This window comes from Populus alba, chromosome 8 (genome assembly GCF_005239225.2).
Source record: "Populus alba chromosome 8, ASM523922v2, whole genome shotgun sequence".
NCBI classification, from domain to species: Eukaryota; Viridiplantae; Streptophyta; class Magnoliopsida; order Malpighiales; family Salicaceae; genus Populus; species Populus alba.
Window position 1 is genome coordinate 770,720 of NC_133291.1, and position 68,986 is coordinate 839,705.

Genomic DNA, 68,986 nt, shown 5'->3' on the forward strand with positions numbered 1-68,986 from the left:
ACTTTGTAATTCTTGATATTAAAATATTTTTATATTTTTTTAATATAAAAAATTTATCTTAAAATTCTTAGTAATATCCATGTTACATAAGCATCCTGATTAAGAAGAAGTGAATTGCAATCGTGGGTTCCACTTCATGGGTTATATGCAAATAAAAAATGATGAAAAGTTAAATGTGCAGAAACAAAATCATTCAATAATACTGACCTGTGAAAATAAAAAAGAGAACGGATGAAGTAAAATCGCGAAAAAGAAGAAGTAATGGGCCTATTATCTTCACATATATCAGTCCGGCCCATGAAGCTATAAGATGAATATAAAACTGTGACAGGAGAAAAACCCTATCCCTTATATACGCACTCTCCCTTCTCCTCACCCCCGCATCAAGCAGCCGCTCCTCGTTCTCACCTGTGCTCTCCTCTTGAAGGTAACACTCACCCTCTTCTCTCCTGCTTCATGTCTCCATCTTGTGAGACAGAAAACTTGTGTATTATTTAGTTCGATGAAAAATTATTGTTTTTGTTGTTTTCGTGTGTATTTGATCTGTCTGGTGGCTAAGATGACGTGGGAAAGGGGGAGGGGTTATTTGGCTTTGTTTTTCTGTTTTGAATATTTAGTTTCTTAGCAATGGGAATGCAAAACTACTGTGATATTGCTCTTGTTTACGGATTTTGTGTAGTGATTGATTTGTTTGTTTCCTGAGAAAGTATGAGATTGGAATCGGTTTATTGATTGGATTACTGTTTTGATTGATTAAAAAAGTGATTTTAGATTTGTTTGAAAATGAGTATAGTTTTGCTGCTGGAAACTTTTGAAGTTGTGTTGTCTGTAATTTTGATGTTTTGTGTACATTGAATGTCGATTTTACTCTCTTTTTCTGTTTTTTTCTCTTGTTAGAAAAGCTCTATCGAACTAATATGACGTTCTTAGAGCATTTTCGGGGAATAGCTCATAGTTTTTTGGAATGGAGACGTGACAGATGCCTTTTTGCCGTCTCCCGGAGTTAGACATGTCTTTCTTGCTTCTTGTCTACTCCCATGCCTGCTTTCGGTAGGAAGACAAATAGGGGATCGATATCAATCAAGATTGTTCGTTTCATTAGGGGTTTACAGCTCATTTAAAACTGAAAACAGGATTGTTTTTGTTCTGTTTCTATATATCTGCCATGAATTGGCTATCTATCGTATATGAGGAACTTTTGTAGGAGTTTATGTCCTCGGCGAAATATTTGGCTTTAAGATAATAGAATTGACTCTCCAAGCTGCCTTCTTGTAGCTCTATTGCATTTTGGTTCTCATGTTATCATGTATGAACTTGAGTTGTTTTGTCTTGGGTCATTACCAACACAGTTTATCATGTTTTGCTTGCATGGTTCCTGAAAGGAAATGATGATCAGCATTACAGTCTCAGTTAATCGTAAGTTTTATTTGCAGCAGCAGCAGCAGTAGCAGCAGCAGCAGAAGCTTATCTTTGAAGATGGGTCGTGTCCGTACTAAGACAGTGAAGAAGTCCTCACGCCAGGTTATTGAGAGGTACTACTCTAAAATGACATTGGATTTCCACACCAACAAGAAGATTTTGGAAGAGGTTGCTATCATCCCCTCAAAGAGGCTCCGCAACAAGATTGCTGGGTTCTCTACCCATCTAATGAAGCGTATTCAGAAGGGACCAGTCCGTGGCATCTCACTGAAACTTCAAGAGGAAGAGCGCGAGCGTCGTATGGACTTTGTGCCTGAAGAGTCTGCCATTAAGATCCAAGAGATTAAAGTTGACAAAGAGACCATTGACATGCTTGCTGCCCTTGGTATGTCAGACTTTCCTGGGATTGTTGAAGTTGAACCTCAGCCTATGGTTCCAACCCAGGGCTTTGGCAGAGGAGGTGGTGCTAGGAGGTACTAGAGTTAAATAACCTCATCGCGATGTTCAAGTGCGAGCGCCAGAACTTTAAATTTTGTGCCTGAATGTCTTTTTTTTAGTGCTCACTTTCAGAGTTTTTATTTATATTATCCTAAATGGTATTTGTGCTTGATGCTTTAAACTGGAGAATTAGTTGATTTTGCTGTTAAAAGACTGATATTTTAGTTGATTCAATCCTGTCATCTAATACTTTTTTTGTCATGTGTTCAATTACATGAACAACTTGAATTTTTAAATCATGTGTGATATCTTAAGTCGGAAAAAAATTGGATTGTTTTTTCTCCCATGGATTTGGCGAAGGACTGTAGCAAGCGCAGGCTGTATGACCCCTAGAACTCGTATGCCATTTTTCACTGCAAGCTTTGTGTTTGCTGACTTGCTGCTAGCTGCTGCAGGTGGAATGATTGTTTTGATATCTAAAATAATTTTTAAAATATAAAATAAAAAGTATTTTTAAAAAATAACTACACTATATTCACATCTTATGATGTTTCATAAGGTAGCATCCTGCCTGACCTAAATGTCCTCAAGAAACTCTTCTTGTTAGATTTATCTCAACGTATTCAGTTCATCGTGAATGAGAATTGGTCCACGGTTTCTGCTTTAGGTGAAAGGTTCCAAGGCAAATCCAACACATCTATTTCTAGCCCATGTACAGGCCTGGTTCTAGCCCATACAAAGAGAATAAGAACCCAAGGTTTCAAAAACTACCTTGTGTACCCACCATTTTCTGAGCTTAACTCTCCACAGATAATGGATATTTTGCCTCTCTGCACCATCCCGCACTTTCCTCATTGCCCCTCTCCTTTCTCCACCACCACCACCACCACCACCACCACCACCACCACCACCACAACCACCGCTTCCATTTCTTTCTCCCTCAAACCACCACCTCCACCGCCACCAGAACCCACCAATTCTTCCTCTATCCGCCGTCCCAAATCACTCGATCCCCCACCGTCCCCCACCCCCGCCCCCACAACTCCTAAAATCCCCCAAAACCCACTCAAAACCCTCCTTAACCCCTCCAAACCCCAAATAACAAGCTCCAGTACCACTAGCACCACCAACCCTCTTTCTCTCTCCACCAAACTCCGCCTCTCCACCAAACTCTCTCCCCCACCGCCGCCGCCACTTGAAACCACTCAAACCCCAGAAGCTGAAACCCAAGAAAAGACTCGAAAAGTAGAAAATGAAGCCCCCAAACCTGATTTCTGCCAAAAAGGGAAGATCTTTATTGGAAATTTACCAAACTGGATAAAAAAACACGAACTTTCTGAATTATTTCGCCAATTCGGTCCTATAAAGAATGTAGTTTTGATAAATGGTCATAATGAGACTGAAAGGAATGCTGGTTTCGGGTTTATTATCTATGATGGTCCATCTGCAGAGAAGTCTGCAATGAAAGCTGAGGAATTTGATGGAATGGAGTTTCGTGGGAGGGTTTTGACTGTGAAATTGGATGATGGGAGAAGATTGAAGGCGAAAGCAGAGGAAAGGAAGAATTGGGTTGATGGAGAGGATGGGAGTGACTATAGGTCTAAATGGCACGAAGAAAGAGAAGGGTCTACGAAGGCTTTTCGGAAGGTTTTAGACACGCAACCGGAGAATTGGCAGGCAGTTGTTAGTGCTTTCGAAAGGATTAAGAAGGTAAAAGATCTCAGACACTCTTATTGTTAGACTTGTAGTTTTAAGTTGATTAAGCAGAAAAAATGTGGACGACTTGTCAGATTCAGGTCGTCAACAGTAGGAAATAATGAATTCCATATTAATCTGTGTCTGGCCACATATATATAGCCACGACTTGTGCAGATTATGGTAACCGTGGTCTAAGTGGATAATCGTTAACTTTTAATGGGATGATTTGTGCGTAATGGCTTGATTCGTTATGCATATTGCTTCTAAATGATGGGAAAAGGTTGCATGGTCATATCATGGGTGACCTTTTTATATTTAAAAAGTTATGATAGCTCTTACTTAGTCATTAGCATTTTCCTCTTTTTTCCCATCATTTTATTAGCCTGCTAGAAGGGAGTTTGGATTAATGGTGGGTTACTATGCGAGGCGAGGGGATATGCATCGTGCACGACAAACTTTTGAGAGCATGCGAGCAAGGGGAATTTATCCGAGTTCACACGTCTATACAAGGTAAAGTCTTTGATAAAACATCACTAGTCTTGCTTATTTGTGATTTAAGTTGAATAACTTCTTTATGAGCTTCTTCATCTGTTGAAATACCGGTCATCCATCCATATTGTCTTCAGTACATACATATTACGCAAATGTGTCTGGTGGCAAATTCTGTTTAGGATGCAGTCCTGAAAAATATTTTACTCCAAGTATAGCCTATCCACATGAGATTGTAGGGCTTTCAGCTTTGAATTTCATACCTTAGTTATGTGTTTTTTCTTCATTCACGTGTTATTCATTTTTTGGGTAATTTGGCAATGTCTGTTGAAGGTTGCTTCCCAAATGTAATTTTTGTTCAATTTACAGGAACTTGGTCCCTCGTAGTTTTAGAGGTTAATTGTTATGTAATTTAATTCTCTTCTATTGTCATTAAAGTTATTTATTTCATGCAGCCTTATTCACGCTTATGCAGTTGGTAGAGACATGGAAGAAGCACTGTCTTGTGTTAGGAAAATGAAGGAAGAGGGTGTTGAAATGAGTCTGGTGACATATAGTATAGTTGTTGGAGGATTTGCTAAAATTGGCAATGCTGAGTAAGTAAATATTACGTTTAGTACCTTTTCTTGAAGAACATATCTGTTTCATTAACTTTGCTTTTGGAGTTATCCTTTTGAAGCCTCTTTTTTTTTCTCACCTTGTTGTCAAGCCTTTGGTTTTATGTGTTTATATTTCTTATTTGTGCAGTGGCTTATTCTTTAAACTAAAGTAACTGCAGGTTTTTATGACTTGATCAACATACAAAAGCTTTGATGATTTATGCTTTAAACTTTAGCAATTGCAACTTGTTCAGTTGTGTTCAAGTCTTGATTTTCTATATAGCAAAACATTGCAACTTTGGTTTTTGTTTCAGGAGTTCCTCTCCATGCTAATAATAACTTAAACGTTGATTTTGAAGAGCTGCAGAGCACTGGTTTAAGGAGGCCAGAGAGAGGCATACAAATTTGAATGCAATAATTTATGGGAGCATTATATATGCTTATTGGTCAGTATTATGTTTCAAATTCAAGTCTATATTGATTTCTTTTCATTATACACACACACACACACACACACTGATCACTTCAATATGCTGAACACTATATCATGTTGATGCTGAATAGTTCCTTGGCAATAAATGTGAGGTCAAATACATATGCTTTAGTGTACAAGTTTGTATGAATGTACTCATATAATAGTGATCATTTTAGGGGCTATTGTTTCGTGCATCATCAATTCGCCTACTGCCAAGTGCAATTATTGGGCTCCAAGTCTTTGGGGTGCGAACTATATTAAATTGTTGAAGGCTAGGACCATATCTAAGGATCCTGTGTAGGTCCCATCATTTGTGGAAAAAACCTTTGGTACGTGTTAAATGGATCCTTGGATGCTTATTGAATTAGGTTGCATGATAAAATTTGTATCTGTTGATTCTGTTCATGTTGTCTACACATTACACTCTATAGTCTCTGTTAAATTTTTTTCCAAGTTTATGAGGTGCTTTCATAAGCTCACAATATCTTCACTCATCCATCAATTACAGTCAGTCATGCAATATGGATCGAGCTGAATCTTTTGTGAGGGAGATGGAAGAAGAAGGTATAGATGCTCGTATTGACATATATCATACCATGATGGATGGTTACACTATGATTGGAAATGAAGAAAAATGTCTGATTGTATTCAAAAGGCTTAAGGTAACAAAACGATATTACATGCAAGGTGCTTATGGGGGTGCTTTAGTTTTGTAAGTTTTGTTTGCATTGGAGGTGTGTTTTGTGTCTTTTAGCTCCATCGATCCCCCCTCTTGCTCTCGAATGCCAAAATCATTTGAGGTTAGAGCAATATGCATTTTTTGATAACATGTAATTGCAAAGCTTCACCTTTGCCTTTTATACTCTTTCATGAAGAATTTACATGAATTATATGATTATTCATATCTCATATCATCCCTTCATGCTCAATCACTATATGCATGTTGTAGGAATGTGGATTTGCTCCTTCAGTGATTAGCTATGGATGTCTCATCAATATGTACACCAAGGTAAGCCTTTTGTCATTTCACCTTTCACTCTAAATTTTTTGTATTTTATTCTATTTTAAAGCTCCCTTACTCACGAGCCTAGTGAAGCAACTTGACACCAGGAATGCTTGTGATTTAAGGAACGGACAGCCCTAGCTCAAGATGTTACTATATAAACATTTTGGACAAAACTGTGTGGAGCTAAGCATGTCATTGCTTAAATCAAATTGATTCATAATTCGCTGCACAAGGATAATGTAAAACATAAATTGGAAGAATGAACTCAGATCCTGGAGTCCATGAAAAGTATAAAACTGTGATAAGTTAAAAAGAGATCTTTTAGATGCCTCCAATCATTTGTTTTGACCTTCTCTTGGAGTCGTGCCCTTGAAAGAGTGGGATAATTAGACCGTGTTCTTTTCTGAGTGGACTACATCATGTTGGAGGATGGCAGGCGGATTTGTTTGTTTTGAGGGCTTATGGCTTTAGTGCTTAGAAAACAGGGATCCAGTCCATTTGAATGTCTAAATTACTTCGGAGAATTGGGCATCAGGTTGTCTTCCAGAAACATAATATTTCTTTGTTTGAGTATCCTAGAAGAATGACCATTAAGGAGGATGCAGTGGAATTTGTTTGTTGTTAAGGTTGTGACTTCAGTGCTAAGAACGCTGGGATCCAGTTCATTTTAACTGGAATCTTCTGAAAGTTTGGCATCAAAATGTCATTCCTGCAAGCCAATTTGAGTTTCAGAAAGCTTGAGAGAAGGTTGAGAATTTTACAAGAGGGAGCAGAATTTTCCTGCTTCATGAGGATTTTGACCATTCATGTTATGTTGTGCTCTTCTGTTCAAACTTTTTTAATCTTTATGCTTTATGGAAGTACGCATTGTGCCCATCTTCATTTTTATTCAATGAATATTTCTGTTTTGAGTTCTGTATTTTGTTGGATGTATAGTTGTTCCTTACTCATGTTTTGTATTCAAGTTGGTATCTCTAGTCTTCTTTTTATTACATTCAAACCTCCTTTTCAGATAGGTAAAGTTTCTAAAGCCCTGGAGGTTAGCAAAATGATGGAATCAGCTGGCATAAAGCATAACATGAAGACGTATTCCATGTTGATCAATGGGTTCTTGAAGTTAAAGGATTGGACCAATGCATTTACAGTTTTTGAAGATGTTACCAAAGCTGGTTTGAAACCTGATGCGATTCTCTATAATAACATTATCAAAGCATTCTGTGGAATGGGAAATATGGATCGTGCCATCCATATGGTGAAGGAAATGCAGAAGGAAAGACATCGGCCTACTTCACGTACATTTATGCCCATTATACATGGATTTGCAAGAGCTGGGGAAATGAGGAGGGCCCTAGAAATTTTTGATATGATGAGGCGGAGTGGGTGCATTCCAACTGTGCACACCTTCAATGCTTTGGTTCTCGGCCTTGTTGAGAAGCGTCAGGTAAACTATGCACATGATATAACTTAGTTTTGGAACCTGACATACCAGATTCAAATTTTAATAAATAGACTAGTTTGTGAAAAAAGCTTTTAGTAGATGTCATGATGATGTGTACTGTATAAGTATTTTAGCATGGCCTTTTTTTCAATGTTGCTGATTTGTTAGGAAAGCAGTCATTGTCTGTAATATTGATGGAAGTTTCTCAAAGACTTCCTAAATATGTGTAACTTTTCCTTCACCTTTGGGTACATATAAAATTTCAAAGGTCTGCTTGCATGAACAACACTGTAAATAGTAATTTACTATATCTATCTGTGCAAGTGACTCTTACACCCCCATGTACTTGGTTGAAAAATTTAACCTCTTTTCCAGTTTAGTGAACCATTGTTCCCTTCATATCCCTCAGTTGTGTGATCAACTAAAGTCACTTCTTGAGATGCTTAATGAAGTTCCATTTTGGTACATGTGTATCAGCAGTCATGAAAATTTAATTATGTTTATCCTTTTATGAATGCTGTCTTCTAATATTAATGATTCACTTTGCCTTTTCACTAATTCGTTTCTATCTGCACTGGAAGCTTATATTCAGTAATGCATTATCTTCTTGTTTGACACAAACATGTTCATCTTGAGTATCTTGCAGATGGAGAAGGCTGTTGAAATATTGGATGAGATGGCATTGGCAGGTGTAAGTCCAGATGAACACACATACACGACAATCATGAATGGTTATGCAGCATTAGGTGATACTGGAAAGGCCTTTGAGTATTTTACCAAATTAAGAAATGAAGGACTAGAACTTGATGTGTTTACATATGAGGCATTGCTCAAGGCATGTTGCAAGTCAGGCAGGATGCAAAGTGCTTTAGCAGTTACAAGAGAGATGAGTGCTCAAAATATTCCAAGAAACACCTTTGTCTATAACATATTAATCGATGGGTATGAATTACTGTCTCTTAAATATCATTGCAATTAATGTGTTCTCAAAATCTCCTCTGTTTCCTTGGTTAGATATGTTATCATCATTTATTTCCAATATCTTGATTCAATTGTTTTTCTGATGTAGATGGGCTCGAAGAGGTGATGTTTGGGAGGCTGCTGACCTTATGCAGCAAATGAAGCAAGAAGGGGTTCAACCTGATATTCATACATTTACGTCCTTTATAAATGCTTGTTGCAAGGCTGGAGACATGCTGGTATGCTTTGCTGATCAGTAACTAGTCCTTTTTTTTCAATGTTGTTAGTAAAGGGCACACTCAATGCATTCTGAACTTGAATGGTGATAACAAGCATTGCATTCTAAATTGCTGTAGCCCTTGTATAGACAATCTGATCAACACGATTTCATAGGATCTAGTTTATGAAGGTGAAAATTAGAATGCAATGCTTGTTATCACCTGAAGGTGAAAATTAATTTGACCTTTTTTTCTTGTAATTGAAAGCATTGCTTAGACTTAAACAGAAGAAAATTTCAGTAAGGTGTTAATTCAGCAATTTGGTCCCTCATGTTTTACTTAGGTTTGTAATATAGGATGAATTTTTGCTTTCTAGTCTTGGATGGCGATATGTGTTTAAGACCCTGGCACTGGAAGTTTTTGTTTCAGTTTCTCATTTTCCAACTGGGCATAATAATATCAGGTGCAACCTTTTTCTTTTAAACAAAACCAGGAAACAAAATGCTTAAATCAAGTCATTTCTGTCTAAAATTTTAAATGCTTCAGCTTTATTTATTTATTTTTTCTGTGCTGTTCCTAATTTGATTTGAGCAAACCATATTTTTCAGAGAGCAACAAAAACAATACAAGAAATGGAGGCTTTAGGAGTGAAGCCAAATGTGAAAACCTACACCACATTGATTCATGGGTGGGCATGTGCTTCTCTTCCAGAAAAAGCATTGCGCTGCTTTGAAGAGATGAAGTTGGCTGGATTAAAGCCTGATAAAGCTGTGTACCATTGCTTAATGACATCATTGTTGTCAAGGGCTACTGTTGCTGAAGCATACATTTACTCTGGGATTCTGTCCATTTGCAGAGAAATGATAGAATCTGAGTTGACTGTAGATATGGGGACTGCAGTTTACTGGTCCAAATGTTTACGCAAGATTGAAGGAACAGGAGGAGAGCTCACGGAAGCTTTACAGAAGACCTTCCCTCCTGATTGGAATGCGCATCACTCTCCCGAGGCAAACTACGAATCAGATATTGATGATGAACCCAGCAATGGTGGTGATGATAACATGTTTTTGGCTGGTGTGAATGATGGAGATAGCGACGATGACGTTGATGATCATGACGAGAACAAGGATTTCAAACAGAGATTATGGGTTTAAACCAGTTTCAGAGTCAAAAGCTGTATGACACTCAAATGAGTGAACCAAGCTATTGAAAATGCACCATTCACATATGGTCATCCTTCAGTAAACTTCAAAACTCGTGATCATTTTGATCATCCTGTATGTGATACATCGCAAAATATTTTCACGTTCTCTTAGTCACAGAGCTAAAATTATGCTTCATGCATTTATGGCGTTGAGAATTCTCAACTAGGCAGAAGGTTCATCAAACTTCGAACTGACTTCATTTTGACTCCTTTCAGTGAGACTAGACCAAAGTTACAAACAATTAGAGCAATGAAGGCATACGATAGTAGAACTTTTGACGTGATTGCTATCCGCTGAGTTAGGGATGCTTTCCAATAATAGCACAAGAAGAAAAGAATACAAGTCTTGATTTTTGCCCAAGACTCTCACTGCCAGGATTGCACCCGCAAGATGAACCATCAAATCAAGTTGAAATTTCTTCATCATCATCAAGCCAACGTTCCTGCATGTCGATAGATATCAACTCAACTGACAGTTGTGACATGATTGAGGCACCTTCATTGGTTTTGACGTTGCCTCATCCCATCTATGGTGTCTGAAGGACATCCCAAATGTCCAAAATGCAGAGAACCATTTTTTGTTGATAAGTTCTGTCAAAAGGCCAGCTAAGAAACCAAGGAAGTGTCAGTTTGCCTTTGAATTTTGTTTTCACAAGACAAGTTGTGCATAGCAATATTTCGCTATTCTTCCCTCGACATTTCTCTTCTAAATTTTTCCATTCTCATGTCAAATGCAATCTGAATGATTTCAAGGGCACTTGGTTCATATAAAAACCATAAAACGGGATTAGACGATACGAGGGAATCCTCAAATTAGCGCCCCCTCCCCCCCCTCTTTGTTCTTTGTTCTTTTGATATAGTTGACAGAAATATTTTCTCAATTACATCCCTTATTTGTTTAGAACTCTATACTTGGGTCACTCATCTAAAATCGTCACCAATTTCAAATAAAAGAAAATCAAAATTTCTTCAAGAATACATCGTTTTATTGCATAACTATACACTTTAGACAAAACTTACACTAATAGATATGGATGCTAGAACTCGGTTGAGTAATGTATAAAACCCTGGATACTAAATTGAAAAAAGTTTTAGTTTTAAGACTCCAACTGAAAATCTTTGAACAGTTCAGCGTCTCAGTAATTTAGACACAACTTAAGAATCAAAATCATACTTCGCAGGGAACAGAGCACTACAATGTAAGATGATAACTGTGATAATGAGTTCAGTCCACATTGAATGCCGTTTTGAAACATGAATGGTCACCTCAGGTTCTGTAGCTATAGACAGGGTGGAAATGGATTTGATGATTCTGTACCTCCCTTCTTAACATCTGTTGATGATGACCTAATTCTTGGTACAATCATTTTGCTGGGCTGTACGCACTGCCTTATTGATGTCATGGTGTCTTTAGTAGATCCCAATTGCCCAGAATTCAAGATAACCATTTTGGTTGATATGTTCCTTCAAAGGCCACCTAAGAAATCAACCAAGTGTTAATTTACTACAAGAAGGCTACAAATCTGTCCATGCTTCCGAGCTGGTTTTTGTAGTGGGATATATAGGAAGCAAATTCCATCTAAATCTTCATGAAAATAAGTTACTCTACACATTTCAACATGTTTGGAAAACATATTTGTAAAACCTAGATGGCCTGAGGGGTTGATCCATACCTTGCCAGCCCAAAATGTAGACCAACAGAGGTTGAAATAAATAAAAAGATAAAAGAATTCGATTGACTCGGTAAAAAAACCGAGTTGACCTTAACCAGTTAACTTTTTTATTTTGGACTCATTGTTGTCTCCTGGGGAGATTTCCAGCTTGCTTACATATTTAAATTAAATCCCACCTAGTTTTCAAGTGCTAAACTAGTGGATGGATGAAGAAGGGGAAAGAGATTAAGAACATTCTTGTCAACATATGCTCCCACTCATGTTCTTGGCACACAAACAGAAGACAACTGAATCTGGCCAAGAGAACAACGTATAATGATTACTATATTATTGGGTTCGCTATATATATATATATATATATATATATATATATATATATATATATATATTCCACATGGCATGCCCCATTTTAAAACATGCATCTCTTGAAGGTTTTGTTGCTTTATAATTCCAGTTAATTATCTAATTAATCATTCTGCATCTCACATTAATTAATGAAGGTTCCAAGGAGTTCCATGCATGGACATGCGTCGTTATTAATCCTTGCCATATCTTATCTTGTCCCCTCTAAGACAACTCAAACTCCATGGCTGATTCTTGCACTTCCACCAGAATGCCCTGTTGACTCTTCCATGTTCTTTCCATAACGGCAACTTCATTGGTTCGCATCAAACACTATTCAAACTCGATCCCAGTGTTGATAAATAGGACGGGATCACTATGTCAACCCGGTGAATCATGAACTTTGTTTTTAGCTGAGCTGAATTTAAAAATAAACCAAGAAAGAACTGACCCGGTTAAAAATTTAATAAAAAGATGTGGTTTTAATTTTTTTTTAAATAAAAAAACTTGAAATGATTTTGTTTTGACTTAAATTAAATCATTTAATCCGACCTGTGATCCTGTCATTGTATTGAGTAGGAAACCGGGTTGTATTTTATAATCTTGCCTTATATATATTATCATATATTAACGTGCATAGATAATATCGTGCAAACATGTAGTACTTCAATATTGACTTAAGAATACAAAATTGCATGTACGTACTTTTCATTGAGCTGCCTGGTTGTCAAATGCCACTAGGCTCTAGGGCAAACCCTAGATTATAATTGCCTCATTTTTTTCGTGCATTCATCTTGAGATGTTCGAGGTTGAAGGTACAAAACTAATCACAATTAGGAATTGATGGCAACTAATTATTATTTATTTAGGTATAACTTGGGATCCTGCAAGCCCCCCTTCCATCGACAATGGTATCTGCTCTGTTTCTTTCTTTCTTTCTCCCATCAAATCAGAGTGATTTAACACTTGAAAGCATGGTTTGAAATGAAAGTTCCAAGATCCTTCCATGTTCCCTTAATATCGATTTTCTGCTTTTATTAATGTTGTGAAAATATATCCAGATTTTCCCTAAGCCTCACCACCTAATCTTGAGAACAATATTATAATAAGACCCATTCATCTCATAGCAAGCCTTTTTGTGATACAAGTTTCACGAACTAATCTTGAGAATTCAATAATATATAAGGTTCATACTTGCCATAAATAAGATTTTTCATAAAATGAAAACAATAATATTCTTATATATAGATAATATTGTTAAACTTGGTTTCGCAGAATTTATTCAATCTAATCTATTAACTCGATGAATCAACTCATAATTTAATTAAAAATTATTATTTTTTATTTTTTAAATTAAAATAATATCATTTTGATTCACTCGAATAAACTCTAATTACCACACCAAACTTATCACATGGCCATGTTTAGAATTCTATAATATGTAAGGTTCATTCATGCCATAAATAAGATTTTTTTGTAAAATAAAAACAACAATATTATATATATATATATATATATATATATATAATGTTATTAAACTTGATTCGGCAAAGTTTACCCAATCTAATCTATTAACCTGATGAGTAAATTTATAATTTGATTAAAAATTATTTTTTTATTTTTTAAATTAAAATAATATTATTTTTAATTCGCTAGAGTAAACTCTACTCAATACCTAACTTATCACATTGCCTGATTTAGTAATTACTTTGTAAAGAAGGAGCACTCTTATTCTTCTTCTTTGTTTGGGTAACTAGACATTCATCTTTTCATGCATTTATTATTTAGTAATTATAATGTATGACGTGCAGTAATGGCATCTCAAAAATAGCTAGGACCGGCCGGTGATGGGTGGTTATGTTTCATAATCCTCTCAATTATCAAACTAAACACATTTTAAGGACTTAAAAAAAGACGATGGAACAGAGGGTCAACAACGTAGGTAGCATGTGCAATTCAGCCAATAATGAATTGGTAGATAGGAGACCAACCACTTCATTTACAACTCTTCTTCTTCATTAACTCACAATAATTAGGAACACAATTATCCACTGATGATTCCAACACAAGATAATCACTCAAATCGCACGAGCAAAAGATTAGAGCAATTAATCCTTAAGAAACCGGGCCAGCATGATGGTGGACCCGAAACCCAGTTGATTTGGGGTTCTACCCGAATCAAGTTTCGTAGAAAACTAATATGGGTTAATCCTATAAAAATCTAAGTTGAATCTAGGTTATTGATTTATTCTTTCTTCTATGTGTAATTATCTTTTTATTTAAAAGTAAACCTAAATAATAACTAATTAGTTATTTTTCTAATAACAAGTTATTGTTTAATTAATAATATTTAATCAACACATCTTAGAAAACTACTAATATATATCATATAACTTAATTTCACGATGCTTTCAACAAGAGTGTTTCGAAACATTACCTTAATTATTAACACAAAATGCTAATATATTTTAGGATTTTTATCGATTAAGGAATGTGTGTGTGGATTTTATCTTCCCGTGATAAAAAATCATACTGCTTTTATGATGGTTACAATTCACACATGCATGGAGCCCACACTCCCCTTCAAACGATGGGATGCCATATATTCGAAACTTTACACTTTGAAATCACTAGCAAACTATTAAAAAGAAGAAGAAAAAGAGTGAAACGTCACGGTGGTTATTTGTTAAATTATGGAAATCAAAGGGAAACTTCCTAGCTAGTGAACTTAATAACCTGCCAAACTTAGGTTTTAAACCCTACTCCAAACTAGGTTTACAAAAATAAGATGAAAGAATTTATCTAATTAAACTCATCAAATTCAATTTAAATTTTAAATGTTAAAATTAACCTGTTTAATTAGATTTTAATCCGACCTTAAACTAGACCGGATTATATACCATATTAGATTTAACAACTTTGTTTACAGGCAGCGAATTCCTTGTGATTGAAAATTCCCAAGGTGGTCTTTTAGCTTGCAGTACCGAGGAAGACAACATGGGTTCGATGTCCATAACTCGGAAACATATCCTTCGAGCCAACAAGCTCTCAGAACGTAAAAATGGTTAATGATCTTACCTATTAGTCATATGTATTAATTATTGGGCATGATCATACGGAGCTCCCTCCACTAATCTTTTTGGCCTTCTCGGCGATTTTTCCTCGCAAGATCTTGATTGGCTAACAATCAAGGGACCCCATTGGTGAGGGCCATGAGGTTTTTGTAGCACAGGAGCCAGGAATTAGGGCCCCATTCACATGGGACTGTGTAAGAATGTTGGTACCAGCACAGAACAACAAACATCTCTTATGCTGCTGTGCTATACGATGTATTATTATTCATGCATGGGACGTACAAAGGTTAGCTCTAAGATATGACGGTCGGAGTCAGCTCGGTGGATCGGAACGATCTTCGCCGATGGATAAACTGATAGTGGCAGCATGACAGCGTTGAAAGGCCCACACCATCATGAAAATAATGTGAAATTTTTTAACGGTACATGATATATATAGACGGTAGTATTTGTAAATATGATAGTGATTATGTTTTATTTAAAAATATATTAAAATATATATTTTTATATTTTTATTAGTTATTTTTAATTTAAAATATTAAAACAATCTAAAAATATATAATAAATTAATTTTAAATAAAAAAAATTATTTTTTTTTGAAAATATTGCTTTAGCTTCCAAACATCCCAATAAACATTTAGGCTACTGCCATCATAAACATAAAAAATATATATATATATATATATTAAAAGCCTTGCCCATCATATAAAAGAAACGTGAAAAAAATTTAAGGAAATAATTTTTTTTTGTTTTTGTTTTTTTGAAAGATAATAATTTTTAAAGTGTTTTTTTATTTAGAAATATATTAAATTAATATATTTTTTAAAAATATTTAACAATAACATATTAAAACGATCTAAAAATATAAAAAAATTATTTTTTATTTAAAAATATTAATCAAATGCAATCTATACAACATTATCTGACAACAAAGTACTGTAGGGTTTAATATATATATATAATAACATAGAAGTATGGTGCCTCCAAAACGGCCCCAAATAGCAAAGCCAATTTAGTTCTGGTCGACTGTACTCTATTCATTTTTCAGGTTATTGAAAGGACAGCCCAAATTTCACTTCCTGGTTTGTGAGGTCATTCTCATTTATTTTATTTATTTGACATCTCTATTCAATTTTATAGAAGTGGAACAATGAATATAGTGGTCCATTTGTCAAAAAGAAAAGGTTTTTTTTTTTTTAATGTGTTTTCATAGCCATTAATTAATAGACAGATAGTTGAAATTGATTACAATTTAATTATATATAAAACTCAATTATAAAAGTTAATTTTTTTTTTTTTTTTATGGTTTCATATCAAAAACTCAACATCTACTTTTAAAACAAACACACAAAGTCCAGAGAAAAAAAATATAGTACTATTATTCCAATAAACAAGATATGAACCGATGTTCCGGGTTAATTCAAGACCCCTATTGAATTAAAACCTATAAATTTTATAAAAAATAAGAGAAATTGACTTGTTGATTTCCAACCCGTAACATGATATTTTCTTGGAAGGAATATAATACCGATGATATGGATTCTATCTTTTTAATCTCAGAGGTCTCGCCTCATAAATCCATCGGCAAGGTCAAGTGTGCGACATCCAACCGTTCTTCATCGAAAAGAGTCACATGAATTTTGCCTCCTATCCTATGATTTATTTTTTCAATTTCCTCATGAAGTTCTTAAATTTCCTAATGTACGTGTCTCTTTCAATTACTTTAATAATCAAAACAGCGTTTTCTAGACGTTTTTTTGTATAATATATGATATCATCATGTGGTCCAAAACGAGAGAACAGCAGAGCTCACTTCCACGATTACGAAACACAGCATGCTCAATTAGGTTTCTCATTTAAGTATTTTTTATTCAATCCAGCTTGACTGTTTAAGGGAATCCAAGAACACTCACTTGAATCTAAGCAGGCGCCATGTTCACACATCTTTGCATGCAGTAGTTTTGACAGAGAAATTGCAGTAACTTGGAAGAGATGTGTTGTGAAAGGGATAGGAAAACTTCAGGGCACAGGAAAATCAACTGATCAAGGCCAAGGGAGCTCCATGAACTAGCAGCTTGTGAGCATAAAATATTAGATCAACATTATAAAATTCATACTGACAAAAGCTGTTCTATGTTCAGTTGCTTTGAGGAGGCATTTAATATCATATTCAATTATAGAACCTAAAATTTAATACAGTCATGACAGGCCCTACCAGCCCCATTTCCTTCCAACCCCCCCTACTCCTCCTCGCCTCTTCTTTAAATATTACCCTCACAACTTCCTCTGATCACATTAATAGCAAACCAAAAAGCAACAGACATTCACAAGCCCTGATAAAACCATTCAAGCTTTCTCTTGCTAGTGTTTGAGATCAAGAAAAATGAAGATCCCTACACTGTTCAAGATCAAAGAAACAAAGCAACCATGGCAAAAATGGCCTTCATGCAAGCACCCCAAGACTCTTTCTTTCAGGGGCGGAGAAGATGTGATCAAGACTGTAAACTCAGTTTTCTTTGATCCTTCTGAAAGGGTTGAGACACCAGAGTCATGGTTCACAAACTCATCAGAAACTACAAGTTTCTCAACTGAGTCGGAGGGCTTTGATGGGGAGTCGTTGGAGGTTGTTGTACGTGGAGTGAGATCAGAAAGGTTGTTTTTTGAGCCTGGGGAAACAAACTCGATACTAGAAGAGGCAAAAACAGGAGGGTTTCCATTCAAAGAAAGTGTGGTTCTAGCAATGGAGTCAGAGGATCCATATGTTGATTTTAGAAGGTCAATGGAGGAGATGGTGGAGTCTTATGGACTTGAAGATTGGGATTGTTTAGAGGAGTTGTTGGGGTGGTACTTGAAGGTCAATGGGAAAAAGAATCATGGCTATATAGTTGGGGCATTCGTGGATCTACTTGTTGGGATTGCAGCTGCTTCTTGTTCTGATTCCACTTCCTTTTCTTCTGCTGTTTCTTCATTTTCTCCTTCATCCCCTTTATGTTCATTGGAAGGGCATAATGAGATTGATGAGGAATAACAGATGGTATAGTCTTAGCTTCCTTATATCAGTTTTGTGTATATTAGTAGGATTAACGAAAAGCAAAAATGAGATACAGAGTTTCTTTTTGTTTATATTACTACGATGACTATGAAATCTCTCCCCTTCTTGGAAATGCCAAGAAATATTAGAATATGAAGGTTCTGCGATCTTGTTCTGTGTCTGTGAGTCTCCAGGTAGGTCCAAAGAGAGTCGTTGGAAGAATGTGAGATTATTGTTGCAAATGAACCAATGATAACATAATCTAGATGACTAATCTAACGTTTAATACTGACATTATGCACTAGAATGATCTTTCTTCAGAGATGTTCTGCTGCAGAAGCAGCTCATCCTCTGGACTGTCCTCTTAAAAGAAGCCACCTAAATCGGCGTGTCCAACCGACCATAAATCACGACATCAGTCTATGAAAATGGCACTGACATCCAGTGTTCCTATCCTATACTTTCTAGCATTAATTAACTCAGCTCCACATGCCATTACACAGTTTCAGCAAGCTTGGAAAATGGCATGCCATGTTGTGGAACAGTGCTGTATGGAAATATAAAGCAGATGGGAGTTCTTAGTATCTTTCTTTTACTTGAAAAGGAAGCCATCTTCCCCACAATAGTGCACCTGCCATTGATGGATTATTTAACATCCCATTTTATGCCCAAGTGAAACAAAACTCAGCTCCATGCACCGCAAAACTGCATTACAAATGTCACCTCTTCATCTTCCCAAGAACTCAGTAGCTAAACCTATATGCAATGCTTTGAGATCATCAACCAGATTTAACCCATGGTATGGACAGTGTGAAAAAAAGAGCAGAATATTGGTTTTAAAGAAAATATCGAATCATATCCATTATGCATCTTCTTGACTCTAGAGATAGAGAAGGAGGTGAATGGCACGCGTTACAGTCGCTCCATTTTTTTTATTCATCAGAAAAGAAAATAAAAAAGACACAAGGACTTGTCATGGAAATAGATACAAATAGAAATAACTTCAGATAAAAAGGTTGGGCCCTTGTAAGAGAATAGTCAGATACATCCCGTGGTTTCCCCTTCCACTATTGCAAGGGAAACTGTGAGATTTACCTGCATCATCTCATGGCAAATGTATTCTGCAAATCTTGGGTTACCATCAGGGCAGAACCAGAAATGGTTACATTTTCAAAAAGAAGAAATTTTTCCACTTCGTTGTTTCAATAAAACAGAATCCATTGTAAGAAAAAAGAAACCCCGAAATCCTAGGTTAATATTAGACTGGAGACACCGAGTCAGAGAGCCAGAACTGGGTTACATTCTCCACAAGAAGAAAATTTTCCCGCTGTTGTTTCAACAAACCAGAATCCCTTACAATAAAAACAAGAACCCCCCAGAGTAAAAGATATGTATAGCAAGCCTCGATGGGAAAGGTCAAGATGCAAATAAGGAAAAAGAAGTGTTAAGCAAAGAGTTCAAGAAATCTGTGGAAAGTTTTCAAATGGGATAAACAAAAATCTCTGAAAAGATTTGGAGACCATTCCTTGTATATTATTGAATCAAGAACTTTCAAGACAATTATGAATTCTACTACTCTGCTCGAGTTCAGAATTATAGCATGACCCCAGAAATCTCACTTGAAAACACCGAAAGTTGTGGCACAGAAAAAGTAGAGATTTAATTTATACAAAGTAGAAGAAGCCACTAATTAATTGCTGCACTTTGGTAAGAGCTGCTGAATTGCTAGAGTCTGCTTCAAGCAAGTTCCATGACAGCATCTAATAAAAAATGAACATCACAAGAAGGAAATATTAGACTCGGGTTCACTCCAAAAATGGAAGAGCTTGCAAAGCTAAAGCCCATGAAAGCATCCCCAGATCTGCTGATTCTACTGATATTTGATTAAATCAAATATCATTTTGCATTTTTTGCATGGCAAACCACTCCAAATTCCTCCCTCCCTTCAGTGTTCACAGTCATTAATGATCACCAACTATATGATTGACCTCTAGTGGGTAGAAACCTCAACATATCAATATGGCAATAACTATATCCTCCGTCCCTGAAAACTTGACTCCTGGCTGATCTGCAATTTACCTTCATTCCTGTGATTGTCAGAACTACAGATTTCAGCTTTCCCTTTACAAATTCCTTGTGATGTAAGGCTTCATATAAATTTTCATGTCTTCAATACAATGAACCACCAAATTCCTAAATAAGTAAAAGCAACTTCAGAGTTCAGACCATCTTAAAAACAAGCCAAGAATAAGTTTTATCTCATCTATGGTATTCTGAATCTACGAAACATGCAAAGTTCTGTGCCTACTTTATTATAACTAGAAAAAATAAGAGGTAGAGGTCCTGAAAAGAATGGAATAAAAATAGTTAGAGAGATAAAGGAAGGCACATTCAAAGTTAATCAATCCCAGCATTTTCAGATATGATATATACGAAAAATAAGGACAGAAACTATGTAATGTAGAAGTAATAACAAGACTAGTTCAAAAATATGTCAAGAGGGCAACAATCTGGAATCTATCTACCAGGAAGATAAAAAATCCCAAGAAAAAGTAATGAAGTTAAATCCAGCCATACACACATAGAGTTCAAAACCTAGTACAGATTATAAAACAAACAAGTATTCTGAGAAAAAGAATCTAAGTTGACACCCTAACTGAAAAAATTATGCAACATAAATACACTCTCCTTAACACCAATCACTAATCAGTTTGGGAAATCACTTTAAGGAAGAACCTCATTCAATCATCAAGTTCCACATCCAACAACAAGTGCAGAGATCACTGTCCTTTAATGCAAAGTTCCTTGGCACTTGCTCAGAGTCTTCTTAAATTTTGATAAAGATATTGTTGCGTTAAGGGAATCCTTAGCTAACATCTAACTGGGACTGATGGATTCCCCCAATGCAACCATATCTCCTCAGAATTAAAATCCCTTTGGTGTTTATCCACCACATTCTCAAGTGAGCAGCCAAACTGCTCATACTAATTCACCTTTCTGCTGATACCCAGTATTTCGCATCCCACATCTCCATCACTTCTGAAATTTGATCCCTTGGACATCAGAGGCAGAATCATGCTGGTGCCACTGCCTCTAGCAGCACCCAGTTAATTCATTTTCCACTCTTCAATATTCCTGTCAGTTCCATAAGACAAAAACTTGCACAAGCAATCAAAAGAGCACTACATTATAAGCAAACCCCATCTTTCCGAACAGTAACACAAGAACTACACAAATAAAAACCGTACAAGCCAAGATAATAACAAATTAGCATTCAAAAACATCACTCTTGAGCAAATATATTTAACAGCATGCATTTTAGGCAGATGCACGTCACTAATTCATACATGTTCATGAACTAATAATATATAGCTTAATATCTCATACTGTTTAAGCCCACATTAGCAATAATTTGTAAGCATTTAACGCAGAAAGCGGGTATAATAACACAGCCACAATCGCAAAATTGAGTGTAGAAACAAATTCATTAGACAAATAATAAAAAGAAACAAACTTTGACACTAATTCAACCCAAGAGTTCAAACCCATTTTAGTAACTGTGAGTCCAAACAAAATTCAGTAAAAGACTGTTTTAAGCGAGAGGAAGGCATAGACGTTGAAGAGATTAATAAGTACCTGAAGCTCAGTAGCTATGGTTTTGAAATCTGTGAAACGGAGAGAGACAAGATACCGAGATGGGTTTGTGACTTTGTGTCATATACCAGTTGTTAGCTGTAAATTATAGTTTTTTATCCCTCTTAGATTAATTTTTTCTTAGATTAGTCCCTAAACTTAAAGTTGTGTTTAAAATTCTCTCAAAGATTTCATTTTTATTTCAGTATATGTAGAATGGAATACACATACACATATTTTATACAATATTGGAAAATAAAACACGACATGGATTCATCAGAATTATTGAATTATGAGGTCTATCGATTTATTATGCTAATAAATTAATTTCGTCTTCCATCGCTCTAAACTCTTTACTATTTTAGGATGATTTATTATAATGTTTCTTGAAATACGCAGGAATTCTTCCAAATTCCCTTGACTGTGAAAATACCTGTCGGTTACCTTCCTAAATCATTTTCCCTAATTGTTTAGATTGCGATAAATAGGAGCATCAGGGAGGTCCCTGAGAATGATTTTAAGTTTAGGGGTAAACTGAACTTTCCTTTCTTTTTAACGCTCCCCCCAACTGTCACCCGGTTGTCGTTTAAATTTATCTTGGCAGATTATTTGACTCATTGACCGTTTGTCGTTTAATTTCACACGGACACGAACAAGTGGAGTCCTGGTTCAGACGACAAGTCATTGATAATTTTGCACGACGGTTGTTGGGGTTGTTATCCGACTTGTCGCTTGGTTTCATCCTGACATAGTTTCACATGTAGACGGACGTGTCGTTTAGTTTGCATCTTGACCATTCTTCCGTTTTTGCTCATTACAACTTACTGTTACCCTGTCCAGTTCTCTCCAGTAAAGGTTTCTGAAACGTTGTTATTCATACAAAATGAAATCGATGAATTACAGGTTAACCTGATCAGGCGAAGCTTTATAACGATGATCAAAAGAAGTGCAAGGTGACACCGCGATATGATGAATATTATTGCGGCAAAAGGGTGGGATTTTTTGATGACTGATAACCCGTCCAATGTTGTGAGAGAGAGAGAGGTAGGTTCCAAACAAGTATCCATGACTGTTCTGTAATATAAGCATGAGACTGTAACAACAGTACTTTACAGTCCATCCAAAGAAGAAGATGTAAGAGATTAGCTAATTATTGAGTTGAAAATGGCTACTATAGGGTCATTGGCTAAGCGAATAGGAATCTATCTACCCAATAATTAGTTAGGCACAACAATGATCAAGATGGATTCCAAGACGAAAGAAAAAACACTCAATGCACGGCATATATTATGAATTTGATGGCAAGAAAATATGAAGAAAACTTGATTTGAAATAAAGGTCCTCAAAGCCAACTTTATGGGCAAGGAGGAGAGGAGGGGATCGAGGGAAAGAATGTCTTTGACATAGATTTCATGCAACCTGCTGTTGTTTTGCTTTGTTTTTTTCTAAAGTTTGTGGCATCCATAACTCAAATCATCAAAGGCATTATTATTCCTCTTCTTTTAGAATAGAGCAGAGTAAAGCACTGCTAACCCAGTTCCCAGTTCCCAGTTCCCAATTCCCTTCTTCAAACAGACAGGCAGTCCTCTCTTCTTTTCCTCACCTCCTTGGTATCGGTGGATTTGCCCTTCCTTTTCTTTGCCCTTTCTCTTTTTCTCTTTTCTTTTTTTCATAATCTACTTTTGAGCTTATTGTGAAGCTGCTAGTACATAACTCATCAGTCATTTTATATGTCATCAACAGAGTGATTATTCCATTCATAGCCCTTAAAGCTTAGTGCTTTGCAAGATGTTAGCGTAATTTATAACTCCTCCCACAATATAGAGAGACACCAACTTTATTTATTTTTTATTTATCCACTGACCTTTATATGATGAGAGAAAGAGAAAGTCGGATATCACATGCAAACCACTTTCACATACAAAGACTAGAATTTGCCTCACTAGCAAGTAAAGCACAATCCCATATCACATAAATATCTACACATACCACCTCTTCAATATAAACCAGCAAGATCGCTATCTGCTTTCTCATATTAATTAGTAGTTTGTCTTATAGTTTACCGAAACAACTCCTTGCTTCTACTTCTCTAGCTATCCAGTATCCACACATGCAGCCAAAACCTCTCTAAGTGATCATCTAGTTTTCCTTCACCTAGCTAGATACCCTTGAGATTTTGTATCATTACACAAGTGAGTGAACATTTAAAACTGCAGAAAGATGAGAGCAGGAATTTGCAGTGTACAGCAGACTCTTACACCTGAGGCTGTAAGTTTAGTCAAACAAGCAGTTAGTCTTGCTAGGCGGCGAGGCCATGCTCAAGTCACTCCTCTTCATGTAGCAAGTACTATGCTTGCTTCCTCTACTGGTCTTCTCAGAAGGGCTTGCCTTCAAGCCCACTCTCATCCTCTTCAATGCAAGGCTCTGGAGCTTTGCTTCAATGTGGCACTTAATCGCCTTCCTGCATCTACTTCTAGTGCCTTTTTAGGGCCTCACTCTTCCTACCCTTCCCTGTCCAATGCCTTGGTTGCAGCCTTTAAGCGTGCCCAGGCTCACCAACGGCGAGGCTCCATCGAAAACCAGCAACAGCCCATTTTAGCCTTGAAAATTGAGATAGAACAACTCATAATCTCTATCCTAGATGATCCTAGTGTCAGTAGAGTCATGAGGGAGGCTGGTTTTTCTAGTACTCAAGTGAAAAACAAAGTAGAACAAGCTGTTTCTTTGGAGATCTGTCCTCAAAGTTCTGTTACTGTTAGTAGCCAGTCTAAAGAAATCACCAAACCTCAAGTTCTTAGTGCTAGCGTGCCTCAGCCTTTACCTCTTAGTCAGTTTGGAATCATACATGGAAAGCCATTAGATCAAGTAAGGAATGATGATGTAATGAGTGTCTTGGACGCATTGGTGAGAAAAAAGAGAAACACTGTCATAACAGGAGAGTGTCTGGCTACTGCTGAGAGTGTAGTTAGGGGAGTGATGGACAAGGTCGAGAGAGGAGAGGCTTCTGGGGATTTGAGGTCTGTGAGGTTCATGAGCCTTCCTCTCTTCTCTTTAAGAAGTCTTTCCAAAGAGAAGCTTGAACAGAAGCTTGTGGAGCTTAGGTGCATTGTGAAAAGTCATATGAGTAATGGGGTGGTTTTATATTTGGGTGATCTAAAATGGATTTCTGATTTTTGGTCAAGTTATGGTGAGCAAAGGAGAACCTACTACTGCACTGTAGATCACATAATCCTGGAGATCAGAAGATTAGTTCATGAATTCAGTGAAACGGGAAGGTTGTGGCTTATGGGGATTGCAACTTTCCAAACTTACATGAAGTGTAAAGCAGGCCACCCTTCTCTAGAGACTATGTGGGAGCTTTATCCTGTAACAATTCCAATTGGGAGCCTCAGCTTAAGTCTCAAACTTGATAGGCAAGTCCTTAATTACATTTTAATACAAGTGCTATTTCAAGTTCACTTTCCTATCCTTTTTCCTCGACATGCCTGTCACCAGTATTAACTTTTTTGTTCTTTACTTTCTTTCAGTGATTCACAATCTCATCAGTCCAGAAGCAAGGTATCTATGAATGGGTCCAGTTGGCCACTGCTTGAATGTGGAGTAGATAACCACTCAACATGCTGGACAGATAACTCTGTCAAATTCAATAGAGAATCTCAAAGCCTTGCAGGTAGGACCCAAAACAAGGAATCCACTACTGGCATTACTATTTCCACCAGCTCAAGCTTGCCCTTATGGCTCCAGCAATGCAAGGAAGAGACTGAAAGAAACACCACCAATGATAAGGTGCTTATTTTACCTGAACTTCAAAGTTTGTTATAGATCTTGGGTTCGATGCTTGATAGAAACATTAACACTCCTTGCAATTGTAACTTCTTCAGCAGGAATATCTAAGCAATAAAGGGAGCTTGCTTTTTGGTTCAGTCCACAAACAGCCCTACTATCCTGAGAAAACCATCAAATTTGCTTCGTCACCTCCTTCGCCGAATTCAGTCTCCTCGCATGAACGCAACACCGACTCACAGCAGACACATCTAAGTTGGCCAGTGATTTTTGAACATAAACAGCTCGAGAAAGAGAACCAGATTTGGATTTCAGAATGCAGCAATGAAGGTTATGAAAGCAGTCTGAGAAATGGTCCTAAACCTGACCTTTTGTCAAATCCTAACTCTAGCCCAAATTCAGCTTCTTCAAGTGAGGCAATGGATGATATGGAAGGTATTCAAAGCTTTAAAGAGTTCAATGACTACAACCTGAAGAATCTACGTAGTGGCTTGGAGAAAAAGGTTCCATGGCAAAAGGATATCATTCCTGAAATTGCAACCACCATCCTTGAGTGCAGATCTGGAATGAGGAAAAGGAAGGGGAAGTTGAATCACATAGAAAACAAAGCAGAAACATGGCTGTTTTTCTTAGGTGTTGATTTTGAAGGCAAAGAGAAGATTGCAAGGGAGCTAGCTAGACTAGTTTTTGGCTCTCAAAGCAACTTTGTCTCAATCGGTTTAAGCAATTTCTCATCATCAAGAGCTGATTCTACCGAAGAATCCAAAAACAAGAGAGCAAGAGATGAATTGGGTTGCAGCTATCTTGAGAGACTTGGCCTAGCATTGAATGAAAACCCTCATCGTGTGTTCTTCATGGAAGATGTGGATGGAGTTGATACCTGTTCTCAAAAGGGTATCAAACAAGCAATTGAAAATGGAAGTGTAACACTTCCTGATGGTGAAAAAGTTCCTCTTAAAGATGCCATTATTGTTTTCAGTTGTGAAAGCTTCAGTTCAGTGTCCAGAGCATGTTCACCTCCAAGAAGGCAAAAAACCAGTGACCATAGAGACAAGGAAGATGAGGGTGGCATGGAGGATAAAAGTCCTGTTCTTTCACTTGACCTAAATATTTCCTTTGAAGGTGATAATGGAGATGAATATTCACTTGCAGAAAATGGGATCTTAGAATCTGTGGATAGACAGGTTATTTTCAAAATTCAAGAGTTGATGAGATAGGAGGGGGTAGTCTGTTGGATTTCTATATTGAAGGACTTTCTTCCTTTCTTTCCTTCTTTTTTTTTTTTTTTTTTTTTTGTGAATTTATGTGGGGAGAGAAATTAAACTAACAAGGGGGCAAAAAGAAAATTTCTTTTCTGATCTTATATGGAGGGGGGAGCTGACAGGATTTAGGCACTTCGCTAAGTAAGGCTTTGCTGTATATTTATCTGTTTTTTCTTTCTTAACTTGCTGTAACATGTAATAGATTACTGCATTTTTAATCATAGTTTTTCTCAAAGATTTTTTTTTGTTTCCAAGTTCGACAATCTTACATGCAAAAGGTCATTCCAAGTTGCCATACTACACTTTAAATTGCAACAATGATATATAAACATGGTGATTAAGATCCATCTTGCTGTAAGCGACTTGGCCAGTATTGAAATTGTTGAAAACCAAAAGTTGAGAGAATCATAACTTCAATGGTCATGCAAAAGATTGGCCACTCTGGAAGGGAAACCATTGAGAGAAAATCCTCCATAACGAATTATAAAAGGTGAACACTGAGCTTTTTCATTAGTGGGCAAGTGTTCACCTCATTACTATTTGTTTGGTTGGTTTATATGTATTAAGACCTAACATTATAGCCTTTGAAAAGTATATATGAGGAGGGGATTAATTGATCAGCAACCAAAAAGAGGATCAGCATAAAAACAAGAAGAAACAAGAAGCATCTAAATCGTTAGACCAAAAAGAAGTTTCCACTTTAGAATCACAAAAAGGAAGATCATCTTTATATGACTTTTAAAATAGGAGCCATAAACATAAGGGGGAACATGTTTGAAGAATTTGCAGGTACATTGGCTATATATATATATATATATATATGCTAGTGATTAATTAATATGTTATACCTGAAGTACAGATATGGGACCTCGCCAGCTCCCCGCCATTCAAAATATTCATCCATGAGTTTATTCTGCTAAATATCTCTCGTGCTATATGTAGCAACTAGTAACTAGCTTGAAATGAGTGGTCCAAGCCACCCTATCTGCCATCAGGAGGTATGAGCACTAAAAGAGGAGGGATAGGTTTAGATTAATTTTGCTGCTTGTTGTTCATATAAATTAAAGATTTGTATCATTTTGTAAACAAAAAGAGGAATAAGTTTCATCTTTCAGAAAGTTTTATACCTTCCTCTACTCATAAGAAACCGAAGGACTAACAAATGATAAGGCTCTTTGTACCTTCACTGAGGATCTTAGCATGAGTACTGCTCTTTACAACGAAACCACAAAAAGTAGTAAACCAAGGCTTTATATCCGGTTCTTTTGTATGCTCTAAAACACAAGATCAAATGAAGAAAGCAATGGCTTATCTGCTAAATGTGATACCTGCTTTACTCATCCCCAACTGTCATGTTCTAACTTGAGCAGCACAAAAGAAGAAAGGAAAAGAAAGAATACCTAACAAAATGATGATAAAAAATTTATATTATCTCTTGCACTAAGTGTTTATTCTAAAAGTTTAATAAACTTCACAGCATTATGATAATAACCCAGTTGACACCAATCCTAATCCACCAGCGGCCCCATAAATTTATAAGGACTACGTACTCCACTAAGTTGATGGTATTAATGGGTAGCATTTGTCACTTGAAGAAATGGCCTCGAGCTCTGTTCCCATTAAGGATAAATGATTAAAAGACTTGAGAAAGAAGTCATAGGAAAAGTCATAGGAATGGATGATAGCAAATTCCATGAATTATTGAAGTTTTTAACCAAGGAGTCTTAGTTCTGGGATGGTATCGAATTCCATGAAAAACTTGTGTGGCTTGCCGGGACTTTGTCCTGTACATCTATGACCAACACCTATAGGCTTCATACACATCATAACTCCTCATCCTTTTTCTTTTGAATCTTTGTAATTCTTTGAAGAAACATATTTAGACATGTTTTTGTTGCACCTGTCATTTATGAGCACTTACAATATTTAACAATATATCATGCCCTAGAAGACTTTTGAGAACTATAACAGACATCTTTCAGAAAATGTTGATTTTTTGGTCTGTTCTCTTCCTGGGGAGATGACTCTTTTTCTTGCATGTTCTACCCGACTTTTTCGTCTTCTTGGATATGCACCCGTAATCTACTGTTATTCATGTTTATCCGACACGCAGAAAACATTCTCTTAGACAAAATATATAGTCAGATGATGATCAGCTCAAACTTAGTCAAACGTGTTCCAAATGTTTTCCGTGCTCGCCTCTAGTCCACTTCAGTGGCTGCCGCAATTCAAACCAGCAGCTGTTGCTTGGTTTAGTAGCAGAATCCTTTGGCATTTGCAGCATCTAGCTAGATACCCATTTAAGCACAAATCTAATTAAATATTGATGATTTTTTAACAAGAGTGCGTAATATTCTTCAGGATCGCAAGCTATGTATCGGTAAATATCAACAGCAGTAAAAACTATAAAGTTCAACAGCATTTAGGTCTTGATCATTGTATCACTAATCACAAGGTTGTTACTAGCTTGTCTTATATATGTTTCATGATATGATGAGGTGGGGCCGGGATGCATGGTCTTAATTGATTTCATGCTTTATTACTTCAAGTTTGAACATCTAATTAGGTTGTTGTAGTGTGAAAACCTATATCATTGACACAAAATAATGGCCAGAAGGTTTTATTTTGTGAGATGAATAATTATACTAGCCGTTATCCTGATTTAATCTTAGAGCAAGAACTGAAAATCATTAATTACAGCTGATAAAAAGGAATGGGAAAAGGAACTACCAAAAGCAGGAACCCACTAGCTAGTTGTATTCTTTTTAGGGGTCGTTAGGGCATAAAGTATTCAAAATGCACTCTTTTCAAAGGCATTACTACGATCACGTCTTTTATCTCTTTTATCTTTCATTGCGATAGTAGTGTCTCAGTTTCCACACCTCAAACTTTTGATTTTGAGGGAGAGAGTGGAGGCCTTTGCCGAAAAAGAATGGCATGGAGACAAAGTTTCCACACTGCACTTTTGCAGTCTTTGGAAAAAGAAAGCCAGCCAGCCAGCCAGCCAGCTAACTAGAAGAATGGCTGTTCTTATATGAGGTCGCCATCTACACAAAGCTCCTTCTTTTAAATACAAGAGAATTTTTACATGAAAGTAAGGGAATTCTCGGATCTGAAACTCCAATAATAAGTGTATAATTGAACTCCGACAAAGAAAAAGCTTTATCGTAGAATCATCTACCTTTCACTCTCTCCTAACTGCAGCTATACCTGATCAAGAACACTAGTCTTGGATCCTTCAATCATCATTCTCGTATGATAATGGGCACACAGAGAGAGGCTAGGCTTATTGTGGGGCACTATAGGTATAAATACATCTCAAAGGCAAAGTAGCATGCAAGACCAGTCAAAAAGAGGCTCCGGCGTGAAATTTAACAAGAAAATGCATGTTGATATTGTATATTTATTCGATATGTTTTTGCTTTCAATCATTGTTAGATCTTGTCTTTGAGCATCTTTGGAAGACATATAGAGATCCTCATATCATATATATCATAGCTTTTTATTAATATTATAAATAATCATATGTTAATTAATTCTTCTCAAAACAAATTAACTGCTATCAAGTAAATATTCACCTTTCCATCCTTCAATGAGGAAACAAACAAACAGATCCCATATGGCTCATCTCATTTCACTATTCTAGTTTTAAGACAACTCCTCTTTGTTTAGTTTCTGTGCATGAATTTATTAGTCTTTTGGATTATCTAAGATCTGAAGCTTTAATTACATCTTTTCGTGTTAGTCTTGATACAACTTAACCTTTAGTTAAGGATATTGCCTCATGAATTGTAGATTTAGTCCTGGTCCGTGTGCTTGATAACTCTCAACACGAGATTCAACCATATCAGGAGCAATCCAAAGGACAGCCACGAATAGCCAGGCATGTACATGTTATGCAAAGGGAAAAATTAAACATTTAAAGAGCAGAAATCAATGGTCAGGAAAAAACACATCTACCGTCTAGCACTAGCACATCGAGATTCGACAAAAAGAAAAACAATTGGAAATTATGACAATCAAGGTCAAAGTTCCTCTCTTCTGCACACAATTAGACATATTGATGAGAGAATTAGACAGGAAGATTGTTGATGGTTTTGGTTAAAAGCACACATCCAATGACTTTAACCACCTTACCAACAAGCTTGTCGCTCAATGGTGCTACGGCAAAGTTCCAGGATTAGGTCTCGAGCTCGAGTCTCACATTTTCTGTCGATCTTTTGCTGGTTTTGTCACCTGCAAAGATAATCTTGTCACCTATATATTTCTAGTAAGCTGCAATCAATGTGGTAAGCAAGCATCGTAACTTCCTCCCGCACTCTTATTTTTTTTCCTTCCCTGTTATTATGGCTTCCTATATAGTCCTGTTATGAGTCGAAGACCAGTAAGCTACCGTTTGGCTAATTTGTTTCAATGTAAAACCTAGGGAAAAAGCTAGTGTTTTTGCTTAAAAAGTCCATATCCCAAATCATCAAGAAAATTATAATGTCCAAAATTTTTTGTCCAAATTCAAGCACAAATTAGCCCAAACTCAACTTAAATTAACCTAAATATATAAAAAAAAAGTTGAAAGAAAAATATTTTTCTTTAGCTGTCGTGATTCTCCCATACTAGACTAAAAAATTCAGTTTTTGATCTTGATTTTTAGGTTTAAAAAGTGGAAGTAATAAATAAGTGGTTTTCCTCTCATGTTAGTTTCGATTATGGTTTATTTATGGAAGAATTAATAAAGAGATTAGGGTTTATAAAGAGTTGAAGTTTATGTTGTTAAGATTGATTTATGATTATTATGGGTTCAAGATTAAGTGATTGATTTTGAGTGTGTTATTAGAAATAAAGATTTGTGAATTGATTTATTATGGGTTAAGAAATTTGTTTCAACTTTGCTGAAAAATCTGGACAAAGTAGTCTAGAGGTTGAAGAAGACGACAAAATTTTATTTTGATCATTGATTTATGAAAATTACAATTTAATCCCTAAACTTTGAAAAATTATAGTTTGAACCTTGAAATGTATTTTAAAATTCTGGGTAGTATTCCTATGAGTTTAAGGATGATGAATCTCAGTTTGATAATTGATTTGTATAATTTTTAGTTTAGTCTCTTTATTTTGGAGATTTACAATTTAGTCCCTAAACTTTGAAAAAAATACAATTTGGTTCCTGGAAATTAAATTGAGATTCTTAACACAATTGAGAATGGATTATGGGTGAAATTTCTATATATTTATGTATTTCTGACATTTACAGTTTGGTCATCCAATTCTGGTAAAATTATGTTTTGGTCCCTAATTTCTAAAAAAATATCATTTTAGACCCTAAACTTAAGAGACTAAACCCATTTTTTTAGAAATTATCAGGGACTAAAATGTAAATTCCCAAAATTAAGGGACCAGACTGCAAATATTCCAAATCAATTATCAAACTGAGATTCATCATCCTTATCCTCATAATAATACTTTCCAGAATCTCAAAAGACACATCAGGGATCAAATAATAATTTTTCAAAGTTTAGGGACTAAACTATAATTTTCATAAATTAAGGACCAAAATAAAATTTTGCCATCTTCAACCTCAAGACTATTCTGTCCAGATTTTCCAGCAAGGTTGAAATGGATTTCTTAGCCCATAAAAAATTCAATTTAAACAAATCAACTCATAAATCCTTATTTTTAACTAGATGCTCAAAATCAATCACTTAACATTAAACCCTTAATAATCATGAATTAATTTTAACAAAACAAACTTCAAATCCTTATAAACCCTAATCTCTTCTTTAATTTTTCTATAAACAAACCATAATAAAAAATAATATGAGAGAAAACCACTTACTTGCTACTTCCTCTTTTCTTGAACCCAAAATTCAAGATCAAAAATTAAAATTTTTTATTTGATTAGGAAAGAGCCACGGCGGCCACAAGATTTAAAAGAGAGAAAAGTAATTATTTTACAATTTTTCCTTAAATACCTAGGTTAACTTATGTTGGGTTTGGGTTGACTTGGGCTGGTGGGTCAAAAGTTTGGGTCTTACAATATTAAAGTGTTCATATATATAACACCGTTCTTGTGTTGTCGACCATTGACTCGGGATATATTCAGGTCGTTAAAAAATGGTAACTTCATTTACAGTCATAACATGCAATGCATTATAAAATGAAATATAGAGCTGTATGTAAAACTGCTGGAGATTATACAATACTCGAATACAAACTTGTTTTTGCTGATCATTGCTTGTAATGCTAATTTAAAGCAGAACCAATAACACAGTTATAATACAAGCTCAATAGTGACTTAGCTGAAGACTCATATAGCTAGAGACAATAATATGGCTTGCTGACATGATTAAGCAAGAAATACATGAAAACATGAACACAAGTTTAGCTGAAGAAAAACATGATGTATCTGTTTGATTCTAAGAGCAACTTTACGTGGAGGGGTCCTTTCCGAATCCCGTCAAAGAATGAGCTGCAAGCATTGATCCTCGGCGAAGTGTTTTTATTGAGTGGCCAACCAGAGGAAACTTGGTTGTTTCTCTGTTTCCAATTGGCTTCTTGTACCACCTGTACAAAGTAACACTGAATTTAACATGAGCATAAGTCGCAATTATGGATAATTCTGCATAGGTATCTGTAGAGCATACCAATCTTCATGGCGAACTACCTTCGCATCCTCGATGTATAGCTTAATGAGTGATATCAAATCTATATTTCTTCCGAGGAACTTGTTGTGCTGTTTGCTGTCAATTAATATGTGAAGCAAATGTATCATGTAAAGCTTCAAATTTCCATTCCAATAGCCAAACCTGGAAAAAATCACGAAGAGTGAGTGCAAAATAAGTTCTGAACCTCCTGCTTTCCTGCTGACAATATTGCTTTTTCTTTCACACTGTATTCAACGATTCCTGATTCACTAGAGACCTGAAAAACAATTACAACTTCTTTTTTTTCAATTTAATACATGATTCAACACTAGCACTGAACATCAAACAAGAATGTATATGCCTCTCGAAGTTTAGACACAATGATAAGATCAAAATCCGAGAGGGAGAAAGAGTTTAGAAAATCATAGTGTATGATTAGAAAAATCAGAAAAATAAATTCAAATTAATTTGATATTTACAAAGAAGAAGATTATTACTGATACAGAAAATATAGTACCTTAGAAATTGAATAGAAAGCTGATTTGATCTCCTTCACCCTGTGGAATCATAAAATCAGCAGAAGAAGAAAATGCAAAGGCATTCATTCCCACAACATTTCTCTCTTGTTTCTCTTTTTTTCATGCGTCTCTCTTGTAGATATCCAATTATACTATGTTGAAAGCTATGCTTTCAACATAGACAGGAGACCGAGAAATTATACTATGTTTTTCTCCTGTTTCTCTTTTTTCGTGTCTCTCTTGTAGATATCCAATAATTACAGCTTGTATAATATAAAATTTCTCAAATCATATCATGTTTCAACCCAATACGATTGTTTTTGTTTTTGTTTTTTTTTTTGTAAAGTGAAAAAAAAAAAAAAAAAACATGTAATTTGAGGCAGCATTTAATGATCTTGCTGGAGAAAAAAGATAATGCACTAGCAGCAATGGTGATTCTGTATACAGTCCATCACCACGATAAATTCTACATAATTGGGAAATGGGAAAAAGCCGCTCTATTTCATCAATACAATGGCCATCTTAGCCAATAGCACAAGCTAGGGCAAAAATAGACCTTATTTTTCTTAAAATCAAATAGAAAGAATACATTTATTCACAGCCTTTACAAATGGTACATTGATACACAACACCCCATCGCAACACCATATGATCTGCACAAAAGGCAGTAGTGCCACTATAACAACGTGTGAAGGACAAGTGCATTGCGTGTCCTACCGGAGCATGAGGTCACTAATCCAAGTGAGTGTCAAGCTTTACCGCCTGGGTTCATTCAAGGTCTTCCCCTCAAAAAATTCCCCCAGCATTCTTTCCAGATCCTCAGCTGTGTACCTAATGAACTTCTGAGGATTCTTCCCACTCTCAACCAGAGGCCTGCAACAAAATGGTGGAAATGATGTAAAATTAGAGATCCACAATACAATGGAAAGAAGGGTTTTGCACAATCTTTGGTGTAGTGTCAGCACCAGCACCGAGATATTATAACATTCAGAATTGAAAGGGGGAAGCCATAATCAAGGTAGTTTGGAGCCAGAAACTGAAATGAGCTTCCAAATAGAAGGGAAAAGAAAGGCACAAAAAATAACATTTTCTGGCCCCTCATCACCCACAAATGAGCGCGACCAGGAGAAAATCTGAACATTAAAAAGACCAAACCAAACAACCAATTCAGATTGGTTCTGTTCAGTTTTCAGGTACCCAAATTCAAGTTGACACCCTAATATACATGTATCAATATTTTCAGACCAAGTTTAAACTTGTGCATGTACTTTGTTCTTCTCTTGCATTTAAGAAGCATATGATAAAAGATGGATATGTTTGTTCAAATCTACAAGAATATCAAGAAGCACATGTATCTGTGTTGCAAAATAACAGGACAGAACATACCCAAAGCGTTTTATAAAGGATCTGTAGGCAGGCAACAAGACTTCAGCAACAGCAAGTCTTAGTGACTCTCGCAACTCAGTGTCAGGAACAGTCCACTGAGATTGTTTTTGGTGAAGCTCCTCAAATTGGATATTGAAAGTCTTGAATCTGATCACATAACACACTTCTCCACCCAGGTCAGAAAAGCTTGTGAATATGGAAATGAAAAGAATATAAGGTTCTTTCAAGAAGAAAGTAAATTGATATTGACCTGTCTTTGATCAACCCTCTTGAGGCTCCACTGCCACTTCCTCCCTCACCGGATACAGCAGAACCTCCTCCCACAGATGAGGAGGTTAGGCCTTGCGTAGAGAGACATTGAAGTATCTGAAAATCCATGGTTTAGTAACACCAAAACCCAGTTACTTTACTCTATAGGTCTTTTCATTGTATGAATAGAACTTAATAAATAAAAGGCAAGCTCTCTCAACAAATCTATTTTTCTTTCTCATAAGAAAATATACACACATCTTTGTTCCATCTTTGACAAAAGTTCCATTGTTGTAAACTTTTCTTTCATATGCCTCGGTTATTATGATGTTATGCCAACTGCCTGTACCTGTATCTTCTTGTTATATTTCTTTTATGCTGAAATCATCTTGACTAGCAAACACATTTTTTCTTGTAGATCTAGTCAACAAGGCCTCTGGCACCTTGAGGGCATTTTTTGTCTTTAACTACCTCAATTGTCTAAACTATCAAGACCATACGATATCAAGAAAAACTAATTGAGAGTTTGGTTGTTGTCAGGCAGTTCATTTAATTGGCAAACAGAACAATACCTTTGACCAAGCATTCCTTTTGTATTGATTTGCATGCTGCTGCACAACCCTTCTATGCCTTTGAACCCAATCATCCCCTAATAAGTCCTTGGCTTCTGATCTGAAAACAAAAAATTATGCACTGAAACTTGCCCGCAAGCAGTGCTAGTAAACTTTAAAGAGCTCTCAGAATACATAATGCATGACAAACCTGCGCACAGATCTGACCATGTAGTGAATATTGTTCATGAGAAATAATTGAGTCAGAGCTGGATCTCTGTACTGCTTAGATTTCCCATCCAGATTGGTTTGAAGAGCCTGCATTATCTGCATTGTTATAGTTGCTAACTGTGAACTTGTTTCGCCACTGCTTTCAAATTCTTGGAAGAGTTGCTTCAACGTTGATTGATAGCTGCAGAGGTTTAATACATTTCAGGTAAATAATGCGAACATATCTGATGTTAAATCCAGCAGCATGGGGACAATTTATTAAAAAAGAAATGATAAAAAAATAAAAAGGTTAGAAGTGTTTTAGAGAATAAAATATGCTTGCTCAACGTCAATAGCTGAGCAAAGAATATTTTGTTTGATCACTGAAAAAAAAAAAAAAAAAAACCAATATGGAAGCCTGCTCAGTCATTATTGTGACTGCATCATATAGCTTCAAGTTAAAAAACGATACAGCACTACAAGTGAACAGGCGGAAACAGCTAAATGAAGAGACTAGAAGATCAAAAGAATGGTCAGCTGAACTTACTCAAAGAGAAATTTCACGTAGTTAATCACATAACTTGTCAAGGGATGAACAGTCCCATCCAGAACAGCAGTTTTTGTGGCATCTTTTTCAACTGCTTCTTCAAAATCACCAAAGGTTTCTTGAGCTGTCTGGGCAAGCCTTTTTGTCAAACCAAATGTGGATTCCCTGATTTCATTGCAAGCTTTACCACCAAAAACTGCCTCAATCTGCAAAAGAATTTGTAGTCGATAAAAATCATGTCGTATATTAACAATACCGCATGTTTCTCAAAATATTCATTGCCCCGATTGCAACTCATGCATTATCACCTATTCTGGCATCTAAGGAAAATGTGGAATGTATCATATATCTTAAAAATTTTGCATCCACAAAATTATCATGAATCAGTAGCATATATGGATCAAATTGGGGTCAGATGGAGATGTGTGTTTAGGTGTTTGATTCAATTATACTAAAAACCTACCACATGGAAAGCCTGGGAAAATAAGGATCTAAACTTTAGTACCAGTGAAAATAAACTTTCATTTTCCTTCAGCAAAGTAAGAATAGGAGTCAAACTTGGTCCACAGAAAGGAGGGGAATAAAAAAAGCAAGAACTAATATATGATTGAAGATTGATGAAATTTCTGCTAGACATAATGGTTTCTTATTTCATTTATACGAAATAGAACAATTTTACAGGAAGTAAACATATCACATTCTTGGAACATATGTAGCATCAACCATACCTCTGAATGTAGTTCTCGCATTATCTCATACATGTCCAGAAGTACAAATAACTTCTCAGGTGACCTTTTGCTTCTGGCAATTGCATCCCCGAAACTAAGAAGCATGGAGACGCTACTAGCAGTACATTCAGCAAAACATTGATCAAGGAGAGTATCAAACCCTTCAAATATTTGATTGCAGACTCTTCTTTCTCCAACAAACAGGACCTTGACCTGCTCAAAACATATTTAGATACTAGGAAGTACAACATACAAAACAATCATGCAAGTTCACAAAGTCCATACAAAACAATCATGCAAGTTCACAAAGTCCTCACAGCAATGCGCATGAAATGAATCCAATTCCCAATCTTGGCCTCCAAGACCTCCCATTGCATCTTTTGAACATCCTCTTTGCTCAGCTTTTCAACGCCCAACTTGCGAAGGCTTTCATCCATGACTGAAGATCGGGTATCCCTGAAAGAAAACAAAAAAGTGGTCACTTTGATACGGTGTCTTCCTATTTAAACTATCAAGTCAAATCATGTTGCTAAATGCATTAAATGCTAGCTGATATTGACAAGGCTGGCTTGGGTATCATGCAGAGCCATAGAATCATAGAAAGATTGTAATTTTCTATTAGCTTGCATCTCTTCTAGTTAGATTTCAAGCAGACTACTCTTTAAAGTGGTAAGAGCACACTAATGTCATACTAAAGCTTTGTAGAATTGACTTAGCTGTAGAAAACAAATAATGGATGGATACATGTCTCATGGAGGTCAGAGCAGCTCAGAGTGCAAATAATATTCCATGTCACATAACTCATCAAAAGACAAAGCTCTTTACCTGTAAATTCTAAGTAATTGTTGTTGGTTCCCAGCTTGAACCATTTGTTGGGCTAAATCATGCAACAAAGGTAAAATCCTTGGAGGTATGAGAGTAAGATGTTTGAAACCACCAGTTTCCGAAGCACCATTTTGGTGCTCATGATGATGATTCTTGCCACTAGAAAGGTTTCCAGGTGATTCTGAGGATGGTCGCAATGATTCAGGGAGGCACTCAAAGAGACGATCAGGTTCCACGGGCTTGCTGGAATTTAGAAAAAATAAATGAATAACCTGGTGAGATGAACAAACCTAAGTTGCATGACCAGAGAAAGTGCATCCATAGGTCATTACCAACCACATCCTATCCTGAATTGCTAGAGATATTAATATCAATTATGCACTATATAAAAATGTCTTAAACAAAATAAGCAGGTGATGATTGTTCATAAGTAAACAGAATTCATCTTGAATGTTGTTTAATGAAATGAATGCGATCCTTCAGAAATAATTAAATTCTGTGGTCACAAAAAAGAGTGACAATAGATTGCACAGCAAATACCCCCAGAACTTCTTCTATTTGACATCAGATATCCCCAAATGTTAATCTATACAGGCCTATCATAAGCCAGTAAAACTTAAAAGGTCATTGAGAACATGCAAGCTAAGGTCATTGAGAACATGCAAGCTTGTTCAATGTGAGATGAGCAAGCTGGAGCATGCAATGTCTCATGGAACCAGCTTTCTTTCCAACATCATAAGGAGTATATTACCACAGATAATTACCAGTTCACACATAGAGGAATATTAAAGTACCAAGCATGCAATGTGAAAAGCATCAATTTGACAAAACATACCTGTACGATGCCAACAACTGCTTAAACTCATCCTCTAACTTTGAAATAGCCTTAGCAAGTAAGCTATTTGCATTATTGAGAACTCCATCACTACTCTTGAAGCCTTTGTTGCCACTAAAGAAATGAATGTTGCTTCTTAACTGCTCAATTGCTTCTAGGTAACTTTCTAGGTCCTCATGTGGTCCCTTAAGTATTTTAGCCTCTGCCTACATATTGAAGTGATAATGATATCAACAATCACAAGCAGGAAATGTGCATCCAAGGAGTGAAAGATTTCTAAACATCAAACACTATACATCACCAAGGGAAAAGTAGATCTTGAGAAAATGGAAATTAAAAAGGACAGAAAATCAGTTAAGGCATCAAGTTTGAGCCTTAAGAAATTAAAAAAGTAAAGACAGCAACAAAAAAAAACACCTACGAGCATGACAATGGAAATGTTAGAACAGCGCCGAAATCTATTTTGCCAACTAAAAATGACCTAGAATCCTATTTTTTGAGACACAACACCTTAGTCTAGCAATTGAATGGAAACACACACAAACTCTTTGATCAAGCTAATCTCAAGGGGGAGTAAGGTATAGGCATAAGCAAGCATAATGAAACATGGAAACAGGAAAAGGAAATACATTAGCAATTCAAGAGAAGTGATTTATAAATAAAGTAGGAAAGCAAAAATTGTGGTAATTCATGAAACCAACCTGCCGAGAAGCATCAAACTGTGTCAATATAACCTCTGCAGCCTTTAATGTCTTGTCAATATTCTCATGAGCTTTCCTGATCGCGTGTGTTCTAATCTACGAAAATCCAGATTAAGCAAAGCTAAATTCAATAAAAACAATCAGTATAATTTAATGGTCTCTAAAAACCAGTCAATCCATCCATCTAGGGTCCTTCAACAGTGATCTTTTAATACTCAAGATCCAAATCCCTTCAACTAAAAAGCAAATCATAAATCAATACCAAACAAGAATAACAAGTCAGTTCAATTACAAGTCAAATTAAACACTAGCACCAGGATCCAATCAAGCAAGCACAAATCAAACTAAATACTAGCTACCAGGATCCAATCAAGAATCTTATAACTTTCTCATCATCACCCAACTAATCATTTATCTCATCCGGGTTCTTCAACCAACGATCAAAAAGACCCCAAATTCTAATCTTTCAGCTTTCCTCGATTTTCTCGTAAACCAAAAACCAAACAATAAATCAACATCAGACAACAAGTACAGGCCAATGCAATTGCAAAATAAACTAAGCACTAACATCTAGGATCAATTATCTCGTCTGGGTTCTTCAGTTTATCATCAAAAAACCCCACAGTCCCAATCTTTTCCCTCACTTTCTCAAGAACCAAACAAAACCCAATCCAGAAAATCACAAAAAAAGTAGAATCCCCTATCTACTCACCTGAGTTGGACGCATAGCAGTCTCGAGAACTGAAAGACGACTATCAAAAGATCCCAGAATTGAAACAACACTATCAGTAATAGTTTGGCTTTTCTGAAGTGCTTCTTTCATCTTTGCTGCTCTTTCACCAAGTGAATCCATGCCTGACACTGCCACAACCATCTTTTCTTCTTTTTTTTAGAAGAAAATACAGAAACCCCAGAAAGAAAATTATAGAAGGAACCCAAAAAGACGAGCTCTTGCTGAAACTTGAATTAATGGAGAAGATATGGGACCAGAGCTGACCGACCAGGGCAGTGCCAGTTTTTTTCTGAAGAATTTTCTTCTCTTTTGTTTTTGGTAGGTCTTTAACTTTGACGGGTTGTACACTTTGGTCTTCCGATACTTTTCATTTTCCTGCTCTGTCAGCCGCCACTACGATCAACTTTATTCAGTAACTAACTGTGTCATACTAGTGGTTATTTTTATATAATCTTAAAAAATATTGATGTAAAAAAAAATCACCCATAAAAAATAATAACAATATTGTTATTTATCATTTTTCTTTATTAGTTGTATTTATTTTTTTAAATTAATATAAAAATAATTAATAAAATATCACAAATTATTCCATAAACACCAAAAAAAAAATTATATGATATTTATAGTTAAAAATAAAATGATGATAAAAATAATTGGTGTGCTAATTTGATTAAAAAGAGATAATTGATGTGAAGCTTAGTTTGAAATTAGATGGAAACACGGTAATTTTTTTATAATGGATTTGTTTGGTAATTAGATAAGTGTATTATACGTTTTAATTTTTTGGATTCAAATACTAAAATTATAATCTAAAGTAATCTCATTTATACATTGCGAATGTAGTATATAATATAGGATTTGCATGGTATGAATATGACAAGTCTCAAGGTCCAAGATCTTTAGGAATAAGATTAATGTGTTGGATAATTAATTGATTTTTTAATTCAAATAATTTAATTTATTTTTTATATTCAAGATATCTGGTAATTTGATATGAAAACTCAGAGGATTGATAAGTGGTTGCAGGCGATGTCTAGTAATTGTGGTAGTAAGAGGTTGTGTCTAGTAAGCCAAGTAACCGGTAATCATGATAGTAGCAGATGGTGCTTAGCAAACCAGATAATTGGTAGTTGTTGTAGTAACAAGTAGCAACCGATAAGCCAAGTAAGTTGTACATATAAAAAATCTCATTTGATAGACATAAGGACTCTCCAATGGTAAAATCAATAATTTTGTAGAGAGAGAGTGCAATGATATTTTAGAGAAATAAACTTTGAAAATATGTATACTAAAAATATTAAGAATAAAAAAATCATGAACCTTTGATTTGAATGATTTATAGTGTATTTATAAACTATGAATCTTATCATTTTGCTGAGAGGAGTTGAAATGTAATTTTATCCTTATAGTATTTTAAGTTATATTCTACTTAAAATAATATGTATTGAATCGGTATAAAATACTAGGGAACTTGCATGGAGTCCAGAAAAAATTCATTGGCAAGTGTTAGGCTCGAGCAAGATGTCAGAGACCATTAGAGATGAAAGTGGGCCCAAGAGCACTATCAATACCCAAACAGGCTAGGCTTAGTCATGACAACCTGAACTCACAAGGACATTGGGGTGCATAATCATCACCCTTGGTGCTAGGCGTGCATGTATTAGGCAGATGCCTGGTGCATTGCATAGCATCTATGTGCCTATGCAGGGAGTATAAGCTCGAGCTACTTGCTCGAGCCCATGTTCCTGGTGCATGGGCTCGGGCTTTTTACTCGAGTCCATGTTTTTTTAGGTATTTTCTAGACCTTTTTTTTTTAGTTTATTTTAAAGGATTTTTTGGGTTTATTTTATTTGAATTCATCAACAATCTCCAAGTCTTTATGATATTAATTTGTAAAGACTTGTAAAAATACCTGGTTACCATTACAAATTCAACAAATTCCCTTCATATGAGAAAAGGGGTTGAAACCCGGGTAATAAACTGGAGAGCCTACACGTTAGGGTGTGCACCATGTTTGAAAAAAAATAATTAAGTATACATAGGGGGACCATGATAGTTTATTAAGGTCGTTATGGTAGTATTTATGTGTTTTGAAACAAAAACGGTTGAAAATGAGTTTTGGTTGTAAAAACCCTTGCCTTGACTTTTAGCAATCAAAGGGTCACCAAAATCTAGGTATAATAGTGTGTGTTTTTTTTTAAAAAAAAATCAGGGTGGATAACCGCCTCTTAAAAAAATAACAAAGACTCAGATGTGTGGGTTTGGGTTGGCAGACCCACATGTTACCCACCCACGTCTGTACACTTGGATATTTTCTTTGAATTTTTTTTTTGATTTTTTTTTTAATTTCATTATTTGATGTTGGTTTTTTTAAAAAAATTTATTAGTCAATATTTAATTTATTTTTAATTGATTTTCATGATTTGTCTTGTTTTATTTTATTTTATTACGAAATTATTATGGTCTCAAATAAACACTTTGTCATTTTTGTTGCGCTTAATTTTGTGAATATTTATTTTTATTATTTTTCTAGTAATTTAAATTGTTTTTGGACTTATTAGGTTGGGCAGAACACATCCAGTTAACTCTTATATAATTTAGTTCTTTTTTAATTGAAAAACAAGTTAGCAATGTTTATTTTATTTTTATTTTTTTGTGTTAAAAAAAGTGATATAAGTCGTGATGTAACAGAAACCAATCTAGTTATTATTAAAATTTTAAAATAAATAAAATATTAAATATTAAAAACCATATCTTAACAGTGCACTCACAACGTCTTCTATTCTAATTTTTGAGACTAAAATATCAAAATATTCTTGTCATATTATATTCATACTGCTGCAGTATGAATATAACTTGTGTATTTTTAAAAAAAAAAATTGATAGTCTTAATTCATCTATCAATATAACTTATGTATTTATACGTGTATACAGATTATTTTTTGGGATATAAAACAAAACATTGGATCTTCTACCACAGACTAAAAATGTTAAAAAAACTACAGACCGCAAGTGTATAATGGTTTTATAAAATTAATTTTTAATTAAAATAATATTTTTTTATTAATATATTAAAATAATATATAAATACACACACAATTCAATATTTTTCAAGTTGAAAAAATAATTTAAAAAAGCAAGTACAAATACATTACCAAATATATTTATAATAAAAATTTATTTATTATTATAATAGCGATTCTTTTTAAATTTTTTTTGTTTGAAAATATATTAAAATAATTTTTTTAAAAATAATTTTGGTATCAATACATCAAAAAAATTTAATAATAAAAAAAATTATTTTTAAAAAATTAAAATATTATTTTTATATAAAAATATTTTTAAAATATAAAAACAAGTTAGTGTGTGATTACTGAAAATTACCATCACAATTGATGCATGAAATATCTGAAAGTAATTATAGAAAATGACTGGAGAAAAAGATAAATTAAATCCATGGGCAGGGCAGCCCAATTCATATCACAGTAATTAATTCAGCATACAGGGATATTTTAATAAAATCAATATGACCTCCGCTATAACCCCTCGCTGAAACATGAAAGCCCAAAGAAATGGCCATTTGCCGTTCCGTTTTCTTACATTCCCCCCTTCTTCATCGTCCTCCTCAGCCTCAGGTTCTGTCTAAACCCACTTTTTTCTCCCCAAACTACCCTCCTAAGTTCTCTAAATTCACCAAGTTGCCACTCCTCCATCAAAACCCGAAACCTCACAGCACAACAATATCGAGTCTTGCCTGTACATCATCATCAATGGAATCACCTCCTGAAGGTTACCGAAAAAATGTTGGCATTTGCCTTATCAACCCATCAAAGAAGGTAGTTGAGTAAAAATTTACGTAGCTGTGAATTTGTGCAAAAAACATGAGCTTATTCTGTGTGTGGACTGTGTAGATTTTTGCTGCATCAAGGTTGGATATGCCCAATGCTTGGCAAATGCCACAGGTGATTTAAAGATTGGTTTTTGTTTAATGGGTTTTGTTTAGATTTTGAATCTATTTATGGTTTGATTGGTTTTCTTTGAAAATAAATATGCCACAGATGATTTAAATGTTGGTTTTTTCTAAAAAAAATATGTTAAAGATTGTAGAGAGATGTTTAATTGTGTTAAGGATTACGTAATATCATTTATTTTGAGGTCTAATTGAAGATAAAGATTTGGAAAAGATTAAGGAGGTAAACTATGTTGTACAAATTAATGATGATGAATCTTAAGTTTTAGTGATTTGGCTGTTGCCTACGTTGCTATGATGATTAGTAAAAGGTTTCGTTTTGTGGTACAATAATGTTATTTAAAGTTTTTTTTTTAGAAAAAAAAAAAGGGAAAGAAGAATTGTTTGTTGATAACTTGATATAGGATGTTAATGGTGTTTTGTGTGAAATAGGGTGGCATTGATGAGAATGAAGACCCGAAAGTTGCGGTTATCAGGGAACTAAAAGAAGAGACAGGGGTTAGCTCAGCAGAAGTTCTTGCCGAGGTCTGGCTTTTTCCTGTCTTTTTTTATTCCCCTGTTTTTCATCTTAAAGGAATGGGCAGCTTATCTCAACTGAATCTTTGAAGGAGAAAATGAAATGCTTTCTTTGAAACTGGTTACTCTAATAAGGAATATTGAAATTTATCAACCATGTGATGTTGTCTAATTTAAGCTGGCTTTGAGGTATCAAGAATATTCTCTTTATTGTTAGCCAACATGTTGTCCTTGTTAACTTCCATGGCACTACTGAATTTGTTTGAGAAAAAATTCTGCCTAGTGTTGGTCATGTGCTATATACTCTGCACAGATATGAAATCATCAGTAGAAGATCTAGCAAGAAAAATGTTTTCGCTAGTGTATTTTTTATTTAGCCATGATGTCAATGCTCTGAATGAGGGGGGCTTGTCTGATTCAAAAAGTGGGTGTGGATTAAACATGTTAAATGGTTTGCTTCTGGATTATAATGTGTACTCTAGTGATTTGCGCTGTTAATTTTAATGCCATGGTATAGCCTTGTGAGAGTTTATGGACACCATTCTATATCTATGCAGTTCATGTTCATTATCACATTGGCTGTAGCTACGGATTGATGAGCCATGCCTTCTGAGAGCTTATATATTTCTAGTTTTCAGCCTTTGCATCTGATTGACTCTACGTGTTCCTGTTCAAATTATTTTGGGAGTGGCTACAGTTTCTTGTTGAGCATTCTGTGGTTGGTTTACTAACTTGATCAAATTTGCAGGCGCCTTCTTGGTTGGCATATGACTTCCCACCAGAAGTCAGGGAAAAACTTAAACATCAATGGGGATCTGACTGGAAAGGTCAAGCACAGAAGTGGTGAGCATATAAAAAGCCCACATTTAGTTCGAATCATCCTACACTGACTTCGCCATTAAGGTCAATTACATGTCTGAACCAATGTAGCCTTGGCTAAGAACTTTTAGTTGACGGTATTAAAACTGTAGTTTTTGGTGCCAAAAGTGACCAACAAGCCAGTATATTTCCTGGCTCGTTTTACATCAGTTAATCACATTTTGCAACTACAAACACGCAGGTTTCTCCTTAAATTCACAGGGAATGAGGAAGATATCAATCTACTGGGTGATGGCTCAGAAAAACCTGAGTTTGGCGAGTGGTCATGGATGTCTCCAGAACAAATAATTGACCTTGTGGGTAGCTTCTGCTGTCTTAATGTTTCTTATTTGTTCCGATCAGTTAAATTCAGTATTCTGATTTTGTTATTGATCGGTTCCCTTCTTCCCTCATTTTCATGCAGGCTGTGGATTTCAAGAAACCTGTATACAAGGAAGTTCTGGCAGTTTTTGCTCCCTATTTTCAATAAATTCATGTACATGGTGTAACACTTGACCAAATGAGCCGACGTTATTTGGATCACCCCCCTTGGATGCATGTCTGATTCGTTACTGATCGATCTCTTTATGATTAGATGGATAAATAATAGTTGGTATTGATGTGATTGCAGCAGTTTTGGCTAAAATAATTCATCAGTATTGCCTCCAGTAAATCACCAGCCCTAGCCAACTGCGTGTAGTTCCATTTCATCCCATTAAACACTTGTAAGATAAAATATCAGGTTGTCCAAAGGATGCTAGGCATTTGAATTCCATTAAACACTTGTAGCCGACACTGATATAGGTTATGTTTTTTGCGTGACTCTTGCTTTTTGTGTTCTGGGAATATCAGAAACTTCAAGCAAAGTAGGATTCCTTTCCCTTTGAAATGCATGGAATCACTAGGATTTGTCTATGATTTTCTTGCTCTCAGCCTTTGCTTTCTACTCAAGTATGCTGAGAAATGACCGCCTTTCAAGGTTAAAAAAGAAGACGATGCTTCTCAAATCCATATTAAAACTTTTTGTTACCCCATTTTCCAAGGATAGAATAACACATGTTAACCAATCGCTGAAATAAATATACCATCTCCCAAGTCCCCTCTTCAGACGGCAACCACAGCTGTTCTTTCTTTCATTTTTTTTGTTTTTTTGTGTTTTTGGCACAAGACATGCAGAAAAACGACAACCAATTTCATTCCCGCGGCATTTGCCAGAGGCTCTTCCAGTTCTTCATGAACAACCTTATTGCTCGTCCCTTTAAGAGCATCACTTTACGCCATGCAGATGCAGAGCCTCGCAGCTCAACTGCCGTACCTGTAGATGACTCATGGAGAAATGAAGGGGGCTCTATGGCTGAAGAACAAGCACCCTTGATTCTTAAAAGTACTATAGGAGAAGAAAAGCTGCACCATCAGGGTCAAGAAAGGTCAAAAGATACTGGTTCAGGATCTGAGATTCAGGTTCACTTCAAGCAAACTGAAGAAGAATTGGAGCATTGGACTTCTGTTGACAAACTCGGATCTTCTGTCCATGAACCAATGAAAGGTAGCCCAAGAATTAATGATGGTGATCATCCTAAATTGAAGAAAGGTGACATCATTCCCATCCCTTTATCACAGAAGGGACAGCTCCCTGATGACAAGCTGTGTATACAGAAAAGCAAGAAGGTCACTGAGCCATCCCATGGCAAGGAGGAGCTCCCCCTAGCTCAAGTGAATGGTGTTGCTAAAGGCATTACCGTTCGACGGAAAGCCCAACAAGAGGCTGAGTCCAATGTGAGCACCGTGGCTCTTGGAAGAGGTCCCAAAAAGTTTGTCAGCATACAGAACAGCAAGGAGGAAGATAGAGCTAAGAAAGGTAAGAACATAATAAGTGAAGATTGGACATTACCAGGAGAGCAGGAGCCAAAAGAGGTGTACCCAAGGCATCTCATAAGTGTGGCCTCAAATATCAATGAGAAATCAGATGCATTTATCCAAAGAAAAAAGGAAGCAATGAGAAGAAATTTTAGCGTGGAATGAAAAAAACCTTAGTCTACATATGGGCGATGAGCCGGTTCCTTGTTTATTTGCACCAACTGTTTGTACCAATTATCATAGTCGTTGATAAGCCAGTTCCTGTAACTATATGATGCTGCTAAGTGCACCCTGGAATTTGTTTCTATTGTCTTTAATTATGTTATAGTTCAATCATAGTACTAGCAAGTTACTCTTCTTCATGTCTCTCTGCGGTCTTTTCTATCCACGATTAATGGTATCCTCGAGCTGCCTGTTCCGATGTACCAGGACTAGTTATGTCCTATCCATATCTTGATTGTTTTTAATCCCAATTCGGATGTACCAAGACTTGCTACTTGTCCGATTTTAAGCAGATGATCCAATCCATATCTTGACTCGGAAGCAAACGCACTCACCGAGAAGGCTTCTATTTGGCAATCAATTCATGACTCGGAAATGAAAGGTGCAAGCAAAATTTTGACATTTCCCCAAAGCTAAGATTAAGACAGGCACAGTTTATCTGTCAATTTACTAGGAGCACTGAGGAGATCATAAACTTGCTACAACAGAAGGGCGGGGTTCCACAAATTGAAAAAAAAAACTAAAGAATTAATGAAACTAAACTGGATTCAGAAATAATTATGTAGTACATAGAAAGTTGTATAGAGGGACAAATAAATGTTTTCCACAACCCACATCATTGTGTCATTGTCCATTTCACAAGGAACTCAAGATCTTCCCTCAAGCTCTATGCAATAGAATCAAAATTGATGAAGATAGCTTCAAAAGTCCATGCTGAAAAGCAGTAGTAGAACCAAAAAATTCAAACCCTTATGGCTTCTCTTTTCCACCTCTTACAACAGAACTTTGATTAGGGTATTTTCATAAGATGATCTCGATATGATAGAACAGCGAAAAATCCTCTTTTTTTTTTCTAAGATTTTGAAAGGAAAAAAAGAAAAGAAAAAGGGCCCTTATGGACCTTAAATGATATGAAAGAATGGGAAGAAATTTGTTTTTGAAGAGTTCTTTAAAAATTTTGACTTTTTAGCCATCAGTGTATCTCCTCTTGCTCTCCTAAACCACCAACCCCTTCCTTTTATCACTGACTCCATCCTCATTCTTCAAGAGCATGCATCGATGAGCGATAAAGATCGTATGGAGCCCAAAGATGATCCACAATGCAAGGTTTCCTTGAGTCAAGCCTCAGCCAAGGTTTCCCTTTCCCACTCCAATGAAGCAAACTAATAGGTCCTGGGTGCAAACTCCTACACTTTCCTTCCATGTTGTCACCCCCTAATCCATGCTGGTTCCATCGATGGTCAACTCCCTTTATGTTCCCCGCCAAGACCAATAGAAATGGTGGCAATGAACCTAAATGATAGATTCTCTTTTGCTTTTGCACTGTCATCCACTCTTCAACCTTTTGTGTAATCCCTCCTTGCCTCCACTTTTCCACATCCACAACCATGACTCCTGTGTTAAAATAACAAGGCCGTCTTCCATGAAAAGTCTTGGCCAAAACAGGATCAAGCCAAAACAGGTTAGAGAAATAGTTGGTGAAATTTGCATGACAATATTCTGGAGCAGCCAAAACCTTTTCCTCTAAATCAACCTCCCATAATTTTGCAATATCATCAACAACAACAAGATCAGAGTCCAGATAAATCACACGTTTAACGTCGGATGGGATAACGTCAGCAAGGTAAATTCTAGCATAGTTTAAAGGCTGGTCTAGGGCCTGACGAATGGATTTAGATATCTTGCCGCGAACACGATTGGAATCAAACCGGTAAAATTTGAAGTTAAGGTAAGGGAAGGTGGATTTGATGCTGGAGAAGACCTCACGCTCGAAACGTGACCAGAGAAAATGGAACTCCATGTTTTCAGGGCAAGTAGAATGTTGGAGGATGGATAAAACGGCAGCCATGGTGCCTCTAAGGTAATTGGCATCAAGAGTCATGACAATGTGGATTCTCTGAAGTCCACAGGAATCCCCATTTCGAAAAGCTGGAGCCTCCCTGAAGACAGGGACAGCAGCAAATGGTTTTCGGATAATACTGAGGCGGATTCCCCCAGAAGAGGATGATGGTGATGCTATGTTCGCCACAATGAGGAAAGACAGGAGGCCAAGGAGGATGGACGAGGCACAGGAGGCCATCCTGTCCTGAACTCGGGAAGGTGCTTTGAGAAAGGCAAGGGTAGGTGGTGCTCAGGGGAGAAGAGCAGCCGTGGCCATTGTTGGGGGTCGGTTAAGATAAGGTTTGAAAGAAATAAAAACTAATGATTGATAGACAACAGGAAGGAGAGAAGTTGGTGAGATTGTGAGGAAGAGAAGATTCCTCGGAGGGAAGGAGCTGTTGTGTTCTTTTTTTGTAATAAACCGAAGGCAAGACCCCATAGAGCTTGTACGAGATTCCTAAACTGTTTTACCATTTAGGAAGTGATTTTTTTTTTTGTTTTTTTACTTTTTTTTTTTGTTTTGTCTATATACCCTCCAAGTTTTCTGCCTACTTCATTGGTAAAACACGATATTATGGGAAGATTTTGGTGTTTTTTCAACTCAATTTGGTTAACTTTTAGGTCAAGAAATAGAAAGATTGTTTTTTCCGAAAGAGTACGGAGAAACAAATCGAAAAATTATACAGAATAATTTTGTAGTTACATCATCATTTAATGAAATGATTTTATAAATCAGTTATATTACACTATAAAACACTTGCCACATCAGTTTCTCTGTGTAAAATTTCCCTTTCCAAAAATATATAAAAATATACAGTACCACGCACCCTCTACCACTAGGGTTGTTCACAGAAAAAAGGCGAGCTTTCGAAAGAAATCTGAAAAATAACGGCATAATATATAGGAGAGCACAATTAGAACAAAAATTCCTCTACAATGGGATTTAGTCAAAGCTTTTTTTGCAGATAATGCTGTTAAGTAAATGGTACCGGCTGAAAATATGATACTCTGAATCATACTATTGAGGCTAGAGTTCCGTGAATAATACTGTCTAGAGAGAGGCTAATTCTCTCCAAATCTGAAAAGAAGAATGCCAGGAAATTCTTAAAAAGAACTGAAGGAAAGGTTCTTTACTGCATGTTCCAATTGGCCCATTCAAATACTGTTAGTCAATCATCTACCTCTCTTCCTGAATTACAAAGATCATGCAAATTGATCAGAAATTTGCCTATCCTTGATGGAAGATTATTTAGAACGGCAAGCCATTACACAGAACTGTCTAGTGTATAGAGTTTCCCACGTATTGTTGCACTCTTGAATTAGCAATTCTAGGCACTGGCACTCTCTCCAGCAGCCATGCTCAACAACAGAAGCAACCTAGCTGATGCTTAAAACCCTGAAACTTAGCTCTTGAATGTCTCAAAATTTGACATAATTTGTCTATACAGTGACAGACCACTTGAACATAAACAAAGGACACGTTGGAAATGAAGTCATCCGGTTGTTCAAACATCTCGTAGACCTGCAAAAAACATCATGTCTCTACTCATTTACAAAGATGGCATGCCATATTGAAATCTGATTGCTTAATTCCCCAGCTGACCCACACCATATATGAACTCCACAAGCAAGACGAAGCAAGACTCTCAAATCATCCGATCAAGTAGATTTTCAATTAGATCTGTGACAACACCAGAAACAATCCGAGGAGAAAACCTTCTAATCATGTCTTCCCTTGCTCGCCTTCCCCTCATATTTGCTTCCTCAACATTAGTTATTACATGCCTCATTAGAACTTGTAGCTTATCAATAGAAGGTTCAGCCCAAAGATGCCCTTCAAATGGCCCTTCCATAACTTTACTCATTCTATCCACCAGTAATGGATAGCTATTCTCCTCTGTCAAATACTCTGTTGGTCCAGACCAATTCGTTGCAATAACTGGCAAAGACATTGACATGGCCTCCACCAGAGGCCTCCCCCACCCTTCTCCTCTTGATGGAAGAACAAATGCATGGGCAGCCTTATACATTCTTGGCAAATCAACCTGAGCTATATGAGCATCAATCACATAAATAGGCGCCCAACCTTTAACTGGTTCCTCTATGCCAGTATCCTCAACAAACTCCACAATCTTGTTCCCAAAATTCCTATCAGAATGGTAAGGATTTGTTAGCAAGTACAAAGCAACCCCATCAATCCTAGAAAACTCTTTCAAGTATGCTTTCAACAATACATCCCACCCTTTCCTATACTCCCACTTAAACACACTCAAGAACACAAACTCCATCTTCGAATCCAGATCGTTCTTTCCTGAACCCAAAACCAAATTCCCTATTGAAACAAGATCTAAAGGCTCATACTTTAAAGGATCAAAGAACTCAACATCAACAGCCTGAACCACTTTAACAACCTTAGATGGATCAACCCCACTTTGCACAAATGTAGACACATGAAAATCAGTAGGAACCCAAACATAATCCATTCTATTACATCTCTTAACATGCTCAGCATTCACTCTATCAGTCTCAAACATGGTTCTACCAATAACAAAATTAAAATTTTCATAACCAGTTGGTGGACAAGGCCTGGTTTGAAACAATGGTGGGTACCAGGCACCAGGCTCGCTATGACATATCACAATAGTCTCATTTACTCTGCATTCAGTTTGATAAAGCTTAACAGCCAAGTTCTTGGTTTCTTGAGGCAAACCTTCCCAAAACTCCAAAGATTCTAGATCACCGTGTTGCTCAATACTCAACTTAAACTTTTTCTTGTTCATGTTTTCATTGAGTGCTAAAATATATGACCAAGATTCTGAGCTATACCCACCACCTGAAAGGAAAGGTGCCATCCATAAAACACAGTGAGAGGGTACGGAAATGTGATTTGGTTGGGTTTTGGTGGGGTTTTGGGTTGAATAAAGAAACCCTAGGAGTTCTTGAAAATAAGTGGGGTTTGATGTGAGTGTTGATTTTAGGTGTTGGATTTTGAAGTGGTGGCTTGTCTTGGTGAAGAAACTTAATGAGATTGCTAAAACGAGGATCGGTATTGATATACAGTAGATTTTAGAGGGTTTTGATCTTGTTGCTGGGCGTGGTTGGTTGTTGTCATGGGTATCCATGGTAGTGGACTAATGAAAAAATTTAGAGATCTAAAACTACACAGAGGGGGTGACAGAGAGAGAAAGTACCAGAGCTTGAGAAGGTTCTGCCTAAGGAGAGGAATGAGCTTTTCAGTTCTGATCCCCTCAGATCCGGAGGAAGTTCCAGTTTTCGGCTTCTGAAAGTGTTATATTAGAACAAAATAAAATCATAATAAATTATAAAAATTAATTTTAAATAAATTTATTATTAAAAAAATAACAATTTAAAAAAATAACGCCTTAATCTACACAAATTAACTTAAAAAATTTCTAATTCAAATCTCAAAATCATTAAAATAAAATAATTTTATGGTTTATAAACCAAAATAAATAACAAAACTTAAATCATAATCAACTAAACTAAATGTTGAAGATACTAAATAATAAAATTTTTAAAATATTAATTAAAAAAATAAAAAAAATTAATTCAATTGAATTAATTTATTAAATTCCTGATATAATTTATAAGATATAAAATAACAAAAAAAAATTATAATAAATTTTAAAGTCTAATATTTAATAAATTAAATATTAAAAAAATTATATAAAAAAAAATCATTATTTGACTAGAATGAAACCACTAAGATGAAACTAGAATGTTTTTGCCAAAATTTAGGCTGAATTTTTATAATAGGCTAAAATTTTAAACAAGATAAAATTTATTTTGTTTTTTAAATTGAAAAAAAAATTAATTATTATGAATAGAATTAAATTAACAACCTGGCTTGAAATTATTTGAAAAGGGGTTTGAGCTTTTATTATAATTAAATAAGCTTGGTATGGCATAATTATTTAATCCGATAATTTACATATTTAAAACAATCTCTAGATTATCTTAAAAAATTATAATTTAAACACGAATCAATCAATTCATCCAATTATGACCAAAACAATTCAAATTAAATTTTACAAGTATAGTTATAATCAATAAAATCTAATTTAACATTTTATTATTTATTATTTATGGGTTTTTGTTGGTAAAATCAATTCAACGTAATAGATAGTTGTATAAATTATTTCAACAGCATATAAAGATTCAAGTAAAATATATTTTTTTCAATAATAAAAATTATCTTGAAATCAGTTTAGGTTCAATTAAAATTATTTTTTTTCAACAAACTATTTTAAAATTGCACCCTCTACATTAATCTCTAATAAGTTAAAATAAAATATTTCTACTCATAAAATATTTTCACTAATTTCTACTGATAAAACTCTCTTAAGAAATTATTGTTCCAAAAAATAATTGTAATTGTATGTAGCAAGTAGTCCAAACAATATCATAAAAAAATAAAATCAAAATCACTACCAGTTACAAAAACTGGTCTCACTACATGGCATGCTACCATTGGACCAAAAAACCAATCCAACCAACCAAAACATGCCACGTCATAAATCAAATAGACCCTTATCCATCATATAACACTCTCATTTCAAGCTCAAAGAAACTTCCTTTAACGCGTAAAAGAAAAACAGAACCAAAGGCAACAGTCTTCGAAAACAAGAAAATCTCTTTGTTTTTCTCTCTCCCAATTCTCTCTCTCAAGAACTTAATCATTTTGTTTGTTTCTGGAAATATGAAGAGAGTTTTTGGTGTAAAAAAAGATAAAGAACCACCACCTTCAATTCAAGATTCATCAGATAGGGTAACTTTTTCTTGAATTCTCTGTTTGTTTATTTTCAAGGAAGTTTTGAACTTGGATTTAAGTATTCGATTTTTTTTAGATTTCTGACGTGGGTTTTTAATTTGATGATAAAAAAATGTTAGATTAATAAGAGAGGTGAAACAGTAGATGAGAAGATCAAGAAGCTTGATGCAGAACTTGCTAGGTATAAAGAACAGATCAAGAATACAAGACCTGGACCTGCTCAAGAGGCTGTTAAATCTAGAGCTATGAGGGTTCTTAAGCAGAAGAGAATGTGAGTATTTACATTTTCCCCCTTTTTTAATGTGATTTTTGGAGTTAAAGGGCTTGTGGGTTTTGAATTTTGTGATTTAAATAACTGGGTTTCGTTTGTTTTTTACTCTGGATTTGATAATGGTTACTGGGTTGTGATCATAACTTTGAAAGAAACCCTGAGGTTTTCGGATTGTTTTTCAGAATTTGAGCTTCAAAGTTTTCACCTTTTTCGTTGCATTTGAATCACTAAACTGTAGAGATATTGCCTGTTTGGATGTTGACTTAGGGTGGGTACCATGTTTTTTGGGCGTAATGAAATGAAATGGATTGCATTTGCCTAAGTTTAATGCTAGGGTGATGCTATACAGCTTGATTTGTATATTGTTAATTGCCTTAATGGCTTATGTGATCGGTAAATCTGTTGGACAGGTATGAAGGACAGCGTGACATGCTTTATAATCAGACGTTCAACCTTGATCAAGTTGCATTTGCTTCTGAAGGAATTAAAGATGCTCAACAAACTGTATGTTCCAAAACATCGATATAGTTTTAAAAATGTTCATGTTTGGAGTAACTAGTAAAAGTGCCCTATAAAGCATCTGTTTTTGAAACTGAATTGACACTTAAAACCAATTTTTCTTGTGCAAAAAGTAGTGGACAGTAAAGGCATACATGCTATGAATAAGGCATCCCTGCGAGTACTTGTTTGCATGTCGTTTTTGAAGATTCATCTTACACCAGATAGATTTGTGGTTGCATTGGGGATGGGATGCTCACCTTGAGATATTTGTTTGCCTTGGTAGCACCTAAAGGGGCATGGTTCAAGCTGGTGGAGCAATATGTGTAATCCAATGGGAACCTGCAGCCTACCTCATGAGAGGTAGGGGATGAAACATCTACTGCTAGGGAGGGATTGCTTATGATTCATGAACATGGTTTCCACGGTTTCTTGTATCATCAGCATGCATAGCCATTTAGTTTAAGATAAAATATATATGACCACAAGGCATTCTAAGTGAGCGAGTTTAAAAAAAATTTACTTCACTTCTCTCACACATTAATTTTGTGGTGTTCTTTTCAGGTGTCAGCTTTGAAATCTGCCAACAAGGAATTGAAAGGAATGATGAAAACTGTGAAGATTCAAGATATTGATGTATGTAGTCTGTCAATTCTAAAGCCCCTCGTCCTATCCTGTCTTTATGGCTTATCTATTAGGATCTCCTGGGAATCATGATGAACTGATGATAGGTGTTTTGTACCCCCACCCCCTTTTTATTATCTCTCTTTGTGTGTGTAGAACTTGCAAGATGAGATGATGGACTTGATGGATGTTAGTAGTGAAATTCAAGAGACCTTGGGTAGAAGCTACAGCGTTCCAGATGATATTGATGAGGAAGATCTCATGGGTGGTAAGCTTAAGATCATTCAAAGGCTCAATACAGTTTTTTTTGGACAAAATTGAAGTTTTTATTTGCCACTCAGCCAAGATGTTTGAGAAGCAAGTTCTTTAATATTCTATAGCACCTTCAGAAGGAGCACATTTTTGAAAATATTTCCCCTACTCTGCAACAAAAAATTGAAACAGTCGTTCATGCACTGGTTTCAAATAAATAATCCATCTGAAATTTATATCTTATAATTGTTCTATTCATTCGGAATGCAGAACTTGATGCTTTGGAAGCAGATATGGCAATGGAAACTGAATCTGACGGGGTGCCTTCTTATCTGCAACCTGATAAGGAACCTGATCTTGAGTCAGAACTGAACTTGCCTTCGGCACCCACAGGACATGCAGCACCAGCTGGTAGAGGCAATAATCAGGTATTAAATAGTACAGTAAATATATATATTCACTCTAGTGAGTATTGTGAGAAGTATATTGAGTCACATGATTCCTTAAACTCTCGGCGTGTACTAATATTTACCGTTGATTGGGAAGAAACATTTCTCTATTTAATGGGACAGAATACTATCAAAAAAGGAAAACAATGGAGTTTAGATTCCTTCATACAAGCTTAAGAGAACAGCCAGCTTGTTTCCCAGAGTTAAATATGCTGTACCTGCATTTGCCATATGTCTTTCTTGGTGTTTTGCCTAATGCTTCTTTCTTTGAACCTTGATTCTTGACAGGCTGAGGATGAACTGGGCTTACCTGCTGTCCCTCGGGCATCTCTTCGTGGTTAGGCAGTTTCTTTTGTGATCCCTGTGAATGTAATTAAAACTTGGAAGAGCTGTATGCTGCACCCTTGTAAACGTGCATGTTTACCATGATTGATAGGGTGATTTAATTGGTGTTTGGAGGGCTTTAGTCCTTGCAATGATTTAATAATAAGTACTTTAAATACATTTTGTGAAAAGGGATACCTCTGAACAGTTTGGCGATTGGAATATACAACGTTAGATATGTAATGAAGTTGAACTTTTTCACATGTAATTTCTTCATTTTTTTTCAACTTTATATCAATATTTTGATTTTTGAATGTTTATTATAACAAAAGTTAAATGATGTGGGGAAATTACTATAGATTAAGAGATATTTCACTGTGGATTGTAATATTAGTTTTTGTTTTAATTTCTTATTTTTTCGGGAGAGGATAAATATTTTTTTGGTTTTCTTCTACAAGAATATCTAGGTTTTTTCAATTTTTAAAGGTGTGGAAAAATCACTGTAAATCAAGAGATATTTCATTGTGGATTGGAATAATAATTTCATCGTCAGTATCTCATCTTTTTGCGAATAGATAAATGTTTCTTTGATTTTTTTTAATAAGGGTATTCAAGTTTTTTTTTAATTTTCAAGTACAAGTAAATAACGCATTTACTCTCAAAAAAGATTTTTTTTTAAAAAAAAAGCATTGTTTTGAGGGGTATTTTGGTTTTTTATTTTTCATGGGTTTTTTGTGTACTTAAAAGGATTATGAGGGTGTTTTAGTATTTTTCATGTAATATTTTTTATTTTTAATCAAAAAAAATTACCACAACGTGTTTTACATGTCCCAGCGAGTAAGCAGGGTCTATTATAGTTATAAAACCTGACCCGGCTAAGTCCCGGGTTTCATGGGTCAACTCGGGTCAACCCGGAAAATTTTTAAAAAATATATTTAAAGTTTTTCTATTTCATATAAAAAAAATAAAATAAAATAAAAAACAATCCATGTGAATATAAAATATATATGTTGTAAATATGAAGTTTAAAAGAATATTTTAAAAAGTTTTTTATCCCACACTGAAAAGATATTATATTATCATTTTAAGTTGAGAAAACTTAATTTTTTTCTTGTGAACATATAGTATACATACGAAATGGCTTTAAATTTCACATTAAAAAAATAACTTTTTTCCTTAGGAACATAGAATATACACTAAAGGTTTCAAATCTCACATTGAAAAAATAAAATATTTTTCTAGTATTTATATAGTGAACTTTAAAAAGTGTTAATAACCAACTAAAAAATATAAAAAAGAGAGGTATAGGAGAAAAATCACATTTGAAAAAAAAATAAATCAGGTCTCATTCAGTTTACCTGGGTCATGGGTCGACCCGCTGGATCGATTAGGTTTTGTCAGGAAGTTGCATTGACTGATCTTTTGTCTTACCCAGACCGGTCCAGCCACCGGGTCTTAGGTCAACCCGCTGGGCCAGTCCAGGTTTAATAACAATGGTGCCTGTGTTATTAAGGAAGCGTGTAAGATGCTTTTCGGTGGCCAAATTTGATCAATCATCGTATCACTAGATGCACAATCGTGCTCTCTTCTACATTGAGCAGCGCGTATAAACATCATGATTGGATTGTTGCCAGTGATCAATTGTTTGCATTTTTTTTTCTTTTCTCACAACTAAAATGCATCATTATCCTCTATTTGTTTGTCGTTTATTTGGGTCTGACATGGATTGTTAAACCCAAGTGTCTTGGGGGTGGCATTCATGTTTGATGGCAAACTTAGACACCGGTCTAGCAAACCCAAGTGCACAGGTCTGGCATGGTTGCTAAACCCAAGCCGCACGGATCTTGCGAGGCTACTAGACCCATGCGCCTAGGTCTGTCAGGGCCAACTACCGTGGGTTAGGTATGTTTTCCAAACTCAAATAATATGGGTCTGGCATTTTACCAGACTTAACTAAACTTAGGTTATTCATGGTTGTCCAACCCAAACACCTTGAGTCTGGCATGATTGTTGTTGTTGTTGTTGTTGTTAGTATAATTATTATTGTTGTTATTAGTATAATTGTTATTATTATTGTTGTTGTTGTTGTTGTTGTTGTTGTTAGTATGATTATTGTTGTTGTTATTGTTGTTGTTGTTGTTGTTGTTGTTTTTATTCATTATTATTATTGGTGTTGATCTGATTATTCAAGTAACTCGGGTCTAAAAATTATTTATAAACGAAGCATAAATAATTTATAAATTAAAAATCATTATAAAAATCTAATTTAACGTTTTAGATCGAAAAATTCAAATTATATATTTCCATTAAAATAGTTTATTTTTTATGTTTATGAACTTGTTATTCCTTTAATAAAAATTATATCCTCTTTTTTCTCTTTTTTTTAACTATATTTTTTTTAAGTCAATGAATGATTATGACATGACTCAAATGCATGGGCTAACAACCATGCGAGACTCAAGCGACTTAGGTTTAGCGTATTGGGTTTGACATGGTCGTCAGATCCAAATCATCAAAACCTAATGCGCTAGATCTAAGCTGCTTAAAAGGTTTAAAATATTTTCTATATTTTTAATATTTTTTTAAAAAAATAATATTGACCCACCGTGAAGAACAGGTCAATATAGTAATATGCTTGTACATACATAAATGGCATGTTTTCCCTGTGTTCTTGTAATTTTTTCCAATAAATATCAAAATTTTATTGGTTTAAACTCAAATGCAGTAACTCATAAGCAATTCACGTCATGATTATAACATTACTTTGAATTGCATTATTTTAAGAATCTTACATGAAGCATAAAAGAAAAAAAAATTGTACATTTGACATCAGAAAAAAGAGAATTTTATAGTTTTACTATTTGAAATAAATATTGGCTGTTAGGAAATGCCAGCGACCACTAGGATTCTATCCTTTCTCGCATTTCAGATCGCAAAATACCATTGCTGCTCTCCATTCTTCTCTTCCCATGTCAACTATAGCAAAAAACATAACTTTTGAAGACATGCATTTCGAATTTATTGTCCAGCAAGAAATAGGCATTTGTTGCATCAGTCATCATCAATGGGACGATAAAACGCATGTGACACATCTAAATGCCAATTGTGGGGTATAAAATCAAACCTATCTTTGTTATTTTTCCTTTCCTACAATCACTTTAAATCTATAGCTTTCTACCCGCTGAGTATTCTAGTGCAGTAGCGGCACCTAACCGCTCTGATGCCGCAGTTGAATGAGCTAGGAAGGTGTAATTTTCAATGCTTAAAGGTGGGGAGATCTTCTGCAATGAAGCTTTCTTTCATCATTCGTCGTTTAGATTTGAATTCATCAGATTTTATAGAGAGATAAGAGCTTTACTTTAATGATCAAGCACGAGATTGTAACCCATCCATGGATGCAAAGATAATTATGGTGAAAAGATGATGCCACTCCCTGTTATACAAGTCAGTTCACTGGCGGTTCATGTACAGCAAGATGCCCTGGGAGTGCAAGGTATCCTAACCAATATATGACATGATGCAGCAAGGCTGTCTACTTTTTTCACAAAATGACACTGATGAGTAGAAAATCATGTTTGAGATGTATTGTCGAAGCATGGACAAGGACTCCTCTGACTAGTTAAGATTAAGTTTTGCCATCTGCCATGTAACTTCTGATCTAGCTGCCTCCGGAGGGCGACTTGATCTGGAATAATTTCTGAACTTCAAATTTGTGAAACCTAACTTGTTTTTCATTCTCTCAGCTTCCTTCTTCAAAGCCTTATGTTGAGCTGCAAGAAAATGCATGGAAGAAGAAAATAATGTGCTAGGGAAACTTGAGTACCTTATTCCAGTTTCGTACAAGAAAAACTAATAATAAGGAAGCTGTGTTATGTTTCTTTCAAGTTGAAAGAGCTTTGAAATCCTCAAATATTATATTTGGGATGAGTTTTCAAGAAAATCATAGAGATATGAAACTCACCCTCTGCGATCAATTTTTCCTGCCGTATTCTGGCCTCCTGCTGCTTTAATGTGTTGTTTTCCAGGGACAAAGTAGCACGTTTCTGAAGCATAGAAGCAACCTTGACAGCCAACTCTGACTCCAAAGTCTGCAAAGAGTTTATACAGCCCCTGAATTTTTATTTACTAAACAAGAAATTCTTGACAAAATAAAAACTATGAAATTTCTATAGGATATGATTGAAAATTTCTCAACACCAGTTGATAAGATTTAGACTGCGATTTATCATGCACAAAGATTAAAGTTTCCCCATCTGCATCAAGAATAAAATTGCTGCATGCTATCCCTGCAAAGAGAGATTCAATCATACAGAGACTAAAGTGGGAAAAAAATGCCTCATCTCTCAGAGGAATTACCTGCAGAACATTAACAGTTCTTTCAAGTTCAGCAATATACTGGAGTTTACGAACTCTTGAGCGTTGCCCGGAATGCCTATAAAGAAAGCCACCAAAACCAGTAAGATTGTCTCCATGTTTTGCATAACGTTAATGAGAAAAGACGCTAGAAAACATAAAGTTTTAGATCGAATACTTTGTTTGGAAGTGAGAATCTCCTGACTTTCATCTCATGTACAATACAGTTGCAAATAACACCACGCTCTATGTACAATGGTAGGTTTTCCATGATATTCTTCTAGTAAAAACCCTAGGTGTGTACTTCAATTTTCAGTGTCAGCCAGCACCTACAGACTAATCATATACCCTCCTCAAGCACATAGTATGAAGGAGCACATTTCTTAGGGACAGTAGTACAGAATTCTGAGGCTTGCTCTCAGGTAGTAAATTTGGTAGTTGTGCTTCGGTCAATGTTTGTGTCTAGGGACATTTGTAAGGGAAGATTGGTTGGAGATCATCTTGGATGACCATACTAGTTCATGGAGTAGTTCTTACCAGAAAATTAAACGTTCCCCTGGAATTTGTATTGTTTCAAAAGACAATTCGAATCAATACACAGAATGGAAAATCTTACACCTACAAGACAACTGTTCACAAACATGACCAAGACAAGCTTAAATGAAGTTTTTCAGTACAGAACAACATGTGAATGTGAAGAGGGAAGGGGGGACCTGGTATAAAGTGGACACATCATAATCAGCAAGGAAACATAACTACAAATTACTTGAGCAAAGCTGAAACGAGGTTGCTAAATCTTGGTTTAGTACTTCCAAATTAGCCTAACATTGATTCCAAATTGAGCTAAAATATTGTTAACGCAAGCTGGGGCATTAACACACAATCAGAAATCTTCACCAAAATATCAGGGTAATGCAGATGACCATCCTAAGTTTACAACAACAAATGCCTAAAAATTTGAGAAACAGAAAAAATATAGCCTGTGAAATTGCTTAGAAATTGATGTGATAAAAAGAGTAATTACGATTACCTTAGAAATACAAAATAAGCGAGCAATCAAACAAGAGTGTTTCAGATTCTAACCGTTTCACAGGGTTTGTCTCGCCATTGAACTCCCCAGCTGAACCACATGCATTCCCCATTTGATCCAAGGGTTTAATCCCCGAAATGCACAGGCTGCCGTCTACATACTGCAAAGGATTTTGAAATGCATACTCCGATAGTGCTGATGCTATGGCATTTTCCGAGAAGGTCACATTCCCTCTTCTCCTAGGAGAATTAGGACCATACATAGAAGCTGACTCCAGTCCACTACAAGTTTCATTGCCACCTGAAGCAGCTTCATCATTATATGGACTCAAACCTGAAAATGAATCCACAATACCATCCAAGAGGGTGACCGAATCACTGGCCGACCGGCGAAGACACTTTCCTTTTGAATCTGCATCTTCATCACTTAATAAATCATCAAGCCATGCTGGCTTCTCCTCCAGAACTGAACCTTGGGAGGGAGATCTATGGTGTTGCGGACTGGAATCGTGAATTGGATGAGAAACGACATGCTTCCGAAATGGGCAGCGAGGAGGAAGTAGGGATTGCCTTGACATGGTGAAAACCAATAACAGGGTTTTTTCAAGCTTCAACTCTCACAGATATCCATTCTTAGGCCTGTATTGTACGCACCTCTAAAGGAAAGAAAACAACACAACATGTTCCCCCATTCAGCAACTTTAGTGTCATGTCTCTTACAGCATCCTAACCTACCTTATTGGTAGAAAACTTTATAATTAGAAAAGATTTATAGAGCTTGTAAAAGGAATCAAAACAAAGAAGGAAAAGATAGGCAGCAACCAAGATCTGCCAAAAAGCAAAGTCCTTTGCTCCACAAATTTCAAATAAAAGTCCCGGAAGAACAAAAAAAATAATTTCTTCTTTTGCAACCCATTCATTGTTCAAAACAAACACCAAACTTTTGTTGCCTGATGCCAGCCCATTGCAATAATAATAACAGGAAGACATAAGTGATGAACATCGTGGCTTGCAACAAAGGGAGGGTAACAACTTACAGTACAGATTCCCTTCAGTGAGAAATCAAGAGTAAATTGTCTTTAAATGAGTTCGTTACCTTCACCATTAAAATACAGGATTTGACTACGAATGTTTGATTCCTTTTTTTTTTTTTTCTGTATTCTTTCTTTGGCTCATATCACCCTTAAAATCCTGCAAAACAAAGATTTTTCTTTAAAATTTTCTAAAATCCAAAACGATAAGAATCACAGGTTCCCATTATTCTATTTTCCCGCTTTCACTGTTTCACTCACTGTCTAGGCAACCAAACTCGAGACTAGGAAAAACCCAGAACCATAAATTATCGGTCTACTTCTGCATTTAACATTTCTTGCAAAAAAAAAAAACCAAGAAGAAGAAGAAGAAGAAGAATTGACTTTCATAGACGAATTAAAACTTCAAAGCTAATAAATGTAATATAATCAATGCAACAGTGACACCATAGAGTAGAAAGATTCAAACTTCACTGAAATCAAAATACAAAAAATAGTAAGAAAAAAAAACAACGTAACATGCATAAGAAGGAATCAAGAGAGAAAATAAAAACCCTGAAACAAAATCAAATTTCTCAAGAAGAAAATGTAATAAAGAACCAAAACACTAGAAGAAAAAAAAAGAAAAAGAAAAAGAAAAATAAAAATAAACCATGAAGTTTAAAACTTGGACTCACCTTTCGTACTTGCTGTTAAAAATATCTTCACCAACAAGGAGGGAAAGGGAGAGGAAGGAAGGTGAGGGAATAGTTAAGGTGCCAAGGAGGCAAGGGACCCTTCGTAAATCTTGCAAAAATAAATACTAAGACAAAAAACTACTACAGTGCACTACACCACACAACGCCACGCAAAGGAGAGTAGCTCTACTAAACTCAGTGACTCGGTCACTCCCATTTGCTGCTGTTTGTGGGATACAGCAAGATGGGAGAGTACGGATTGTGGGTCCTCTGCTTTGGTTGGTCATGTCAGCCTTTCACTTTTCCTCCTTGGTTAGCAAAACCAGATATAGAAATTTGGAGTTTATTTTTATTTTATTTTCTTTTTCAAGGCAGAGCTAATAAATATGAAAGCAAAGATATGGTAGCACGATTTTCTATGCTGCTTTAAGGTTTTTGTCCCGCCAGATCCTCGGTGATCATCTGTATTTGCTCGTGTAATCCATGAATAATTTAGCTAAAAATGCTAAACTATTATTTTATGACGACATATTTAACCCAAAAAAACATGTGTGTGTGTGAAGGTAGATTGTTTTTATTATGAAAATGGATATTCTTGGATTTGTTTATTCATCAATCAAAATTAAATATGTTTTTCTAAACATAATATTAATGACACATCCTTTAATTGTATTTATAAAAATTTAATGATTTTTTAATATAAATTCTGAGATTTAAATTCAAAAAAATTGCATATCTTAAATATTCCAATAATTTGATTTAATAATTTTTTAATTAAGATATATTTTTAATCTCACTATAGTAATTCACGAGTTCATTTCTTAATCTATAATTAGATTCTCAATACTTTAATAATGATATATTGTTTAAAAAAATTATAAATTATATATATAATATTAACATATATATTTGAATTAGTTTACACATAACTTAATTAATTTTATAAATTCTAAAATTAATAATCATATAAATTTTTAATACTATTATTAGTATATCTTTTTGATGAAGTGGTGGAAGCAATTCAAATTAACTTTTATACATCATATTAGATTATCTTTTATAGAATATCAAGCAACTATTTATATTTATACAATTACTTTATATAGTCAAGATTCCTTAATAAATGCAAATCAGCAAAAATAGCCAATCATGTAAATTATGTAATAGATTTTTGTCCCACTAGACCGTGGTTTAGCGTGACGGGTAGGTAACCTAACCCGTTTCTCACCTTCGATGCACGTGGAAAATCTTTTGTTGCTGTCACTGCTTAAAATAAATCGCTTGCGGGAAAGAAAAGAATCCTAGAACCTGGAGAATATTAGAGTAGGTTATAAACCAGTCCTTTTAGTTTTACAAAAGTAACTAATAATCCATGTAGTTTAGAAATTAATTAATTAAATTAAGTGTCGATCGTGCTTGATTTAATGTTTTTTATTCTTAAAAGTATTCTATTTTCTTAGGATATTTGCACACGACTTTCTTCTTCTTTTTATTTTTTTTTTATTTAAAAAAAAATCAAAAAGAAACATAACATATGAATTTAAAAACATGAGGCTGGTTGGTTATTTTATAAAACTAAATGTCTCATGCAAGACTATCTATTAATTAATTCATTCAAGTTTTATAAAATCTTAGCGCTATTAAAAGTTTATATTATTATTAAATTTTAGGACTCGTGATATTAGTTGAGATACAGACAAACTAGTCTAAATACCTATATTAATTAAAAAAAAACTTAATGTACTAATTTATAATTCACTTAAAATATTAATATTACTTTAATAAATTTTTTTAACTTACTTTAACTGCATGTTATATGAAGAAAAAAAACAATTATTTTATTTCTGGACTAAATCTTCCAGATTCACGGCCATAAAAAAACACTCGAGCTGAAGATTTTGCTTTTTCTTGACGAATATCGATAACCCAATTTGGGAGCATCTTAAAATTTTGCTATTAATGACTATGCAGTAAGATTAGTGATAGAGCACAGCTTGATGTGACATTGATATTTCCAAAAGGTAAAACAAGTAGCTAGCACTTAAAATTAAAAACAATTCTTGTTGACAATTCATGGCAGTAACTTTACAAATTCCTTCTTGGATTGGAGGCCTGGTTTGTTGTGGGTATTTTTGAAAAGGTTGTGCTTGGGCATCCCCGTTACTTTTAAAAAGTTACAAATTATATTTCTGGAGAACAAAATAACTATAATATTAATTTTTAAAATATTACAAGACACTTGAAAATTAGTATCACGAATAAAATCTTTTTTTTTTTAAAGTGTAGTAAAGGTTTTGTTTTAACTTTGAAGTGTGTAATTTAATTGGTTAGGTGCTGAGTTTGTTCTTTATAAATCACCAGTTCAAGCCCAATAAACCTTGAGACCGTTATAGTTGTTAATTTCAAAGTCTGTGGTAGTAATAGAGATGCTCAAACTAACTCGTACACCCGCGTTAATCTAAAAAAAATTACAAATTATATTCATTGAGAGCAAAATAACTATAACATTAATTTTTAAAATATTGCAAAACACTTGAAAATTATTACCACGAATAAATACCTTTTTGGAAGTATAATAAAGATTATGTTTTAAAATATTGTCATATTAAAAGAATAAAAAAAAAACTAAAAAAAATAACTTTTTTTAAATCAAATTTTAGACAAACACACCCTTAAAAAACAAAACCAGATTCGAAATCTTTATTCCAAAAACCGGCACTTTAAACATTTAATAATCATAGAAAAGTGGAACCACTCACCTACTTGCTCGATTGTTTCTATAACATGTTCATTAAGTTAATTGACGTGACTAATCAAGTGCAATACAACTAAACACTTTGATGATTAAACACTCCATAATACCACCACCAAATCTTTCTAGATTCTTCGGAGCTCCGATGCTGGCCGTCCTGCGACGAGGCACCAAGAAAAAAAAAGGTAGGGATATCTTGCTGCTGAATATATCTTGGTTGGTGAGTGAGATGAGACAAGTTGTCAAGTTGACATGATTAATTTCTTAATGCAAGTTGTTAAGCTTTGCTTAAAGGGCTAATGAGTTTTAAGCTTTCGATGCTCATTGGTGCTCAACCCTAGATGATAAGACCACCCATCGTCGAAATAAAGCTAGCAAAGATGATAACCATCTAGGTGGTGGCCTAGTGGCGAAAGCTTGAGACCAAGAGGTTTGCTCCCTCTGTGGTCTCAGGTTCAAACCCCAGATTGCTCATATGATGGCCACTGGAGGCTTACATGGTCGTTAACTTCAGGGCCCGTGGGATTAGTCGAGGTGCGCGCAAGCTGGCCCGGACACCCACGTTAATCAAAAAAAAAAAAAAAAAAAAAAGCTAGCAAAGATGATGGTCTACGAGTTTATCGCAACTTGGTTTCATAGTATATAATATAGTAAATCAATCAGTCCATGTAGCATCACGAATAATTAACACGTATTTATCACATTTTATTTTATATTATTTTTTTCAAAAACAATGTTTTTTTCCCATAATTATTTCTATCGGCTTGAAGCCCTGTTACCTTTAGAAATGGACCCATTAGGCCCAAATATAGAACAGGCTAGGTTCTAGCCCACATGAGTTTGTTTTAATGAGAATAGCTGAATATTTGATGATACAAACAGTTTTTTCACAACGGACATGACAACTTCAATGATTAAAACAATCTTTTGATCCCAAGAACATTGCATTGTTTTGACGAAATTCACATAAAAGCATCCAGTGTCAACCTCCATTTCTTACCCTCTCACCATCCTTGTTAACCTCCAGATCCTTGCGCCTCTCCAAGCTACATCTCCATGCCACTTCATCAATCTCACCTTCATTGTTAAAAGACCCTTCAAGAAAGGAAGCCTGCCTTTTCACCTGTACTATGGGATCCCTTTTGAGCTCTTCATATTGCAAGAACAATATCTCACGAGGCATTTTTATTGCTCTCTATACCCAATACTGTAAAACAAGGTCATGAAAGGGTCCAAAACCATGAACTCCCTTACAACTGCTTTCTCCAATGAAAATGGAGGCTGGTTAGGCCCGGGATTTATTGAGAAATGCCACACTGATACCAATGTATCTTTCGGGTTTCGAGTAATGTAAACTATTTTGCACTCAGAATTTTTCATCGAATCCGGCTGCAAACTATAAGGAAAATGAGTGTGAAATGATCGAGTCCGACAGAAAACTAGGGGTGAATAAAAAAAAATGAGAAATCAAGAAAACTTAAAAAAAAAAATTAAAAAAAACCGAAAAAAAATAGATTAAAATTTTGAAAAAACCAACAAGTTTGGTTTGGTATCGATTTTATAAGCCTAAAACCAAACCGAACAAAAAAAACAGAGCCAAACCAAAAAAACCGAGATAAAACTGAAAAAACCGAGTCAAGCCGAAAAAAACCGAGTCAAACCAGTTTGAACTGGTTTTTTTCCTAAAAGAACCAAACTGAACTGAAACTGGCCGGTTCGAACTTGTTTCGGTTTGGTTTCGATTTCTTTTCTTAAAAAAATTTAATTTTTTTTTTTTTTAATAAAAATCAAAACAAATGTAATTTGATCACCTCAACAGAAAACTATTAAGGTGATGAGAGTGAAATAATGTAGGAGACCTGACAGATCAGGCTGTAAATGATCACGGTACAACTTGCCTTCCAAATGTTGGACACAAGCACGAAGATCGGTTCTAGCTAGGGATCCTCTGCCTCCTCACCATCTCC

The 68,986-nt window shown here is 35.3% G+C and overlaps 10 protein-coding genes and 1 long non-coding RNA gene across 25 annotated transcripts; 6 read left to right on the plus strand and 5 right to left on the minus strand.

Annotated features, from left to right (window-relative positions):
* Positions 1–300: 300 nt before the first annotated feature.
* LOC118045192 (small ribosomal subunit protein eS17w-like) lies at positions 301–2,091 on the plus strand. 7 transcript variants are annotated; one of them, XM_035053758.2, is made up of 2 exons: positions 301–427; positions 1,452–2,091. In XM_035053758.2, the coding sequence occupies exon 2, from the start codon at positions 1,477–1,479 to the stop codon at positions 1,897–1,899; it is 423 nt and encodes a 140-aa protein (XP_034909649.1). In that variant the 5' UTR covers positions 301–427; positions 1,452–1,476; the 3' UTR covers positions 1,900–2,091. The 7 variants fall into 7 exon arrangements, with proteins under 7 accessions (XP_034909649.1, XP_034909650.1, XP_073267009.1 ...); XM_035053759.2 differs by having other exon boundaries at positions 312–427; positions 1,446–2,091; XM_073410908.1 differs by having other exon boundaries at positions 317–427; positions 1,434–2,091.
* A 148-nt stretch (positions 2,092–2,239) lies between these two features.
* On the plus strand, positions 2,240–10,055 carry LOC118045141 (uncharacterized). The gene is made up of 11 exons (XM_035053695.2): positions 2,240–2,312; positions 2,417–3,567; positions 3,938–4,065; positions 4,500–4,640; positions 5,003–5,089; positions 5,627–5,780; positions 6,068–6,127; positions 7,137–7,565; positions 8,209–8,504; positions 8,632–8,761; positions 9,349–10,055. The coding sequence occupies exons 1-11, from the start codon at positions 2,240–2,242 to the stop codon at positions 9,892–9,894; spliced, it is 3,195 nt and encodes a 1,064-aa protein (XP_034909586.2). The 3' UTR covers positions 9,895–10,055.
* Positions 10,056–17,276: 7,221 nt separating this feature from the next.
* LOC118045191 (transcription repressor OFP13) lies at positions 17,277–19,124 on the plus strand. The gene has a single exon (XM_035053756.2). It carries the CDS (start codon positions 17,417–17,419, stop codon positions 18,059–18,061), a length of 645 nt encoding a protein of 214 aa, XP_034909647.1. The 5' UTR covers positions 17,277–17,416; the 3' UTR covers positions 18,062–19,124.
* A 1,368-nt stretch (positions 19,125–20,492) lies between these two features.
* LOC118045190 (uncharacterized) lies at positions 20,493–21,782 on the minus strand. Its single transcript, XR_004686941.2, has 2 exons — positions 21,701–21,782; positions 20,493–21,222 (listed from the first exon to the last, which is right to left on the minus strand). It is a non-coding gene; the product is annotated as an uncharacterized lncRNA (long non-coding RNA).
* A 1,797-nt stretch (positions 21,783–23,579) lies between these two features.
* LOC118045189 (protein SMAX1-LIKE 3) lies at positions 23,580–26,987 on the plus strand. Of its 2 annotated transcripts, none has more exons than XM_035053755.2 (3): positions 23,580–25,110; positions 25,225–25,483; positions 25,582–26,987. In XM_035053755.2, the coding sequence occupies exons 1-3, from the start codon at positions 23,918–23,920 to the stop codon at positions 26,695–26,697; spliced, it is 2,568 nt and encodes an 855-aa protein (XP_034909646.1). In that variant the 5' UTR covers positions 23,580–23,917; the 3' UTR covers positions 26,698–26,987. The 2 variants fall into 2 exon arrangements, with proteins under 2 accessions (XP_034909646.1, XP_034909645.1); XM_035053754.2 differs by having other exon boundaries at positions 23,583–25,110; positions 25,579–26,987.
* Positions 26,988–34,297: 7,310 nt separating this feature from the next.
* On the minus strand, positions 34,298–41,010 carry LOC118045187 (exocyst complex component EXO70A1). 2 transcript variants are annotated; one of them, XR_012170591.1, is made up of 12 exons: positions 40,643–41,010; positions 39,931–40,026; positions 39,230–39,435; positions 38,395–38,637; positions 37,887–38,025; positions 37,570–37,782; positions 36,842–37,047; positions 36,296–36,496; positions 36,106–36,205; positions 35,535–35,650; positions 35,285–35,447; positions 34,298–34,771 (listed from the first exon to the last, which is right to left on the minus strand). XR_012170591.1 is itself a non-coding variant. In XM_035053752.2 (12 exons), exons 1-12 carry the CDS (start codon positions 40,802–40,804, stop codon positions 34,654–34,656), a joined length of 1,947 nt encoding a protein of 648 aa, XP_034909643.1. In that variant the 5' UTR covers positions 40,805–41,009; the 3' UTR covers positions 34,298–34,653. The 2 variants fall into 2 exon arrangements, 1 of the variants encoding a protein (XP_034909643.1); XM_035053752.2 differs by having other exon boundaries at positions 35,285–35,431; positions 40,643–41,009.
* Positions 41,011–44,178: 3,168 nt separating this feature from the next.
* LOC118045186 (nudix hydrolase 26, chloroplastic) lies at positions 44,179–46,632 on the plus strand. The gene is made up of 6 exons (XM_035053751.2): positions 44,179–44,499; positions 44,575–44,625; positions 45,066–45,158; positions 45,898–45,992; positions 46,210–46,324; positions 46,432–46,632. The coding sequence occupies exons 1-6, from the start codon at positions 44,236–44,238 to the stop codon at positions 46,495–46,497; spliced, it is 684 nt and encodes a 227-aa protein (XP_034909642.1). The 5' UTR covers positions 44,179–44,235; the 3' UTR covers positions 46,498–46,632.
* Positions 46,633–49,122: 2,490 nt separating this feature from the next.
* LOC118045185 (probable galacturonosyltransferase-like 4) lies at positions 49,123–50,720 on the minus strand. The gene has a single exon (XM_035053750.2). The coding sequence runs from the start codon at positions 50,164–50,166 to the stop codon at positions 49,123–49,125; it is 1,044 nt and encodes a 347-aa protein (XP_034909641.1). The 5' UTR covers positions 50,167–50,720.
* A 362-nt stretch (positions 50,721–51,082) lies between these two features.
* On the minus strand, positions 51,083–53,241 carry LOC118045184 (uncharacterized). Its single transcript, XM_035053749.2, has one exon. The coding sequence runs from the start codon at positions 53,087–53,089 to the stop codon at positions 51,614–51,616; it is 1,476 nt and encodes a 491-aa protein (XP_034909640.1). The 5' UTR covers positions 53,090–53,241; the 3' UTR covers positions 51,083–51,613.
* A 1,313-nt stretch (positions 53,242–54,554) lies between these two features.
* On the plus strand, positions 54,555–57,464 carry LOC118045183 (vacuolar protein sorting-associated protein 60.2). The gene is made up of 7 exons (XM_035053748.2): positions 54,555–54,756; positions 54,879–55,030; positions 55,441–55,534; positions 56,093–56,164; positions 56,309–56,420; positions 56,675–56,832; positions 57,142–57,464. Exons 1-7 carry the CDS (start codon positions 54,688–54,690, stop codon positions 57,193–57,195), a joined length of 711 nt encoding a protein of 236 aa, XP_034909639.1. The 5' UTR covers positions 54,555–54,687; the 3' UTR covers positions 57,196–57,464.
* A 3,089-nt stretch (positions 57,465–60,553) lies between these two features.
* LOC118045181 (uncharacterized protein At4g06598) lies at positions 60,554–64,554 on the minus strand. Of its 7 annotated transcripts, none has more exons than XM_035053747.2 (6): positions 64,268–64,554; positions 63,656–63,750; positions 62,614–63,215; positions 61,534–61,609; positions 61,139–61,265; positions 60,554–60,947 (listed from the first exon to the last, which is right to left on the minus strand). In XM_035053747.2, exons 3-6 carry the CDS (start codon positions 63,135–63,137, stop codon positions 60,793–60,795), a joined length of 882 nt encoding a protein of 293 aa, XP_034909638.1. In that variant the 5' UTR covers positions 63,138–63,215; positions 63,656–63,750; positions 64,268–64,554; the 3' UTR covers positions 60,554–60,792. The 7 variants fall into 7 exon arrangements, with proteins under 7 accessions (XP_034909638.1, XP_034909630.1, XP_034909632.1 ...); XM_035053739.2 differs by having other exon boundaries at positions 62,614–63,290; positions 64,268–64,553; XM_035053741.2 differs by having other exon boundaries at positions 62,614–63,294; positions 64,268–64,553.
* Between the last annotated feature and the right edge of the window lie 4,432 nt (positions 64,555–68,986).

Bases quoted from the DNA above. Each gene is read 5' to 3' on its own strand.
- LOC118045192 (XM_035053758.2), top strand. From the start codon at position 1,477: ATGGGTCGTGTCCGTACTAAGACAGTGAAGAAGTCCTCACGCCAGGTT.
- LOC118045141 (XM_035053695.2), top strand. From the start codon at position 2,240: ATGACCCCTAGAACTCGTATGCCATTTTTCACTGCAAGCTTTGTGTTT. The intron at 4,641-5,002 runs GTAAGTAAATAT...TTGATTTTGAAG, and splicing joins GCTAAAATTGGCAATGCTGA to AGCTGCAGAGCACTGGTTTA. The intron at 8,505-8,631 runs GTATGAATTACT...TTTCTGATGTAG, and splicing joins TATAACATATTAATCGATGG to ATGGGCTCGAAGAGGTGATG.
- LOC118045191 (XM_035053756.2), top strand. From the start codon at position 17,417: ATGAAGATCCCTACACTGTTCAAGATCAAAGAAACAAAGCAACCATGG.
- LOC118045189 (XM_035053754.2), top strand. From the start codon at position 23,918: ATGAGAGCAGGAATTTGCAGTGTACAGCAGACTCTTACACCTGAGGCT. The intron at 25,111-25,224 runs GCAAGTCCTTAA...ACTTTCTTTCAG, and splicing joins TTAAGTCTCAAACTTGATAG to TGATTCACAATCTCATCAGT. The intron at 25,484-25,578 runs GTGCTTATTTTA...TAACTTCTTCAG, and splicing joins GAAACACCACCAATGATAAG to CAGGAATATCTAAGCAATAA.
- LOC118045187 (XM_035053752.2), bottom strand. From the start codon at position 40,804: ATGGTTGTGGCAGTGTCAGGCATGGATTCACTTGGTGAAAGAGCAGCA. The intron at 37,048-37,569 runs GTATGGTTGATG...ATTCTTTTGCAG, and splicing joins TGCGAGAACTACATTCAGAG to ATTGAGGCAGTTTTTGGTGG. The intron at 36,497-36,841 runs GTAAGTTCAGCT...AAACCTCTGCAG, and splicing joins TACGTGAAATTTCTCTTTGA to CTATCAATCAACGTTGAAGC.
- LOC118045186 (XM_035053751.2), top strand. From the start codon at position 44,236: ATGGCCATTTGCCGTTCCGTTTTCTTACATTCCCCCCTTCTTCATCGT. The intron at 44,626-45,065 runs GTGATTTAAAGA...TGTGTGAAATAG, and splicing joins ATGCTTGGCAAATGCCACAG to GGTGGCATTGATGAGAATGA. The intron at 46,325-46,431 runs GTGGGTAGCTTC...ATTTTCATGCAG, and splicing joins CAGAACAAATAATTGACCTT to GCTGTGGATTTCAAGAAACC.
- LOC118045185 (XM_035053750.2), bottom strand. From the start codon at position 50,166: ATGGCCTCCTGTGCCTCGTCCATCCTCCTTGGCCTCCTGTCTTTCCTC.
- LOC118045184 (XM_035053749.2), bottom strand. From the start codon at position 53,089: ATGGATACCCATGACAACAACCAACCACGCCCAGCAACAAGATCAAAA.
- LOC118045183 (XM_035053748.2), top strand. From the start codon at position 54,688: ATGAAGAGAGTTTTTGGTGTAAAAAAAGATAAAGAACCACCACCTTCA. The intron at 54,757-54,878 runs GTAACTTTTTCT...AAAAAATGTTAG, and splicing joins TTCAAGATTCATCAGATAGG to ATTAATAAGAGAGGTGAAAC. The intron at 56,421-56,674 runs GTAAGCTTAAGA...TTCGGAATGCAG, and splicing joins TGAGGAAGATCTCATGGGTG to AACTTGATGCTTTGGAAGCA.
- LOC118045181 (XM_035053746.2), bottom strand. From the start codon at position 63,137: ATGTCAAGGCAATCCCTACTTCCTCCTCGCTGCCCATTTCGGAAGCAT. The intron at 61,610-62,613 runs GTTAGAATCTGA...CTTTCTTTATAG, and splicing joins GAGACAAACCCTGTGAAACG to GCATTCCGGGCAACGCTCAA. The intron at 60,948-61,138 runs GTGAGTTTCATA...ATTTTCTTGCAG, and splicing joins GGAAAAATTGATCGCAGAGG to CTCAACATAAGGCTTTGAAG.